Below are 72,089 nucleotides of genomic sequence, written 5' to 3' on the forward strand. Positions count from 1 at the left end.
TTTGGTAATTATAGATTTGTTTACTCAGTGGGTGGAAGCCTTCGCAACTCGGAATTGCACAGCCACCATAATAGCATGGATCCTAGCAGAGGAGGTAATTTCCCGCTGGGGGATACCTGCCCAAATTGACTCGGATCAAGGAACTCATTTCACAGGTCATGTAATGAAAGAAATTTGTAGAATGTTAAAAATTAAGCAAAAGTTTCACATCCCATATCACCCCCAAAGTTCAGGGATGGTAGAAAGAATGAATTGGACCCTTAAAATTGCCTTGAGCAAGGCGATACATGAAACAGGGCAGGCATGGACTCCTACCGACAATATTAATGAGGCTGCGTGTCACCCCAAACAGAACCACAGGATTAACCCCATATGAATTAATGACTGGACATGCAATGGGCGTACCAGAAGGGATAGTTACAGGAAGGCCAGTACGAGATGGAATCAGGAAGTATGTGATGGAATTTAGCGAGCAGTTGAAAGGTAAGCGACAGGAGGTCCAAGAAAGACAGAGAGAGGAGGACAAAGATGATGGGACAAATATGTCAGCTATAATCCCCGAGGTGGGGGCTAAGGTAATGGTTAAGGAAGTGGCAGATAAATGAGGATTCGCACCTAGGTGGAGCGGACCATATGAGGTATTAATTAGTGGAGATACGTGCGCTTGCGTGAATATGAAAGGTAGGGGCCGATGGAAATATTGGTCCCAGCTGAAAGAATACTAGGTGTACTTGCCATAATAAAATGGATCTGGGAAAGGTCACATGTCCGGAGAAGCGGTGCAAACAATCCGGTAGAAGTAGAAATGGTAAGAATCTAACTAAAAACCTGGAATATCCAGGATGTGTTTTATCAACAGAATGTAGATAAACGTGATCACCACCGCCCTTATGATTCTACAAGGACAGGCTACAAGGCTGCCCCTAGGGGGCCCAGAAACATATACCCACACCGGAGGGTACAACAACTACGTAAAGCAGCCCCTAGGGGGCAGCATCCGAGTGTCAGGAACGTTTATCTTGAAGCCACAAGATAAGTGGGTAACAAAATGTTATCTGAATATTGTAAACCAGGGGAATTAACCTCGGGAAAGCTCGTGGTAATAGTACATTGTCTGGACCCAGAGAGGGACACAGTCTTAGAGCCGTTCTCGTTAAAAGCGATAGAATGGATCATATGTCAGGAAGAGAGAGAGTGTTCAGGTCCATCAGTGCTGATTAATTGGCAAAAACCTATAGTCATGACCCCAGGACCAGCAACACTACCCCCAATTACTGGCTCCCTCCTTACTGAAGGCCACCCGGTGGTTTGGTGATGAGATCGGAGGGAATGTTGTTATTTGACAATGTGCAGCATGAAATGTTATCTGTGAGCATAAATTTAACAGACCTATACCTGCCAGAAAAGTTTAGCCCCAAGACTAAAACATTGTACATACATTTGCTAGACACAATCCTGAGAAAAGCTAGTGATGCATCAGCAGCAACGGAGTATCATAAGCAGCTGAGACACAAAGGAGGAAGTCAGAGGAGATCTATAGGGAATGACATATTAACCGGAGTAAGAACAGGGACCTCGCTAGTAGATGCACTAGATATACAGGCGATCTAAGCAGGAGTAGATAGTTTGAGGGGAACGATGGAGGTACTAATGAGGAAACAGGCCGGGGTAGGGATAGAATCTTTAGAGTTAGGATCTGAAACATCCAAAATACTGCTAGAGGGTATATCCGTATTGGAAGGCCATGCACGAACAATTAACGAGCTAAATAAGCAGGAACGAGAGGACGATGCCGAGGACAGAAAAAGAGACACATGTCATGCCTATGGGAGATGGATGCTCGGTCAGCTGAGACACAAGATGGATCAGATAGAAACCAGGCGAGTTCCAGACTGGATAAATAGCACCCAGTTGAAAGAAATGGCACAGCACACTGGGCCATTAGATGCCTGCACCCTGAAAGGAATGATTAGGGTGTATGCGGTTACAGGAGGATGTAAGGGGAAATAAACCCCTATGGTAGGGATCAAACTAGTGATCCCCATAACAAACCAAGGCTCATACCCGTACCTTCAATATGAAGTTGAAAACATAGGGATAATACAAGGGGATGAGTACATCCACCATTACCTGATGGACTAGTATGCAATCAAAAAGAATGGAAAGATGGGAATATCTTTATCCGGGCGCCAGAGAGAAGGAAGCCTAACTATATGCCCTCACCAAGTGGGAGATGGGAGAAAGGATAGCTGTGGATTTGACAATACTACGGAAACATAGAAACATAGAAACATAGAAAATAGGTGCAGGAGTAGGCATTCGGCCCCTCAAGCCTGCACCACCATTCAATAAGATCATGGCTGATCCTTCTCTCAGTACCCATTTCCTGCTTTCTCTCCATACACCTTGAGCCCTTTAGCTATAAGACGCCTGCACCCTGAAAGGAATGATTAGGGTGTATGCGGTTACAGGAGGATGTAAGGGGAAATAAACACCTGTGGTAGGGATAAAACTAGTGATCCCCATAACAAACCAAGGCTCATACCCGTACCTTCAATATGAAGTTGCAAACATAGGGATAATACAAGGGGATGAGTACATCCGCCATCTGACTCCCTCTTGAATATATCCAATGAACTGGCATCAACAACTCTCTGCGGTAGGGAACTCCACAGGTTAACAACTCTCTGATTGAAGAAGTTTCTCCTCATCTCAGTCCCAAATGGCCTACCCCTTATCCTAAGATTGTGTCCCCTGGTTCTGGACTTCCCCATCATCGGGAACATTCAACCCGCATCTAGCCTGTCCAGTCCCATCAAAATCTTATAAGTTTCTATGAGATCCCCTCTCATTCTTCTAAACTGCAGTGTATAAAGGCCCAGTTGATCCAGTCTCTCCCCACATGTCAGTCCCGCCATCCCGGGAATCAGTCTGGTGAACCTTCGCTGCACTCCCTCAATAGCAAGAACGTCCTTCCTCAGATTAGGAGACCAAAACTGAACACAATATTCCAGGTGAGGCCTCACCAAGGCCCTGTACAACTGCAGCAAGACCTCCCTGCTCCTATACTCAAATCCCCTAGCTATGAAGGCGAACATACCATTTGCCTTCTTTACCGCCTACTGTACCTGTATGCCAACTTTCAATGACTGATGAACCATGATACCCAGGTATCGTAGCACCTCCTCCTTTCCTAAACTGCCACCACTTAGATAATATTCTGCCTTCGTGTTTTTGCCCCCAAAGTGGATAACCTCACATTTATCCACATTATATTGCATCTGCCATGCATGTGCCCACTCACCTAACCTGTCCAAGTCGCCCTGTAGCCTTTTAGCATCCTCCTCACAGCTCACACCGCCACCCAGTTTAGTGTCATCAGCAAACTTGGAGATATTGCACTCAATTCCTTAATCTAAATCATTAATGTATATTGTAAATAGCTGGGGTCCCAGCACTGAGCCCTGCGGCACCACACTAGTCACTGCCTGCCATTCTGAAAAGGACCTATTTATCCCGACTCTCTGCTTCCTGTCTGCCAACCAGTTCTCTATCCACATCAGTACATTACCCCCAATACCATGTGCTTTGATTTTGCACACCAATCTCTTGTGTGGGACCTTGTCAAAAGCTTTTGGAAGTCCAAATACACCACATCCACTGGTTCTCCCTTGTCCACTCTACTAATTACATCCTCAGAAAATTCCAGAAGACTTGTCAAGCATGTTTTCCCTTTCATAATTCCATGCTAACTTGGACCGATCCTGTCACTGCTTTCCAAATGTGCAGCTATTTCATCTTTAATAATTGATTCCAACATTTTCCCCACTATGATGTCAGGCTAACCAGTCTATAATTACCCGTTTTCTCTCTCCCTCCTTTTTTAAACAGTGGTGTTACATTAGCTATCCTCCAGTCCATAGGAACTGATCCAGAGTCAATAGACTGTTGGAAAATGATCACCAATGCATCCACTATTTCTATGACCACTTCCTTAAATACTCTGGGATGCAGACTTCCAGGCCCCAGGGATTTATCGACCTTCAATCCCATCAATTTCCCTAACACAATTTCCCGCCTAATAAGGATGTCCTTCAGTTCCTCCTTCTCACTAGACCCTCGGTCCCCTAGTATTTCCGGAAGGTTATTTGTGCCTTCCTTCGTGAAAACAGAACCAAATATTTGTTTAACTGGTCCGCCATTTCTTTGTTCCCCATTATAAATTCACCTGAATCTGACTGCAAGGGACCTACTTTTGTTTTCATTAATCTTTTTCTCTTCACTTATCTATAGAAGCTTTTGCAGTCAGTTTTTATTTTCCTAGCAAGCTTCCTCTCATACTCTACTTTCCCCCTCCTAATTAAACCCGTTGTCCTCCTCTGCTGTATTACAAAATTCTCCCAGTCCTCAGGTTTACTGCTTTTTCTGGCCAATTTATATGCCTCTTCTTTGGATTTAACACTATCCTTAATTTCCCTTGTTAGCCACGGTTGAGCCACCTTTCCCGTTTTATTTTTACTCCAGACAGGGATGTACAATTGTTGAAGTCCATCCATGTGATCTTTAAATGTTTGCCATTGCCTATCCACCTTCAACCCTTTAAGTATCACTCGCCAATCTATTCTAGGCAATTCACGTCTCATACCATCGAAGTTACCTTTCCTTAAGTTCAGGACCCTAGTCTCTGAATTAACTGTGTCACTCTCCATCTTCATAATGAATTCTACCATGTTATGGTCACTCTTCCCCAAGGGGCCTCGCACAAGACGATTGTTAATTAGTTCTTTCTCATTACACATCACCCAGTCTAGGATGGCCAGCCCTCTAGTTGAATCCTCGACATATTGGTCTAGAAAACCATCCCTAATACACTCCAGGAAATCCTCCTCCACCGCATTGCTACCAGTTTGGTTAGTCCAGTCAATATGTAGATTGAAGTCACCCAAGATAACTGCTGTACCTTTATTGCACGCACCCCTAATTTCTTGTTTGATGCTGTCCCCATCCTCATTACTACTATTTGGTGGTCTGTACACAACTCCCACTAGCATTTTCTGCCCTTTGGTATTCTGTAGTTCCACCCATACAGATTCCACATCATCCAAGCTAATGTCCTTCCTTACTATTGCATTAATTTCTTCTTTAACCAGCAACGCCACCCCACCTCCTTTTCCTTTCTGTCTATCCTTCCTAAATATTGAATACCCTGGAAGTTGAGTTCCCAGCCTTGGTCATCCTGGAGCCATGTCTCCGTGATGCCAATTACATCATATCCGTTAACTGCTATCTGCGCAGTTAATTCATCCACCTTATTCCGAATACTCCTCGCGTTGAGGCACAGAGCCTTCAGGCTTTTCTTTTAACACCCTTTGCCCTTTAGGATTTTGCTGTAATGTGGCCCTTTTTGCTTTTTGCCTTGGGTTTCTCTGCCCTCCACTTTTACTTTTCTTCTTTCTATCTTTTGCTTCTGCCCCCATTCTACGTCCCTCTGTCTCCCTGCATAGGTTCCCATCCCCCACAAGGGCATTGGTTCCAGTCCTGCCCAGGTGCAGACCGTTCGGTTTGTACTGGTCCCACCTCCCCCAGAACCTGTTCCAATGTCTCAGGAATTTGAATCCCTCCCTTCTGCACCACTCCTCAAGCCACGTATTCATCTGAACTTTCCTGCAATTGCTACTCTGACCAGCACATGGCACTGGTAGCAATCCTGAGATTACTACTTTTGAGGTCCTATTTTTTAATTTAGCTCCTAGCTCCCTAAATTCATCTTGTAGGATCTCATCCTGTTTTTTACCTATATCGTTGGTACCTATATGCACCACGACAACTGGCTGTTTACCTTCCCCCTACAAAATGTCCTGCACCCGTTTCGAAACATCCTTGACCCTTGCACCAGGGAGGCAACATACCATCCTGGAATCTCGGTTGTGGCCGCAGAAGCATCTATCTATTCCCCTTACAATAGAATCCCCTTTCACTATAGCTCTCCCACTCTTTTACCTGCCCTCCTGTACAGCAGAGCCACCCACGGTGCCATGGAATTGGCAGCTGCTGCCCTCCCCTGATGAGTCATCCCCCTCAACAGTACCCAAAGCGGTGTATCTGTTTTGCAGGGGGATGACCGCAGGGGACCCCTGCACTACCTTCCTTCCACTGCTCCTCCTGTTGGTCACCCATCCCCTATCTGGCTGTGTAACCTTTACCTGCGGTAAGACCAACACACTAAACGTGCTATTCATGACATCCTCAGCATCGCTCATGCTCCAGAGTGAATCCACCCGCCGCTCCAGTGCCGCAATGCGGTCTGTCAGGAGCTGCAACTGGATACATTTCCCGCATATGTAGTCGTCAGGGACACTGGAAGCGACCCTGACTTCCCACTTACTACAGGAGGAGCATAACATGTGTCCAAGCTTTCCTGCCATGACTTAACCCCGAGATTAACTTAATTTTGCAACAATAATGCTAAAGGTTACTTACTGATAAAGAAAAGCAAAAGAAAAAACTACTCACCAATCACCAGCCAATCACTTACCTCCTTGGCTGTGACGTCAACTTTCGATTTCTTTCTTCTTATTTTTTGCCTTCTCTCCCTGCTGCAGCTGCACCAGCTGGCCTTTATAGGCCGCTCCCACATCCCCGAATCTCTTGCTGTGATGTCACACTTCATTTTCTTTTCCTCCCAGGTTGGGGAGTCAGCATTGGTGGGGAAAACAAGACAAAGTAACATCTCCCGCTCCCACTTGTCCGAACTCTTCCACTTACCAAACTCTTACCTTTGCACTCTGACCTGCCGCTGCACTCCGAGCAAGTCTGCACCAAGCCCCCTCTTTTTATACTGTTCCTGGCTGACTCACCACTAGCCTGTTTGGGGACCAGTTTTTACGAGCTGTCCAATTAACTAAGCTAGCTTGCTTGTTTGTCTCTGCTTAAACCTACAAGAATCCTTTCTGTTTAATATTGCAGTTTTACTTAAACTTGTAATCTTATTTTACCTTTAGAAGGTTGTGTCATTGGAATAATCCCTGCCCGAACCGAACCCACACATTACGCCTTTCAACGATGAGGAGAATATTGTTTGGTAACTAGCCTAGAAACTTATGATTATGGAGGCTTGATTGTAACATTACATTGCCTAACTTTTGCTTTACTTCCAGAGTGTCGGTGGCAGTGGGAAGAAGCGATGAGATTAAGGAAATATTGATGATTACATGGAAGAGCAAGCACCACCAATTCCCCTGCTACTTGAATATTTAACTGAGCTCAAAAGGACCATTAAGAAATTATGAGCTAAAGGATAAAGGCAAAGAACTGAACAGTGAAATAAAGGATAACCTGAAAAACCTGCCTTGGTACTTGAGATATGTAAGGGGTGGTTTGCAGGGGGTCAGCTTTCCCTTCTGACCTTATATGAGCGTTCCGAATCGCTCCCACATCCTTGGTTCTAGACACTGGAATTATGAAGGGACGGTGACAGACTTGGACAGACAATTGGTTTCAAGGTAGGAAGCAGGTATGGCTTTATTGTGTTTAAAAAGAAGTAAAAGGCACACCTTTAATAACACACACAGACCAATACACACTGAGGGGTACAACACATTGAATAAAATGTCAAATTGCAGCCTGTGGGGAAAAGAATACAGCTTAAACTCTAAATAGGGTAAAGAGGAGAATGCAGATACATTTACACAAGTTATCCCAGCCTCCCTCCCCAATTTCCCTAACTAACTAAGTTATAGCTCTGTGGGTTCAGGGGCCATGCTCACCAATCCCCTTTTTGACAGTTGCCGGTGAATCGCGGTTTCGGGGTTCGCTGCACTTGGTCTTCTAGGCGAGCCGTACCCCGGTCGGAGGAGAGGACTTTGGACAGCGTAGTCTTCGGTTGGGGTGCGTCCGTTGATGCGGTAAGTTGCGTTTTGGATGTATGGGGTAAGTACCCACTTTCTTTGGTTAGGAATAGTTTTAGTTAGTCTCTTTTGGTAATTTCTCACCCGTTGGTCATTCCGAAGTAGATTGTAGAGTGGAAATAAATGTCGATTCTTTGGTTTTTGCTGAGTTGGTTTTGGTTGGTCGTTTCGCTGGTTGTGGTGGCCCGGGTTGTCAATTTGGTTGCTGCCAACCTTCCATTTCGTGGGCCTCGTGCTCGGTCAGTTCTTGATGAGTTCTAGTAGTTTCCTTCACTGCTCCATTTCTTCACTCTCCAGCTCCGGCTGCTTGTGTCTGTGTCTGTGTTCCAGTCTGTGTGCTCTGCTTTCTGTGTTCTGCTAGCTTTTTGCTCTGCTAGTTTTGAGTTCTGCTAGTTTTCCTGTGTTCTGCTAGCTTTTAGTTCTGCTCCTCTGCGTGCTGCTCCTTGCTGGTCTTTTCTTGTAAAAACTGGGGGATAGATATATTCCAAAAAAAAGGCTCCGTTATCTCCCATCAAATTTTTTGGGCTCTGTTTGAACTGTTCTGTCCACTGATTTTCAAATGTCTCCTTTGTCAGCAGTAACTCGATTAGGGTGTGAGAATGTGCTATCAGTGGTTTTGCATAGAATTGTCCACTTTCTTGACCATGATTTCCATTGTGCTTGATTGGGTAATTCGATTATCTCTTAGAGGGTGAATAGTTCCCCCAGACAGTCTGGGGTCTTTAATACACGAATTTGGCCCCACCTCCTGTATTTGGTAACTCTTTTTTTTTTTGCAGCCAAAATGTTGTAGAATCTTAAAATTGATATGCTCCTTCCCATAAATGTTTAGGGAATCTCAAGCTTCTGTAATTTAGGTCCATTTTGAATTCCCTTTCCTATGAGTCCAAACACTGGGGGGGGGGGGGTCTCCATGAATGCATCCCCTTTTATCCCCCATAGGCTTCGTCTGCCCCTTTAAACTCATTTTAAAAGCCCAGAAAGGGATTCTTCTCTTCTGTAGGGGAAAGGTACCTGGAATCTTTGCGAGATATTGGTAAATTCTACATTCCCCCCTGTGATACCATATCACTTATGGTATCATTCTTGGAGGTGAGCAAAGTTCCTGACTCCCAAGAGATAACCTTCCCCATAAATTAGCTAAACTAATACCCAAAATGCATTACACTTATGCAACATCACCATAGATGCACACTTTTCCCTTTACAGATACAAACTTTTTATATTTATACCCTCCCAGCTTGGAGGGGGTTCAATCACTACAATTGCATTTCAGCACAGTTACATTTCATTTCAGTTACATTATATTCACCAGCATATAGGCAACGTACAACCACACTACAGAAGGAAAAAAACCTAGATTAAAATTAAACAACATCAATTGGTCTCCTGGTAATGTCTGGATCCTGCCCTTGAGAACTGCTCTCAGGCTGGCTGACACACAAGACAAACTCAAAATAATCATCTAAACATTACTGCAATATTACCCTCAATTCTCAACTAAACCTTAAAATATCCTTAAACTAAAATTAGAGCTATGTACAACCGCCACCCATCTCCGGGTGGCCGGGTTAGTCCCTGTCAGGCCCATGCCTTGTGCGGCCTGATAGCCGCCTGGATGCTAGGGTTTCCCTGCAGCCGGTGAGCTGGAGACCCTTGTGTCTGGGACAGCTCGTTGCTACTGCTCCTGTGAGACCCTCACCGCTGGAGGCGGCTGGCTGGTGGTTCCTACTCTGAGCGACTTCTGTACTTCTGACCTTCGGCCTTTCCTGTCGGGCTGCCCTTCTCCTAGGGTAGAATCGCTGAGGCTCAGATGCCGGTGACCACGGTATCTTTGGCCGTGGTGTACGGAGGGTCCTTCTCAGGGCTTGGGTTACTGGGGGTGCGTCCGAATCCCAAACGATGGGTGAGATAGCCCCTCCAGTACTGCAATTCACCACCTCTTTAGGCACGGTTTCTGAGCCTGCCACATTCCCTGTGGGCCCTCCACCGTCGGGGGCGGCCAACAGAGGGTCCCTGTCCTGAGGACGGTTCACCCCTCCCGGCTGCCCTCTGTGGTTGGCTGACCCTGGGTTGTACAGCTTGCACTGGTTGATGTGGAACCACTTAGTACGGCGGGGCAGCTTTATGGCATAGACCATCGGGCTTGCCTTGTCCACAATGCTATATGGCCCCATATATAATGCTTCAAAAACCCCGACCCGAGCATAGTTCCTCACCATGACCTGGTCCCCTATCTCCCATTCGTGGTGTTTGCTGGGTTCTAGCAGCAATTGGTTACTCTGATGCTGTCTGCCCATGTTACTAGCAGCCTGCCAGTAAATATGTTTGAGGTGTTCAAACAGGTTCCTGACAAACCGGTCCCGGTTCACCTCTCGGAGCTGACCTTCTGTGAGCACGGGGCTAGGACATGGGTGGGGGTCCGCATGATCCGGCCAGTCATGAGCTCGGTGCTCTTTGACTGGCTAGCTTGGATCCCCATTAGGACCAACGGAAAGACCTCCACCCACTTTTGGGGTGAGTCTCGCGTTTCCTTCCGCAGCCTTTCTTTGATGGTGCGGTTTAAACGCTCCACAATACCCGATGACTGTGGATTGTGGGCAACGTGCCATTTCCCCTCAATGCCGAGCACCTTAAGGGTTGCCTGCATTACCTGCCCGGTGAAATGGCTCCCTTGGTCCGACTCCACATACTGTGGGAGTCCCCACCGGGAGAACACTTCCCTCACTAGAATCTTAGCTGTCCCTAGTGTGGTGGCTGTTTGGCAGGAGAAGGCTTCAACCCATTTTAAGAACACGTCCACCAGGACTAGGCAGTATTTGTAGCCTCCCTGTGCGGTGGGTAGGGGCCCGATGTAGTCAATTTGGATTGACTGCCATGGTCCCTCTACCCTCCTGACGTGTCCTCGGGACACCTTCCTTTTCTGGGGGTCAGGGTTGTTCGCAGCACACACCAGGCAGTTCGCACAGAACTCGCGGATGTCCTCCCTGAGTCCCGGCCACCATCCTGCCTGTTCCACCCGTTGCCAGGTGGTCTCAGGCCCGGGGTGGCCCGCTCCTGGACCCTCATGGGCCAGTTTTAGGAATTCCCTCTGGTGCTGCTGTCCCTCTTTAAACAGCATGTCTTCCTTAACGGTAATGGCTGCTGTGCCGTACGGACCTTCTACTCTCTCTCCTCTAGCTAGCGCGTTCAGGACAGCTTTCAGGACTGGGTCCTGTGCCTGAACTGTTTTTAAGTCTGGGGCCAAAGCTATCCCTGTACTCTATGTTGCCCTGTTCTTATTCTTGACCGCTGCTATGCGGCCGGTGTCATAGGGGTCCCAGAACTTTCCCGTGCGGGCACCTCCTTTGCCAGTTTGTCAGCCTGTTGGTTTCCCTCTGCACGGGGTTCTGTTTTTGAATGGGCCTTCACCTTATGTATGTAGACCTTTCCTTCTTCCCCCACCGCTGTCATGATTTTCTCCAGCAGGGGCTTGATTGCCAGGGGTCTCCCGTCAGCGGACGTGTATCCGCGATGGGACCAGATAGCCAGGTACTCCGTACATGAGTTGCAGGTGAACATACTGTCCGAGCAAATCGTGTACGGGGTAGGGAATTCCTCGGGGTGGGTCACCACGTACATTACGGCGGCAGTTCAGCATGCTGGGTGCTCATGGTGCTGGGGAGCTTGATTGCCAGGGCAATACCTGCCCTTGGGTCATAGACTCTGCACCCAGTGAGTCGCTCGCCAGCAGATACCGTGCTGGACCCGTCCACGTAGATGTCCCGGCCTGTAGGGTGTAACCCCGCCCGAAGGCCAATGTTTACCTCCCATACCCATTCTATGGAGCACCTGTGGGCTTTCCCTGGATAGATTAGGTTGGCTGCGAGCCTTGGCTCACGGGGGCCTTCTACTCTGAGGTCCATCTGGGAGAGGAGCAGGGTCCAGCGAGCAATGCGGGCACTGCTCACCGTCCCGTCCTTAATCCTCCCATCTAGGAGCATCTGAGTAGGTGTGTGGAGGGTTAGGAGTGTTAGAGGAGACCCTCGCGTGAAGATCAAGGATCTTTTCACTGCCCAATGTGTGGCTAGGAGGTGTCTCTCACAGTTGGAGTACCCTTTCTCCTCATCTGTGAGGATCCTGGAGGAGTAAACCACCGGTCTCAGCTGACCGTGCCGCTCTTGAAGCAGCACTGAGCTCAAACTGTCCCCGCTGGCTGCCACCTCCAGGAAAAATTCCTTTCCTACATCTATCGCTCCTAAGGCTGGCGCGGTCTGCAAGTCCTTCTTGAACTGATTAAATGCTGCCTCGCAACCCTCATCCCAGTCCCACTCTACCCCCTTTGTAGGAGCCTGAGCAGAGGGGCTACGGTGGCTGCATAATCCTCAATGAAGTCTCCGCAGTACCCGGTGAGTCCTAGAAAGGACCTTACCCCTGTCACTGTGTTGGGAGCTGGTAACTCCTGTACTGCCTCCCTTCTAGCCTTGTCTATGGCCCTTTCCCCAGCGCGCACAGTCAGCCCCAGGAATTTGACTTCCTTCTGGCCGATCTGTGCCTTCTTGGGGTTTACTTTAAACCCTTCTTCTTTTAGCAGCTCCAGCAGCTCAGCCAGCAGTGGGCCATGCTCCTCCCCCTGATCGGTGAACAGAAGCAGGTCATCCACATACTGCACCAACTGCTGGGGTCTGCTAAAGCCCTTTAGACAGTTTGCCATGCATTGGTGAAAAATGCTGGGACTATTGTGGAAGCCTTGGGGAAGACAGTTCCACGTGTATTGTTGGCCCTTAAAGGTAAAGGCGAACTTGTACTGGTCCTCCAGTTTTAAAGGAATGAACCAGAACCCATTTGAAATATCCAGCACCGTGAAAGTGGTCGCAGATGCTGGAATACTCCCTATGAGATCCACTACGGCTGCCACAGTGGGTGCACAGGCAGGGATATTCTTATTTAGTACTCGATAGTCCACGGTGGCCCTCCATGAGTTGTCCGGTTTCTTAACCGGCCACAGTGGAGAGTTTACATGGGTTGCTATCGGCCTTAACACCCCTTGCTCTCCCAGTGATCCCAGCGCCGTTGTCAGGTCTGTCTCTGCCTCCCTGGGGAAGTTATATTGCTTTTGTGGTCGGGTCATGGGGTCCCCTACTATACTAACTTCCACCCCCGTTACCCTACCACAGTCATGTTTGTGGGTGGCAAATGCTGCAAGATGTGCTCGTACATATGCCTGGTACTCCACTAGGGTGTTACTGACCAGTAATTCCAAGTCGTAACCCTCCTTTGGCTTCACGGTACACAAGGTTCCCTTGGCCCCTTTTTCTGGGATCACCGCCACCTCATCTTCCCTGTCAGTCACTATGGCTCCCCATAGACTGTGGTTCCTGAGATCCACTAGGATCTGGTGACCAATGATAAAATCAGCTCCCAGGATCCCTTTTCCCTTCTGCTCCCACTTCATCAGGACACACTTCCATTTGGTTTTGAGTGTCCCTAACTGAATGGTGAGCGGGATGGAAAATGAACCAGTTTGCTCATTGCCTGTGAACCCCACTAGACTGTACGGGACCCCGTTCGATAGAGGTGAGGTAGCTGGGTTATCTGCATATACAAGGGTGCTGGAAGCACCAGTATCTAGCAGGTAGGTCCCTTTCACTTTCTCCACCTCCATCGTAACGCACGGTCTCTTCCAGGCATCGTACTCTAGGGAACACAGGTACACAGGCTGCACTGGCCTTAGTCATGCATCTGGGTGGGTTGGAGCAGAGGGTTTTACCGTATTGGCTACTGGACCGGTTGCGATAGCTACTGCTCCCTGTCCGTTTATGAGTGTCTGCAGGGCGGCTACGAGTGTCTCATATGTGTCGGGTGTTCCTGCCCCGGCTTTACGGGCTGGGGCTGGAGTGGCCTTTCCCTTAGTCTCTTTCCAGGGGTTCCTACAATCCTTCCTCCAGTGCCCACTTTTCCCACACCCAAAACACTCGCCCCCTTTGTGGGGAGGGTTCTCACCTTCCTGATGCCACTCTCTCTTGCCTTGGCTGGGTTTAATCTCATGGACCCTCCCTTTAGAGGAGGGCTCCTCTGTCCCTCTACTGTTCCGGTAAGCCAGTGTCAACTGCCTGATCACTGTCTCCTCGGTGGTTCTGGGATCTCTTGGATCGAACCAGACCTCGGCTTTTGCCTTTACTCCAGGTAGGCTGTTTGCCACCAGGCTGCGGAGCCAGTGAGCCAGCTCGTTAGGGTTCAGGTGGGCCCGGTCAAGAACCCCACTACAGGCCCTTTCGTAAACCGCCACAACCTGTCGGTGAAAGCCTGTGGAGTCTCTCCATCGAGCTGCACTGTCTTCTCCACTCGGGAGAAAGGACTCTCGTCGTTCATACCCATGGCCTCTAGAACCTTCTCCTTAACCGTAGTGTATGTGTTTCGCCCTTTCTGCTGTCTGCAGAGAGGGAATGGCACAGCTTGGTGTCTAGCGAGAAAAGCAACAGCTTAGCCTGCTCTAAATCATCGCACCCGTTAATATCCCCTGTTTGTTCCACTTCCAGGAAGTGTACCGAGGGATCCCCCTGTTGGGTGAGCTTACTTAGGTGGCCTATCATAGCCCTCAGTTTTTGGGTGTCGTGGGGGACTACAAAGTTGCTTTCTAGGGGTCCTGCTGCCCCATTGGCATCAGGCGGGCCAAACTTCTGCTGCCGGACTGGGTGCATTGGCCCTGGTTCCGGCCCTTGTATTGGCTCGCCCTCTTCACCCCTGCTGCCAAGCCGAGTTAAAAGTCGGGGCTGCCGGTGTTGGTAGTTTGCAATCCTTGCCTGCCCCGCACTCTGGCTGACGCCACTGCTGCTCCGGGCCATTCCCGGGAGCTACAGGCGGTGACTGAGGGGTTTCTCCTTGCCCAACCAGGTGTTCCTGGGCTAAACCCGGGTTTAACAGGCACACCATGCCTTTAGCCCGGGATAGAGCAAGGTTCAAGCTTTGGATCTGCTGCTGGCAGGGGCCGTGGTCTCCTGCCTCAAATTCCCTAGTACTGGCTACCTTATAGGCTACCTGAATGTCTCTCACCCTCTCCCCGTACTCTTTAACTTGCTTGGCGAGGCAGGAATTCTCTTCTCGCAATGCCCGTTCGCTATTCTTGGCTTCAATAATCTGACACTGTAAAAGGTCCAGTTGGGTTTTGTACCTTTCTCTTGTGAGCTCTCTACTTTCTTTTAACTGTCCCACCTCTGGCCACAGCCTTTCCCCGACTGTGGCCCTTGCGCTGGACCTCTCTTCTGCCTGTCTCAATACTCCCTTTAATTTCTCATTCTCCTCATCTAGAAGCCGGATCTGTTGCTGAAGGCAAATTAGCCAAATGGCCTTCTCTATCGACCTTTTATGGTCCTTGCTGTCGGTCCATTGAGCTGCAGCATCTTCTGGACGCTCAGCATGCAATAGATCGAGTACCCACTCCTTAGCCACATTTACCCTCTTAAACACATACGAGGAAATCCCCTCTTCCATTTTGCTTCGTTTCCTGAAACCAGTCTCTCTCTTATCACGTCCCTTGTACCAGTGTTCCATCTGGGTTGCCATTATGTAAGGGGTGGTTTGCAGGGAATCAGCTTTCCCTTCTGACCTTATAATGAGCGGTTCCGAATCGCTCCCACATCCTTGGTTCTAGACACTGGAATTATGAAGGGACGGTGACAGACTTGGACAGACAATTGGTTTCAAGGTAGGAAGCAGGTATGGCTTTATTGTGTTTAAAAAGAAGTAAAAGGCACACCTTTAATAACACACACAGACCAATACACACTGAGGGGTACAACACATTGAATAAAATGTCAAATTGCAGCCTGTGGGGAAAAGAATACAGCTTAAACTCTAAATAGGGTAAAGAGGAGAATGCAGATACATTTACACAAGTTATCCCAGCCTCCCTCCCCAATTCCCCTAACTAACTAAGTTATAGCTCTGTGGGTTCAGGGGCCATGCTCACCAATCCCCTTTTTGACAGTTGCCGGTGAATCGCGGTTTCGGGGTTCGCTGCACTTGGCCTTCTAAGCGAGCCGTACCCCGGACGGAGGAGAGGACTTCGGACTGCGTAGTCTTCGGTTGGAGTGCGTCCGTTGATGCGGTAAGTTGCGTTTTGGATGTATGGGGTAAGTACCCACTTTCTTTGGTTAGGAATAGTTTTAGTTAGTCCCTTTTGGTAATTTCTCACCCGTTGGTCATTCCGAAGTAGATTGTAGAGTGCAAATAAATGTCGATTCTTTGGTTTTTGCTGAGTTGGTTTTGGTTGGTCGTTTCGCTGGTTGTGGTGGCCCGGGTTGTCAATTTGGTTGCTGACAACCTTCCATTTCATGGGCCTCGTGCTCGGTCAGTTCTTGATGAGTTCTAGTAGTTTCCTTCACTGCTCTATTTCTTCACTCCCCAGCTCCGGCTGCTTGTGTCTGTGTCTGTGTTCCAGTCTGTGTGCTCTGCTTTCTGTGTTCTGCTAGCTTTTTGTTCTGCTAGTTTTGAGTTCTGCTAGTTTTCCTGTGTTCTGCTAGCTTTTAGTTCTGCTTTTCTGCGTGCTGCTCCTTGCTGGTCTTTTCTTGTAAAAACTGGGGGATAGATATATTCAAAAAAAAAGGCTTCGTTATCTCCCATCAAATCCCTTGGGCTCTGTTTGAACTGTTCTGTCCACTGATTTTCAAATGTCTCCTTTGTCAGCAGTAACTCGATTAGGGTGTGAGAATGTGCTATCACTGGTTTTGCATTGTTTTAGAATTGTCCAGTTTCTTGACCATGATTTCCATTGTGCTTGATTGGGTAATTCGATTATCTCTTAGAGGGTGAATAGTTCCCCCAGACAGTCTGGGGTCTTTAATACACGAATTTGGCCCCACCTCCTGTATTTGGTAACTCTTTTTTTTTGCAGCCAAAATGTTGTAGAATCTTAAAATTGATATGCTCCTTCCCATAGATGTTTAGGGGATCTCAAGCTTCTGTAATTTAGGTCCATTTTGAATTCCCTTTCCTATGAGTCCAAACACTGGGGGGGGGGGAGGTCTCCATGAATGCATCCCCTTTTATCCCCCGTAGGCTTCTTCTGCCCCTTTAAACTCATTTTAAAAGCCCAGAAAGGGATTCTTCTCCTCTGTAGGGGAAAGGTACCTGGAATCTTTGCGAGATATTGGTAAATTCTACAGATATGAACGTTGAAATACATCCGTGGATAAGGATTCTTTCACATACCCTCGTGGCAATACAGATAGTAATAACCTTGAGTTGATTGGTGATGTTATGTAACAAGTGCAAAAGACAGAAGAGGTATACCCGAGCAAAGCTACAAGGTAGGGATCAGGTCAAACTCCTGGCAGAATGTGCAGGCAGATACAAGAGATGCAGAATAAAAACCTTGATTAGGCCATTAACCAAGAACACAGAAAGCCTTTGCTAGGGCCACATAAGGGGAAGCAACCACAGCAATGGCACGAGTACCTGATATGAGTCGTGAGTGTCCCAATCCTATCGCCTGATCAATGAAACCGGGGCGGGAGACACACGAATCAAGATAAGGGAAAGGAAAGTTATTGTTCATGGTGGGTATTTGGTGTAACACCTGATCAAATGGGGGATTGTAGTAGAACAAATTAGTCAGGGGGAAAATTAATTTAGTAAAGTTAAAACCTTAAGCAAGAAAGGCTGAAAGAAAAGATATACATGTGTTCATGATGGAATAGCTGAGCTCCGCAGTTCAGTAATTAACGGTTATAGCCTTGTCATTGAACTCATAAGAAACAGAATGTGTATTGCTGTTATCAAAATGAGAACAAAGAAGAAATTATAAAACCCAGCTAAATGCAATATTAGAAAGAGTTGAAACTGAGGTTAAAACAACTCCCAGGAAGATAAAACAGATCGTTGAAAAAAATACACTCCAAGGCGAGGTCACATGGGGTGGTAACAGATTACGGGAAACAATATACGATTGAAAAACATATCAAATGTTTCAAAGCAGTTAGGATAAGAGAACAAAGAGTTCACAGAATTTCAGAATGATGTGACCACGTAACTTATCAGATAAACAGCGCACAGGGGAGGTATCGAAGTTTGCTGTCAATATAATTGTATCAAGCAATTAATTATAGTAGGTAGGCGAAAAGTTTGTGACACAGCAGGAAACAACAAATGGAAAGCCTCCGCATGGAACTTCATGATTTTGTATGTATTTTGACTGTATAAAAACAGTAACCAAGATTATTCGGAGAGAACAGCAAGTTTGGGTCACTGAGTTATTGAACTCATATAGAAGCTGTTTCTCCCTCGATTGAGTACTTTATAATAAACAATTATTTTCTCCAAAACAGACTTGTGTTGAGTATCTTTGTAATACTCCACGACAAGGCCAAACCAGTGTTTTATACAGGTTCATCATCATTTCCATGCTCGTCTACTCTATACCTCTATTCATGAAGCCCAGGATCCCGTAATCTTTTTTAACTGCTTTCTCAACCGGCCACCATTTCTTACTGTATGCATAATAAATGAGTTGAGCTTAGGCATTGAGAAAATTATCAGAGTTTACCACATCTTATCCCGTCCAAGAAGTATTTTTTTTACTCCTACCTTTTGCTATCTTCCCTCCAAGAATATCTCCGTCCATGCGCCAGTGGGGATGTGAACACATAGTGAGCATGGGCCAGAGAAAAGGGCTGCAATATTATAGCCGTATCCCTGAATCAGGCATCCTGTGAGCACTTTAGTCTGCCGGGAGCAGGGATTACAGAATTACGCCTATTGTGGCAAGGATGGTAAAAGACGGCAAGAGGAAATGCATAGACTAGTCAGATAGGTTGATCAGTGGTCAGTGCAGTTCAATGCAATAAAGTAATACATTTTGGAAGTAAGAACAGGAAAACAAAATAAATGTTGAAATGTAATATTTTTAGCAGAGTAAAGTAGAGAGGCATCAGATACAAAAGTGGGGAAATAATGTTTCATTTGTATAAGAACTTACTTAGTCGGCAGCTGGCATATGTGAACAGTTTAGACACCCGATTTGTAGGAAGAATATAAAAGCAATGGAAAAAGTGCAGCATAGATTCCCTAGGATATCAGGGATATGGGATTACACTTATGAAAGAAAGAACGTGCACGTATAATGCCTTTCATGAGCTAAGTGCACCCTAAAGTGCTTCATAGCCAATTAATTACTTTTTGAAGTGTAGATTGTTACAGGTATAGAACTGTTCTAATGAAGCATTGACACCCGGAACATTAACTTGCTATTACTGCTGGCCCTGCTGTGCATTTCCAGTATTCTCTGTTTTTAGTTGAAAAAGAAAGGCTTGAGGAGGGGACATCTATTAATGTATAAAGACATCTATGAAGAAGCATGTGTGAGATAACTATAAACCTGGACAAATGATGACATCACCATATAGAACCAATTGAAGAAAAAGTTGAGAAGTTATAAATTTTTTCACTAGGGTTGAGATATCCCGATAGAGGTCTTCTAGGTTATGAAGGTTACAATGCGGTAGATAGTGATTCATTGTTTCTACTGGTCAGCGATACGGTAACCAGAAGGGGTAAATCTTAGATAATCACAATACAAAATTAAAGAGGCAGTTTGAAAAAAATGCCCTTACTCATAAGAATGTGAAATTCTCTGACACAAATTGATGTTGAAGCAGAGTCCATAAATTATTTCAGAAAGGTATGAGGTAGTTGCTTGAACAAGAAGAATATTATTGGATATGAAGAATGCATATGGGAGTGTGATTAGGCTCGGCAGCTCATATGGATAGAAACCCTAGTGCTGACTGGATAAGACGAATTGCCTGGTTCGTTGCTGGTAATGGTATTACATTGCCTTGTTACCTTGCTGAAGTGACTCAAAATGCTTTACTTAATGAAGTACTTTTGGAGTTTACTGAGATTCACTGTCAGCTGGTGATTCAGCATTTCTGTACCCAACAACTTGCCACATAAGTACGAATGACAATTATTCTGACATTGAACACAAATTGATACCCTTTTCTGTTTGTTGGAACAAATTACAAATGAATTGGTTCACCCACGAGCACTTTCTTATCAAAATTGAAAATTAATAAGCAAATAAAACTGGCTGTAAAGTAAAATCTTTCTACACCTATCTGAAGACAACAGCTTGCAGAGTTTCATGTGACCCAGGTGTATTATTTGAATGTATGCCAACAAAGAATGCACTAAATCACATTTAAACTTCAGGGTTAAGAACCTGTTAAATCTTCTACAGCCTACCCACATCCTAACAAGGGAAAAGGCCTGCAGCACAGATCAGCTTTAACAAATAAAAGAGAGAGAAGTGCAAAGGTGTCCTGAGATTCAATTACCTGAAGGCATGAGATCCTAGAAACGTGTTGAGACAGAGTGGATCACCAGTCCAGCCTAGGCTACAGCTCCAGATACAAGAGTTGGGACAAGAGAACAAGTTCGCTGGAAGGTCATAGTTCTAATAGTCTATCCATTTGATGCGGACATACTGTAAATTTTAAATTTGGTAATGTTTCTTGCCTCCAATACACGCAAATGTAAAACAATGCCTGAATCAAAGCGATAAAAATTATTAATGCCCTAATCAGAATTTTGAAAGCAATACTAAACATTACTTTACCCAGGTTTGTCTAAGCTGTAATTTAAAACTGTTACCATTAATACTGTCCATCATTTTAATTCTACAACCTGCAGGGAAATGTCAATTCTGTAAAATGTCAGCATGAAGGCGATTATATTCTATTTTCTAACAGGAAAGCAGAAAAAATGCTCCTTTGATGATTAAATCACAAAAATGATAAAACAAATGAAATATTTCTGCAGGATAATATGACTGTCCAAGGGGGCACTGCCTGCGGTATAATAGATGTCAAATCTGCCATATTGGTATTCAGTCTGTGAGACACATCGGGGGGGATTTTAACTCCACGCTACCCCCACCCCCCGCCCCCCGCAAGCCCCTGCAAGCCCCATGATGGTCTGAAGACAGTTGGGAGGGCAGTGGGGGTTAAATCGGCAAGTTTGCAAGGCCTGACCCTAACCAGCCACGAATGCACCAACTTCCATTCTAACCAGGGCTGGTTTGGGGGCGTTTGAGTAACCCGCTCTGGAGAGGCAGGTCCGTCATTATAATATGCAAATTAGGCTCCGTTGCGCAGATTTTGGCAGCTAAAGGGAGGCGGGAGCAGCCGGATTCAGCAGGTAAGTGCTTTTAATAGCATTGCCCATGGGCCAGGAGGAGCAAGATGTTTCGCCACCGGCCCCTCGGGCAAGTCTTCTGCGGTGATTGCCCCCCCCCCCGCAAAGCTGCGATGTTCCCCAGAACACCCACCCTTCCGATTACTGAACCAACTCTTCACCCCCCCTCCCCAACCGCCTCCCCCGCCACCACCTCCAAACACATGATGTTTCTTGGGACCCCCTCCCTCCCTATTACCAATCTGTGACTTCCCTCGTCCTCACTCCCCACCGCCCCCCCCCCCCACCCCCAAACGACACTCTGACCCTCTTTGTTTCCAGATACTCCCCCACAGCCCCCCCGTCCTTCCCACTTGCCAATTCGACCCGGCTCCACCCCTGCCCCCCCCCCCCCCCACAAACCTGTTATGTTTACATGTTACCGGGATTGTCCAGAGTAACTCCCGACTGTAGCCTTCAACCGCTGGCTTTCCCACTCGGCAGCCGGGCAGTCTGTCGATCTGGCCAGCTACCAGGCGGGAAACAGAATGAGAAAATGATTAATGAGGTTCTGCCATTAAATTCAGCAGGACCTCTTACCATCCCGGCATTTCCGGGTCTCCCCCAGCAAAAACCTGACTAGTTTGCAAAAGCACAAAGCAGGGAGGTTCGCAAGCAGAGTGAGGAATTTTATGAGCACAGGAATTCGGTGGCGAGAAGGAAGGTGGTGGAGACGTCTGACTGAAAAGGAGGAGTGGAGCCACAGGAGCCAAGGTCTCTAAGTTAATAGACACGAGAGCAGACCTGCGGTACAGCGAGAGGAGTGGTCGTGGGTAGAGGTAGGCCGAAGAGCGCGGAGGGAGCGCAAGTATCAGGGAGTGAGGCAAGTGACAACTGCGCAAGGGAAGGAGCCGATTGGTGAGTAGTTGGCGATTGTTTAAAGTTTATTTCTGTTAAGTTACTTTAAAAAAGAAAGTAGTTAGTTAATAGTCGAATACATAAAGGCATGGCAGGGCAGCTCGGTTCAGCGGAATGCACATCCTATGCCGTGTGGGGACTCCAGGATGCTTCCCATATCCTGGACAACCACGTGTGCAGGGGTTGTCATCAGCTGGAGGAGTTGAGCAGCAGCTGGCATCCGCGAGGCTGAGAGCGACGTGGATAGTAGGTTTCAGGAGCTGGTCATTCCACAGCTAAGGTGTGCGCAGGCAGAGAGGGAATGGATGACTGTCAGACAGATAATGGGGGACTTCAACTATCCTAATATAGACTGGGATAATAATAGTGTAAAAGGCAGAGAGGGAGAAGAAATTATGCAGTGTATTCAGGAGAACTTTCTTGATCAGTACGTTTCTGGTCCAACGAGGAAGTAGGCATTGCTGGGTCTGGTTCTGGGAATGAGGTGGGTCCAGTGGAGCAAATGTTAGTAGGGGAACATTTAGGGGACAGTGATCACAGTATCATAAGGTTTAGATTAGCTATGGAAAAGGACAGTGAGTAATCTAGAGTAAAAATAGTTTAGGAAGTGTTAGTGTGAATGTTTTCTCAGAAGAATCACTCAACACTCAGAGTCGGTTCCAACGCCAATGCGGCCTTTATTTTCGCATGCGGGGAGGAAGACTCAGGACTGGATCCAGGCACTTCTCTCCGACGAACAAAGAAACTCATCGATATTTATATGTTTTACAATAGTTCTTTACAGTTACTCAGCCCACTTCGGCTGGACACAATCCAATCATAATGATTATAGATTACATATAGGTTTCTTTAACCCAATAGAATTCCCCTGATACCTCAGGGGCTGTATGTTCGGTTTTGTCAGCTTGGGCTGATTAATGACCTCGTTATGTGAGGCAGGTTCTCCCCTTATCTCTGTTCCTCGGGGTTCGGCTGTGTGAAGTCACTGATTATACCAGTGTATTATAATGGTTCGTTATAATTATCTTGTATCCAAGGCATTCCTGGTAGTGGGCCTCACTAGGTCATTGCTCGGTTATTGCTCGGTCAGCCCCAGTTCATTACTTGACTAACGGGGTTCCCATCATGCTTGGGCAGCCATTTTATATGTGGCCACTTTAAACCTATATGAGTTTAGATATATTCAGCAGGTGCCTAATGCCTAGTGTTTTGATATATTCAGCAGGTGCCTAATGCCTACAACAATTCCCTCCTTTTGGTAAAGGGACTAGTCCTAGTCCCCCTTTAACCGACCGCCCTACTTTTATTAGATTTTGTGCACAGCCCGGTACTCCCTGCCTCAACGTGCTGGCCAGTCACACGGTTTCAGGAGTTCCGGTTGCTTAAATCAAATTAACAAAGGCCAAATCCTCCTGTCCCTTTATTAGACAGGCTTGTTTAGTATTTGGGGACCGGTCATGGGTCCCTCTTCGTTGTGCATGGTGCCTGCATGCCTGGCAGGCCATTATGCCCCATGTTATTGCTAAGATCAATTGTATCCCGACCAGTATGTGTGAAATTATTCGAATCCAAGGATGGATGTTCACGTTTATTCCCCAGTCCCAGACCTTTCTCCACCAACTCTGACTTTGTAAGTCTGCATCGATATCTTCTTCCAGTACTTTGATTTTAGTTTGCAGTTGGTGGTAGAGCTTTACGGATTGACCCACCCTGAGCCTCAATTCTCATAATACTTCGGTTAGATGTGGGATAGGGACCTGCTCTGGCTCATCATAATCCTACAAATGATCGTGGAGCTGATCGGTTACATCAATAACTTCGGGCTTCCGGCGCCTAACCTGGGTGATATGCGCTTGCCCGATCGTGACAGGTCGTAGCGGCGCAAAGCAAAAGTTCGGCTGTGGTATCGGGCACTGCAGGTCATTATACTGGTATGGAGGCTCTGTGGTAGAGACGCAATATCTTCCCTTCCCTCTGTAGCCTGCCCTCGCGAAGTGCCTGTGTGCGGGCACTATTTCTAGTACCCACCCGTCAGTTCGGTTAAACCCACACTCGTCTAGCTCACCTCGGCCTACCGGGTGAGGGCATACTGTAATCTCCCCCCTTTGCTTGATTTCTGTTAGGGAAATCCCGGTAAGTATGTTGTTTTGACGAACGGCAGAGGTTGTGGTCAGATAGTAACGTATGGAGACATTTTCCCATATTACTCCGATATTCTCTAGTTGGTACAGGGGGAACAGCCCTGAGTCCGGCGTGGCTATAGGGATCATCAGGACTATCCCTACCCCAGTATTCCTACCCATCTGGCAATCTGGAATTGCTGGGTATACTTGGGTCAGTCCCTTCAGAGTACAATTATCCAGTGTCCCCCTCTGGTTAGCCAACTGAGCCAAATGTGAACTGTCTATCCAATCGGGTACTTCCCCGCATTGGATCTGGTCGAGATTGTGGCGGATCTGTCCCACCATCCACAGACCATAAGCGTGACAGAGTTGCCCCTGTCTTTGCTTTCCTGTATCTTCTTTTTCTCTATCAATGAGGTGATTGATGGTTTTGGAGTGAGCTTCCATGACTGAGATGCCATCCGACTGGATTTCGGCACCCTCCTTTCCTAGGTTGGCTTGGTCTTCCTGGTTTTGCTCCACCCTCTCTAATAACCCCTTCATCACCCCTCTAAGCTATTCCACCCTCTCATTTAACCCTTGTATATCTATCGAGTTTACTACGGAGGTCCCTGTATTGAAACCGGTAGCAACATCATTAACTATTCCCCTCTTTATCCTGGGGGCTGACCCCTCTCCTCGGAATCTACTGGCACCCATTGCATCGGCAGCCTGCTGCATTACAACTTTACTTAATACATTGTACATTTTCCTTGACTATTCTATACAGTATTCCGGCATCTGGATGCCTGAAATATTGATCAGGACAGGCACAATTTCATGTTTAACATTATCATACAATAATTCCCCTTCGTTGTACATTACAATCCCATTTTCTGCTCCCTTAGTAGTTATGGGACAAGGCAGTTCCTCGGGCAATGCAGTGGTTCTTATGGAGCTCTGTGTCGGAGGGGGTGAGAAGCATACATACAATGATATTGCAGCCGCCCCCACCTCCTCGTAGTACCCACACAGCCCCACTCCCTTTTTGCGGATGACTGATTGCTGGGACTGTCCCGGAGGCGCGCAAATTATGCCGAAAGTACATTCATCGGGCCCTTTGACATCCCTCCGTTTAATGCAGCTGCTCCTTATACCCGTGGAGCACTGTACACATACCCGGTTCTTATTAGGATTCACTTGTAACCATGCATTAAAATAAGTCCTGTCCTTGCTCCAGTCCTTGGCTGCTGGGATGCACATTCCATCCGTTAAATTAAACAAGACTCCATAGTTCATGTAGTTGTTTATTTCCTGAGTGTGCTGCAATCCGTTGGTATCATCCAGTGTTTGCGTGGGTCTTGAGGTTCCCAGTATCATGAGTCCCCAGAGTCGAAGTCACCACTGCGGTCCCATCTTGGTGAGTGTTTTATCTGAAAATTTTAAACAGATAGCCTGGTCGTCACCAGGTGTTAGGTTCTGGTCTACTTGTGTCGCTGTCACTCTGTGGAATCGGAGGTAAGGATTAGGTTAACCATATTCTTTATAGTCGTACCATCTCTATCACTTCATGTCCCTGTCTGGGCTGCCGTCGGTTTTGCGTTTGAGCCTGCTGTGCTCGAGCCTGCACGATGACCCATCTAAATATTATCCAAACTCCAATCAACACCAATGCCACCATTATTCCTCCAAACATCGCTGTCTGCTTTACCGTTAGGTTGGGTTTGTGGACTACATCTACCCACCGTGGGGTACATTGGCTCTATTGCCATAGGTGATGGTGCTATGGCTGCGCACTGCACTATCCGTCTAGTCCCGTTTTTTAAAACATCTCTTCCAGCCTGTTTATCTTAGCTTTTAACTCTTGACCAGCTAGTTCTGTTTTATTTTTATTCTGAATATCCCACCATTTCCTCTGTCTGTCAGGTGAGTCTTCTTTATTTTATTAAGAAATCCAAATTAATAATGTCCAGTATAAAACAGTTGTCAATGGAAAGGGTTAACTCCTTTACAGGTTTGTAAGAAAGCCTGATGTCATTACGTGACTTCACGTAATCATCCGAAAAATTCTTTTTTTTTAAGTCTTTGTGCCTTCAAAAACTTGCTAAGAAATTAGGAATCTGTTAAACAGCATAAATCATTAGTAAAGTGGTCATAATAAAAATCTTCTCATTGGGAAAGACAGCATTTTAGATTAAACTCCAATTTTTTCTTAACTTCTAATTCAAGTACTTGCCAAAGAATTTTCATACATTCCAACATTTCGTTTTTTTTTTACGGTCCCGTTCACTGGGCAAATCTTGTGTTTTATTTCTCTCTCAGCACAAAATCTAAACATCCGTGCCAGTTCCATTTTCTATAAGAATTTAAAAATTCAGTAAGTTTCTCTAATTCCCAGTTTTTTCTTTCTGTGCTGAGTTCGCATAGCTTAGATCTTTTCTCCTCGTTATTTTCAAAACCCTCCTGCTTGTTTAGACTGTTCGGGACTTTTCTTGATAAACACTGTCCATTTTGGAAATCTTTTCAAACTGCATTGAAACTTTCTCATAATTGAAAATCATTATCAATGTAGAGTGTCTTTTACCTCTTCCAATTTTTTTTCTTTTTCTAATTAAACCAATATCTTTTTCACAGCAAACATCAACTAGTATTTAGTAAGTTATGTCTTTTTCCATCACAAACACATTTTTTTTCCAGCACTTATTTAGTACGTTACATCTTTTTTTTTCAGATCTCCTTTCTTCAAATTAGGTTTTGTATGTTACACGGAGGGCTCATGACTCCATAAATTTGATAATTTAAAATCATTTGTTTACTATCAAAGTGGCTTCTTTATCTTTTTCTTTTCTCCATAACTGGAATGTAGTCCAGCAATTAGGCTTTGAGGGCTGCTTTTCATTATCTCAAAATGCTCCAGTTTCAAAGTCGTTAAAATGTCTCTTCTAAACTGCTAAAGCTTGCTGTTTTTAACATTTTTCAAAAGTCCCTTTTACACCTTCGCAGATAGCTCGCCACTCACCCAGGAGTTTGAACTGATCCCTGAAGGTATTTCTAGATTGTTTCCAAACTTTTTAGTTTTATATCTCCTTTTTTTTCTTTAAGAGATCAGATTTAATTTAATAATTTTTTTTTTAAATCCACCTCAGTATTTTGCTGTGCCTTCTCTGAATATCTCAAAATCCCAATTCAAACTTTGTAATTTCAATCTTTATTTAAAACTTTTTTTTTGAGCTAGAAGTTTTTTTTTTAAAAGGCATTCTTTATCTCATTCCTAGACTAAATTTATGCCTTTCAACCCAATGTAATCAATCATTGCATGTTTTCTTTCGACAAGTAAGTGAGCGTGTCAAATAAATTCTTTTTTTAACCACCGGGACCATGTATTTTTTATCTTTTGCTCAACAAACCTATCCTTTGTACATTTCCTAGCTCTGTAACTTATTATCCGAATAAATCCACACCTGTGTTTCTAACTTAAAATGTCTTAAAACTTCCCACATACAGGACAACACTACAAAGGGTTAAAAAAAACTTTCACTCTGTTTCGAAAAGTGGGTGAAGCTAAAATAAACAGACACTTGCATTCCTCTTCCAACCAGGCTTTCGGAAACATGAAAGCATTAAAAAAAATCATTCCACAGTCAAAAATTCACACAAGGACTCTCAACGACAGACATTCACAAAAGTCTCTCTTCATTCAACAAAGCTTATTAATTTTTATTTTGGCTGGCTCTATTCTTGGATCCATACTTCACTTAAGATAATCACTATCAGGTTTTTTTTTATTTCTTACATATTGATTTACTTCCTCTGTTAGTTTTACATGGGCTCGCAGTATCAAAACTACAGCCTTTTCATTTTTATCTTTCTTTTCCTTCTCCCACCATTCCGCTGGTCTGCTGGCGGGTCCTGAGGATCCCATCCTGCTCTAATCATTTTCTCGATTAGTTTCTTTTGTTTTTCCGCCAGGTGGCGGGTAAGGGACCCTTCTTGTCCCCACTCGAGGTTAGTTGCTTTCGTGGCCATTCCGGGGTAGGACGAGAACCGTTAGGAATCTACTCTCAGAGGTCCGCTTTCTACCTAGCGTAACTTGTAGTAGACCGTCTCCTGGCTACTGTTAGGTCAAAAGTTCTGCTGTTACACAAACTTATACAATTCTTAAAATGCGTTTAAGCAATTCCCGCAGTGCTCTACGTATCCTTAACGACTACCTACCACCGCTTGCCCGTTGGTCCGACCCTGTTCACAGGTTTGGATTCCGTTAGCCGCTGTACACTGCTTGGTTCTACCCCGGGGTATATTTCAAATCACACTACTGGGTCCGGAAGATGTCTTTCGGTATCACGATCCCACGGTCCAAGTGTGTTCCCGGCACCTACTTAGTTCCTGGCCATCACGTGGGACTAAAGTCCTCTTAATTCAGGCTCAGGCTAGGTGTTTGAGATATTGGACCATCTCCTCGTGTCGATCAACCAGCATCCACCTTCCGCACCCGTTATAAAATTTTGTTTAAGGTCCCACACAAGAGATTGATGTGCAAAGTTAGAGCACATGGGATTGGGGGTAGTGTACTGACATGGATTGAGAACTGGTTGTCAGACAGGAAGCAAAGAGTAGGAGTAAATGGGTACTTTTCAGAATGGCAGGCAGTGACTAGTGGGGTACCGCAAGGTTCTGTGCTGGGGCCCCAGCTGTTTACACTGTACATTAATGATTTAGATGAGGGGATTAAATGTAGTATCTCCAAATTTGCGGATGACACTAAGTTGGGTGGCAGTGTGAGCTGCGAGGAGGATGCTGTGAGGCTGCAGAGCGACTTGGATAGGTTAGGTGAGTGGGCAAATGCATGGCAGATGAAGTATAATGTGGATAAATGTGAGGTTATCCACTTTGGTGGTAAAAACAGAGAGACAGACTATTATCTGAATGGTGACAGATTAGGAAAAGGGGAGGTGCAAAGAGACCTGGGTGTCATGGTACATCAGTCATTGAAGGTTGGCATGCAGGTGCAGCAGGCGGTTAAGAAAGCAAATGGCATGTTGGCCTTCATAGCAAGGGGATTTGAGTACAGGGGCAGGGAGGTGTTGCTACAGTTGTACAGGGCATTGGTGAGGCCACACCTGGAGTATTGTGTACAGTTTTGGTCTCCTAACCTGAGGAAGGACATTCTTGCTATTGAGGGAGTGCAGCGAAGGTTCACCAGACTGATTCCCGGGATGGCGGGACTGACCTATCAAGAAAGACTGGATCAACTGGGCTTGTATTCACTGGAGTTCAGAAGAATGAGAGGGGACCTCATAGAAACATTTAAAATTCTGACGGGGTTAGACAGGTTAGATGCAGGAAGAATGTTCTCAATGTTGGGGAAGTCCAGAACCAGAGGTCACAATCTAAGGATAAGGGGTAAGCCATTTAGGACCGAGATGCGGAGGAACTTCTTCACCCAGAGAGTGGTGAACCTGTGGAATTCTCTACCACAGAAAGTTGTTGAGGCCAATTCACTAAATATATTCAAAAAGGAGTTAGATGAGGTCCTTACTACTAGGGGGATCAAGGGGTATGGCGAGAAAGCAGGAATGGGGTACGGAAGTTGAATGTTCAGCCATGAACTCATTGAATGGCGGTGCAGGCTAGAAAGGCCGAATGGCCTACTCCTGCACCTATTTTCTATGTTTCTATGTTTCTATGTATACTCACCCGGTTTCTCCAAGAGCGTCAGCGACCCCGAAATCCTATTTGTGACGCCACTGTTAGTGTGAATGTTTTCTCAGAAGAATCACTCAACACTCAGAGTCGGTTCCAACGCCAATGCGGCCTTTATTTTTGCTTGCGGGGAGGAAGCCTCAGGACTGGATCCAGGCACTTCTCTCCGACGAACAAAGAAACTCATCGATATTTATATGTTTTACAATAGTTCTTTACAGTTACTCAGCCCACTTCGGCTGGACACAATCCAATCATAACAATTATAGATTACATATAGGTTTCTTTAACCCAATAGAATTCCCCTGATACCTCAGGGGCTGTATATTCCATTTTTGTCAGCTCGGGCTGATTAATGACCTCATTATGTGAGGCAGGTTCTCCACTTATCTCTGTTCCTCGGGGTTCAGCTGTGTGAAGTCACTGATTATACCAGTGTACTAGAATGGTTCATTATAATTATCTTGTATCCAAGGCATTCCTGGTAGTGGGCCTCACAGGGTCATTGCTCGGTCGTTGCTCGGTCAGCCCCAATTCATTACTTGACTAACGGAGTTCCCATCATGCTTGGGCAGCCATTTTATATGTGGCCACTTTAAACCTATATGAGTTTAGATATATTCAGCAGGTGCCTAATGCCTAGTGTTTTGATATATTCAGCAGGTGCCTAATGCCTACAATAGGAAGGCAAATTTCGGTGGGATGAGAACAGATCTGGTCTGGGTAAATTGGAATCAAAGATTGGCAGGCAAAACTGCAGTGGAACAATGGGCTGCCTTTAAAGAGGAAATAGTTTAGGTACAGTTGAGGCACATTCCCACTGGGGGGAAAGGTAGGGCAACTAAAGTCAGAGCTCCCTGGATGTCACAGATTTATCATGTGCTTTTTGAACATCCATATTCATTGCATTTCCTTTTTTTATTCTCTCTCTTATTTTTTCAAATGATTCTCTAAGTGTGGTCAAGTATGACCTGCCTTTTAGCAATCTGTACCGCAGACCCTGATTAACTCATGTTGTTCCAAGTGCTCTATAATTTTGTGCCATATTATGGACTTTAGCAGGAAGACAAACAGGCCTATAATTTCCCCCTTATACCGAACTCCATTTTGAGGAGTGTCACATTTGCCAGCTTAATACAAACAGCATTTTAAACAGCCAATTCAGAGAAGTGGACAGACTGTAACATCTTTTAGAAGGGAAATATTTTCCTATTAATTATCCCTTATTGTTTCTTGTTACAATAAATGCAAAGAATGTAAAAGAATCTTGTAGTTTCCGTGCATCGACAAAAGACCTGCCACAATATCAGAAGATGTAATCCATTGATACGGTAATATGTCGAACAGATGCTTTCCAATAATCATCTGCAGATTAATTCTCAATTAAACTCTAACCAGTTTTGTGTGACATGGTGAGTTTGTTATCACACGTCAAGGATATGATAAACGTGTATTGGTAAACTGTAGGCAGCACAAAAAAGCCTTAAAAACCAGAGCAAATTCACACCAGATATCTGTCCAACTCTTTATTCAAGGGGTTAATTGACCGCCAGCAGCCTGCCTTTGTTCTCTGTATGCACTTTTGGGAGGGGAGGGGAATTCTCATGCACTTGAGCCTCGTCAATTTTATGCCTATATGTTGTAGCTCTGTGGCTCAGTAGGTAGCACTCTCATCTCTGAGTCAGTAGATCATTAAAAAATCTAGGTTGGCACTCCAGTGCTGAAGGAATGCTGCACTGTCGGAGGTGCCGTCTTTTGGATAAGACGTTAAACTGAGGCCCCAGCTGCTCTCTTAGGCAGATGTAAAAGATCCCATGGCATTATTTCAAAGAAAGCAGGGAAGTTATCCCCGGAGTCCTGGCCAATATTTATCCCTGAATAGCCTTTGGGGAGAAACAGAAAACATGGCGGGCATCCTATGTGATCTCCAGTGAAGCATACACCACAACTTAGGTAAGTGATAACATTTGAACAGCTAAACATACATGGCACATATCAGGGTGCAGTTTCAATTGATAGCAGGACACAAGATAAAACAGTTGCGAAAGAGGCAAGCTTGCAACAACAGGGAGCAGCGAAAGCAGGAGAAGTATCACTTGCATAGCACACCAACTGTTTCAAGTGTAAATTATCAAAGATAAAAAGCAGTTACTATGAGCACAATAACTCAAAAATGCACGGGCACAGATTTAGAAACAGCTTGTTTTACAATCAACATCACCATGAAACTGAAATACATAGGGCCCGAGTTTGGTCAAACCTTAGCTCCGCCCGTTTTTCGGCGCTCCCTGGACGTTGCATGATGTTTTACCGGCTGCTACCGCTGGGGCCAACTGGGCGCAAGTTTGATCCCGGGTTTGTCGGCAGGAGCGACACGCAGCGGGAGGCATCAGCCGGTAGCGGGAGGCAGCAGGAGTCGGCAATAGCTGCAGGCCTCTCGACTCGAGAAATATTGGAGGCTATGTACTGTGCATGTGCGAGGTTTGGATTATTTTGTTTGTAGTTTTTTTGTCATCGTTTTTTTTTGCCTGATGACCTCACTTTTCCCGTGATTGGGGCTGAGGGCTCAGCTGCGCATACGCATAAAATCTTGTTACTGACTTGCACCGGACAGTTACAGAGAGGAGTGATTTAGAGAGAGAGGCAAGAGAATCATCAGCCATCCACCTTGCTAATCTTTCATGAGTGGTAGAAAAGCTGCCAGGAATTCCAATAGAGGGAGGCTCAGAGCTCCCTGGTTTACTGACGGTGAGCTGGAGGCACTTGTCTCTGAGGTGGAGGGCCATTACAGAGACCTCACCCGGGATGGTCCTCGCAAGCCAGCCCCACCCCAATATAGATGCATTTGGCGGAGATTGGGGAGGCCGTGTCTACAGTGGGCACCATGGTTCGTGATGGAAGCCAGTTCAGGAAGAGATGGAACGATGAGGTAGCGTAGGCAAGAGTAAGTAAAGATCTTATTGTTGCACTCCCGTACTACTGAAAAAGTATATGTGGCATGTGCGTGTGCATGTGTTGCATCTGCAAACCGGTTAAAGCTTGCAACTTTCATTTCTGCAGAAGAAAAGAACAGCCAGCGGTCCCTGAGGGATTTCCAGAAAAACGGCAATTTTGGGTGGATACCTTGGTGGCTGTGGGCGGCTGTGGGCAGTAGGTTCACCAAACTCGGGCCCATAGACTGGCATTAGAGCAGGAAATGAAGAGTTACAGATATGAGTGTGAAAAAACAGAATGGCAGCTTAAGCATGAGGAGGTGTAGTACAAGCAGGCACAATGCTGGCCCAAGGAGGCATAACATCAGCGCAAGGAAGCACAGCACCAGCATGAGGAGACACAGTACTGACACAAGGAAGCACAATGCAGGTTTGAGGAGGTGCAGCTCCACCACATGACTGATGAGAAGTTACAACAATAAAAACAAACAGAAGAGGAAATGGAGCATCAGTGCAGAGAGGATATTTCCACTGATGGGGGAGACCCGAACTAGATGGCACAATCTTAGAATAAGGGACCGCCCATTTAAAACAGAAATGAGGAGAAATTTCTTCTCTCAGATGGGTGTAAATCTGTGGAATTCGCTGCCTCAGAGAGCTGTGGAAGCTGGGACATTGAATAAATTTAAGACAGAAATAGACAGTTTCTTAAACGATAAGGGGATAAGGGGTTATGGGGAACGGGCGGGGAAGTGGAGCTGAATCCATGATCAGATTAGCCATGATCATATTAAATGACGGAGCAGGCTCGAGGGGCCATATGGTCTTCTCCTGCTCCTATTTCTTATGTTCTTATGAGATGGAGGAGAAAAGCACCACTGACAAGCACTTGAACTGGCAGAGAAGGAATTAATAATTGCCAGACTTGTTAGTGGGTGTTCAGTTGCTTCAACCCGTAATTCTATTCAAATGAACTTTAGCAAGTGTAACCTTGTTCCAAACTTTGAAATGGAAAATATACATGCATTTGAATTACTAGCAGACTCTTATAGGTGGGGGAAAAGAAGTGGGTAGAAAGACTGAAACAGTTACCTGTAAAATTCATACCGTGCTCTTGTGAGTAGATCTGGTGTACATTATAGATTTTATTTTAGTGAAATGACCATTTAATTTCATGCCAGAATTTTGAAAGAAGAAAACTGCAGATGAAGTACGGTGCTTAATGTTGAGATCATCTGTAAGTTGTTCCAGATGATTTAAGTGTGTGGCCCTAATATTCTTGTTGGCAACCTCCCATCCTTCATTCTTCATGAACTAATGCTTATCCAAAACTCTGTGGCCAGTATCCTATTCTGTATTAAATCCTGTTCACCTATCACTTCCCGTCTTTGCTGACTTACATTGGCTCCCATTCCCCCAATGCCTGAAATTTAAAATTCTCACCTTTTGTGTTTAAATGTCTTCATGGTCTAACCCGTCTCTATCGCTCTAACACTCTCCTATCCCACGTTCCCTACAAGCTATACGGACACACAGCTCTCTGCCGGTCCCGCACAGCCCAACACTGGCTTTTTCAATGCTAAGTTTGATGAAACTGTGAATGGGCTGTACAGCACTTTAAAGGGTCCGCGCACCCAAAAAAATTAACAGGAACTCTGCTCCAGTCGCACTATCCCACAGAGCCTGCCGTTGTCAGGGCTCTTGTGCATTTGTCCTCCCTTTGGCCCACCATTGACAGCTGTGTCTTCAGAGAACTCCCTCCCTAAACCCTTCTGCTTTTTCACCTCCTTCTCATCATATAATATCTTTTATGCCCACCTGAGAGGAAATACGATGCCTTGGTTTAAGATCTCATGTCAAACGTTAGCACCGCCAACAGTGCAGCACTGAAGTTTCAGTCGAGATTTTCTGCTCCAATCTCTGGAGTGGGACTTGAATCCACAACCTTCTGAGTCCAAAGCCCAAATGCTCCGTGATTTTTCATGTCCGCTGACAAACACCTGGAATGTTATGTTCTGCACAGCTGTTGGAGTTCATGAGTTAACCACCTATATTGATTAAGTGCACAACTGGATTGAACCAGTTAACAAATTCAGAATTAAGGTTGTGAGGGCAAAATTGCCCCTTTTTATAGCTTCCCTGAGCGCCCCAGCAGCACCCCGGTACCACCCCCAAAATAAGCGGAGTGCGCAAGATTACACCCCGTTTCCTTTCAAGGGCAATTCCGCGACGGGGCGGGACTTTTGCGTCGGGCATGAAAAGTCCCGGCCTCAGAAGGTTACCACCCCCAATTAGGGCGCGGGGCAATTCCGCCCCCTGTGTGTTTAAATGATAATGCCATGGGTTAGAAAGAAGCCACTGAGTATGATGTGAAACAGGAGGCATCGTTACATGCTTAATAAACCTGCCTGATATTGGTTCGATTGTTAAACCTACATCAGGCAGCGAATCAATTTATATAAAGTTCCCAGTAAGCTCTCCCTTGCAGGACATCGCCTGAGAAATTCGTGGCCCCCATGAAAGCTGCGTGAGCCACCAGGGCCGTGTGAACAGCAGCTGAAAATGGTGGCACAAATCGGACTGAAAAATATCCACTGGGGACGAATGATTATTGTCCGCAAGCTAAACTCAGCATGTAATGCTCTCCTGGTGCCGCTCGTCCTAGTGTCAGACTCCAATGTAGCAGGTCCAAGCGGCACTGCACAGCTTCAACAGCTTCGGAAAATGAAGCTATGATTTCACAAAACATTGTGGGATCTTAAAAGGGCAATGCATTGTTGTTTTCTAAAAAAGGACAATGTCTTCTGAGATTATAAAAATAAAACAATGTAAAAATAAGCAGTTTTCTGCCATTACAGCTCAACTGGTTTCTGAAAAAAGTTAACATTAAAAAGAATTCCAAAATGGCAGTCTTCAGCTCTTAAAGGTGAATTGCCTTCCGCATCTAAAAAAATGGCTCAGCAAGCCAGGGAAGGGGCACCCAGGGTCTCGCACGCAGGACTCCAGCTTTGTGCAGGGGGTCAACACTGCAAGAAAGGTCCTCTGCCCACAGGGGCAAGAAGGTCCTTCATAAAGAACAATGTGGGACCAGATGACCGAGGCCGTCACTGCAGTGTCCGCCCACAACCTGGCTCCAGTGCCCAAAGAAGCTTCATGACCTCAGACTATTGTCAAGGTCAGTGAACACATCTTCATAAGCTGTCTCCTGCCAACTGCATCACTAGCGTCAGACACTTCTCAATGCATGACTCCCCCCACCACAATCATTCACCTCGCAGCAATCTGCACTAATCATGAGGTTCACCTCCCATTCCTAGCTTCACCTCAATCCTTAGAGGAGACAGTACTGCCCATTCTTGGCAGGGGCATGGCTGAGCCCCTGGCAAGCAGCGGGGCTAAAAGGATACAAGATGCTGTTATCCTCATATGCTATTCTCCTCTTGATTTCCCGCTCAACCCTCACCACAACTCCACCTTTGTGCCTTTCTCATTCCACACACCCAAGAGATGCAGCCTGCCCAGCCAGAAGAAGAAGAGACGGGAACACCATCAGTCGATTTGACACTCCCAGCCACTAGTTTCTCAAGGTCGATCAGCTTGGCCGTTGCAGTGTCCCCCGCTGCAAGTCAGCAGCCTTCCACTAGCCATGCTGCAGCTACTGCACGCGGACAACGCCTGCGTCTGCGCACACACAGAAAGGCTGAACTCCAGGACATAGTCGACGTATTTACTGAGGCATAGGAAAGCATGGGCCTAACGCTAAACATCCGTAAGGCAAAGGTCCTCCACCAGCCTGTCCTTGCTGCACAGCACTGCTCCCCAGTCATCAAGATCCACGGCGCGGCCCTGGACACCGTGGACCATTTCCCATACCTCAGGAGCCTCTTATCAACAAGAGCAGACATTGACAACGAGATTCAACACCGCCTCCAGAACGCCAGTGCAGCCTTCGGCCGCCTGAGGAAAAGAATATTTGAAGACCAGGCCCTCAAAACTGCCACCAAGCTCATGGTCTACAGGGCTGTAGTAATATCCGCCCTCCTGTATGGCTCAGAGACATGGACCATGTACAGTAGACATCACAAGTCCGCTGGAGAAATACCACCAACGATGTCTTTGCGAGATCCTGCAAATCCCTTGGGAGGACACGCCAACATTAGCGTCCTCATCCAGGCCAACATCCCCAGCATTGGAGCATTGATCACACTTGATCAGCTCTGCTGGGCAGGCCACATTGTTCGCATGCCAGACACATGAGACTCCCAAAGCAAGTGCTCTACTCGGAACTCCTTCACGGCAAACAAGCCAAAGGTGGGCAGAGGAAACATTACAATGACACCCTCAAAGCCTCCCTAATAAAGTGCAACATCCCCACTGACACCTGGGAGTCCCTGGCCAAAGACGGCCTTAAGTGGAGGAAGTGCATCCGGGAGTGCATCTAGGTGCTGAGCACCTAGAATCTCATCGCCGAGAGCATGCAGATAACAAGCACAGGGAGTGGAAAGAGCCTGCGGCAAACCTGTCCCACCCACCCTTTCCCCCAATGATTATCTGTCCCACCTGTGACAGGGACTGTGGCTCTCGTATTGGACTGTTCATCCACCTAAGGACTCATTTTAAGAGTAGAAGCAAGTCTTCCTCGATTTCGAGGGACTGCCTATGATGATGATGATGATGACTGGGTTAGCACTGCGTGACATAAGTAGGATAGGCAAAAGCTCACACAAAACAATCACTAAGAGAATGCATAAGGGCGATGATGAGTTGATTTCTTGATATCATATTGTGGCCAAGAGGATGCAGTGATGGTCAGTAACAGAGGGAAGCTAAGATATGAGACAAGTGTTACTTGGGGATTTGGGTTGTAGTCACTGGTAACATAAGTGGATGATTCCATCCCGGATATCCCGGCCAGAAAGAGGCTGTCTGGGATGCATCCTTCCTTCTGCTTCCTCCTCTTCTACTTTCTCCTCCTCTGCGACTTCCTCTTCCCTCTGCGAGCAGATGCTGGAAATCTGAAATGAAAGCATAAAATGCTGGAAATACTCAGCAGGTCAGGCAGCATCTCAACCTGAGACGTGAACTCTGTTTCTCTCTCCACAGATGTTGCCTGACCTGCTGTGTATTTGCAACATCGCCTGTGTTCTCCGAGGCCTTCCTTTACCATCCGATGCCTTGCAAGCTTCCAGCAGCCCTCCCTGCACATTTAAAAAAACTTTTAACATATATTGCACCAAGCCACTACTTCAATAAAATAAAAAGTAATCCAATCCAAAGCTTAAATCCAAACTTACCTGAAAGATGTGGGTGTCCCTTTAAGATGATCTGATAACACCTGCTGAATGCTGGGTTTTCATGGTGAGCTTAGGACCCAATGATGAACTCAGTGCTAAGGTCCAAGTTCGCGGAGGTGACGTTAAGTCGGCGTTGCATGCTGATTGACGTCACACTTTCTTAATTTACAATTCCCAGGCCCGCGCTGCTATCGCCTCATCAAAATGGCGGCCGCCAGGTCCTGGGAAGGGCGCTAGAGTTGTGGCCACCATTTTAAGACAGGCTCACGGTGGTGTCTCATGGCGGTAAGTGGGCCAATTTCTGGACCAAACTCTTTTGTCTCAAACGGGGAAAGCAAAGGAAATCCTCCACTGTAACTGACAGGTTTTATACCAATCATCTGTAATTAGACACTTTTTAGGAACAAGTTATACACAGCGCTTGAAGCCATGAGTATTTGCATATTAGTCGCAGTTTAAATGCATATGTTTTCCCCCGAAGTTTTGTTGTAAAGGTTAACTTGATTACATTTAAGGTTCCTGGTTCCTCGTCCCAATAATAACCTGCTGGTGCCCTTTCTGGTGAAACGCATTGCAGAATATAATACACATTTATTCATTAAGACTATTAACCCACAGGCAAATGGTGGTCAACTTATAAAAAAGGTGAACAGTGACTTCACCACCTTAAAACAGACAACTTGTTAACATCAACACAGGCACAAGCTCATCCTCTGGCACAAAGCCAAAATATTTGCATATTTTCTTCTTGTCTGCCTTCGGGGAATTAGATCACCAATTGCTTTTCAGGCAGCTGTGCCTCATGCTACTTCATCAATGTCAGTTTGTTCCGTGCACAAATATCTCTTTGACCATGATACAATAGCATGTGTGCCAAGCAACAGACCATGTACAGTCTCCAAATTATGGGTAAGGTTTTCAAGGTTATAAACAGTTTTGAGAGGGTAAACAGTGCAAGATCATTTTCCACTGGTTGGAAAATTGGTAACAAGGGAATATACACTTAGGATTGTCACTGGAAGAGCGAAGGGGGAGTCCGAAGATTTTTTTTCCTATTGAGGCAGAGACAATGGCCCGGATTTGCGTAGGAATAATGGTGGGGCTATCAGCGCTCAAAGTTATTAGGCCTGAAAACGCACTCCCCACGGGCATGTACAAAGTGCGCACATGCCTGTGGGGTTCCTGCAAGTTCCGGGCTTAGACAGGCGAAGCACATGCGCCTAAACCCGGCACTCGCGATCTGTCAAAAATCCTTTTGGCAGATCGCACACATGCGAAGGACCAGGGCCTCCGTGGTTGAAGAGTTGTCCAACTCCTGCCCAGCAAATGTCCTTCAAATTCTTCCACCTGGTAAAAGAAGGCATAAAGCCTGCATAAAGCCAGCCCTCTTAAAACATATTTCAAAAAAATTCAAAACATTTTTTTTTGTATAAAATATTTAATTAAATTGCATTTTAATTCATTTGAAATATGTAATGTGTTTTTATAAATCATTTTCAGTGTTTGTGAGTATTTGGGGGTATTCCTGTTCATACTTATGACAGCTCCGTACATACGGAATTACCATAAGTATGAATGGGGATCCCCAATCTCTGATAGGTTAGGCCGGCCCACATGATCCCAGAGATTCGTACGAAGCCCTTACAATCCTGGAATATGTGGGCCCCTTTATTGGCCCTCGCGTATAGCCCCAGGACCGCAAGTCGCCGAACCTCCGGGACCACCAGGTACTTTCGTAGATATTATTGCGGTCGGAGGCATCCACCGCAATTTCTGAGCCATAAAGGAATAAATCGGATAGCAACTTCCGGCATTCGAACATTCTCAGTTAAACATGGAAATAAGGAAATTACTGTCCAATTTGCCCTGCTCCTCCACGAGCTGCGCTATACCGGAACCTCGCCAATAGATTCAGCATTCAAAAACCTGAAGGTTGTGAAGTTGCTGTATGTACCCACGAGTTACCCACTAAACCCATCAGAAAAGGCTAGGGCTGGTGCATTCAGATGTAAGTGAAATTTTAACAGCATGATAAGTCTTAATTACAGCTGAGCAACCTCCCTGGCACTAAAAATTAACTTTTTCTTCCAAGTGTGGGGTCTCATTCCTTCAGAATTTAGTTATTGTTGGAGATTTTTTTTTAATTAAAATTAAAATAATTTTTTTTGTTTACCGGTACTTACTTTTCCTTCCCATTTGTTTTCTCTCTCTCTCATAATGCCATCTTTCTTTCCCTCTCTTTTTTATCTCAACACTCCTGTGAAGCGCCTTAGGATGTTTCACTACGTTAAAGGCGCTATATAAATACAAGTTGTTGTTGTTCACTTTCTGTACATGATTTTTACATTATATTTTGATTTATAATTCCTGGTTTAGGTTCTCGTCCTAGCAATTCCAGTGCAGCAAAAACCTGTCATTGCCACCATGGGCTGCAGTTAACGGCCACCCGAATTCATAGCATGGGAGCACTGGTATTTTGTGCTGCCTGCTAATTTAAATTAGCACAGCACTAAACTTACTATGCAAGACTGGTTTTCGGGAGCTACTTTCAGCAGGAGGCCCAATGTAGCGTGGCCATAGCATCCCTGGAGCAAGAACAGCCTTGTCTTAAAGCTGGCCTGTCATTTTAGAAAGCAGTGTTGGTCCCTTAAAGGGGAACTGCCTTTGGAAATGAAAAAAATTAAAATCATGTAAAAATAGGCAGTTTTCAGCCCTTACAGCTCAACTGGTTTCTGAAAAAAAAGCATTAAAAATAATTCCCAAATGGTAGTCTTCAACTCTTAAAGCTGAATTGCCTTCCGCACCTAAAGAAATGGGAAAAGTGCTTCAGCGCCAACACAAATGGCTCATCAAGCCAGGGAAGGGGCACCCAGGGTCTCGCACGCAGCACTCCAGCTTTGTGCAGGGGATCAACACTGCACGAGAGGTCCTCTACTCACAGGGGCCAGGAGGCACTCCGTACAGGACAATGTGGGACCACATTACCGAGGCCATCACTGCCAGAAGTGTGGCTCCCACTACCCGGCTCCAGTACACAAATAAGCTTCATGACTTCAGACCACTTGTCAAGGTTAGTGAATGCATCTTCAAAAGTCATCTCCTACCAGCTGCACCATCATTCTCACACACTGCTCACTGCACGACCCTACCCCAACCCCCCTCCATCACTCACCTACCAACAATCTCTAACAAACATGAGGCACACCTTCCATTCCTTACTTCTGCTCACCCCCTTGGAGGAGACAGTGCTGGCCATTCATAGCAGGGGCATTGCTGAGCCCCTGGCCAGTGGCAGGGCTGAAAAGATACAAGACGCTGTACCCTCATATGTAATCCTCCTTCTCACATTGCGCCTCTTGCTTCCCACCCTCCCATCACCAAAACTCCATCCTGTGCTTTCCTCATTTCACACACCCAATGTTTAGTCAAGATGAGGGATAGGGGCGTGAAGAAGAGGAAACATCATCATTTGATTTCACACTCTAGCCACCAGTTCCTCAAGGTCAACTAGCTTGGCCATTTGCAGTGGTCCTCACTGAAAGACAGCAATCTTCCACCAGGTATGCTGCAGCCACTGGGGTAGTACTGTGTAAGGGCACTTGGATAGACAAAGGCACATACAAGGCAGTCACTAAGGGAATGCATAAGGGTGATTAGTTGATTTATTAATGTCATTTTGGATAGATAGATGCATACAGTTGGATTGGAAAGTTTGCTTTGTGATGGCTTTTATTTCAGCATCATGGCCAAGAGGATGCTGTGATAGTCAATAACAGAGGGAAGGTAAGGTGTGGGACAGATGTTGAAAGAAGAATTGTGGTCGCGTTCACTGGTACCAAGGGTAGATGATTCCATCCCGGATATCCCGGCCAGAAAGGGGCTGTCTGGGTTGCATCCTTCCTTCCGCTTCCTTCTCTTCTGCATCTTCCTCTTCCCTCTGCAAGCGGATCCTGGCAAACTGAACTAAAAGCTTAAAATACTAGAAATACTCAGCAGGTCAGGCAGCATCTCGATTTGAGACATGAATTCTGTTTCTCTCTCCTCAATGCGGCTTGACCTGCTGAGTATTTCCAGCATTTTCTGTCTTCTCAGAGGCTTTCCTTTATCATCCGAGGCTTTGCAAACGTCCACCAGCACTCCCTATACACTTAAAAAACTTTTAACATGTATTGCACCAAGCCACTACTTCAATAAAATATAAACAAATCCAGCCCAAAAGCCAATCCAAATTTACTTGAAAGATGTTTAAGTAGTGCTGACAGCGTCTCTGTAGGTCTGTTGCACACTTGCTTCTCTGAGCAAGCTTCGGACCCAGCGGTAAAGTCAGCGCTGAGATGGAAGTTTGCAGAACATGGTTTCAAGTCGGTGATGCACGCTGACTGATGTCACGCTCTCCTGATTTGCATTTCTTGGGCCAGCACTGCTAACACAGATGGGCAGAAATGAGACGGCTGCCATTTGTTTTTCAAGAAACAGACCTTAACGGAGAGTGCTAAATCCACAAGTTTCTCGGCCTGCGTGTCTCAGCGAGGATTCTTCAATCTGATAGTTTGAAGAGACACACTGTTGCCTTCCCTGCACACACATGCCACAGGTCCCCTGTAGAGGGCGCTGTGCTGGAAAGGATCCCTAATTACTGCAAATTGCGACGCAACTCCCGCAAAACCGGTGAACACAAAGTCCAGGCCTAGAATATAATTTAAAAGGGAATTGGCAATGTTTTTGAAAAGGAAGAATATAAAATGATATGGGGGGGACGGTGGGGGGAGGGGGGATATCTTTGCCGTTCGTATCAAACCTATAAAAAAATGTTTAGCTAAATAACTTATGCTGAAAAGGACAAAAAGTGCTTTGTTGGGGTAAAAACAGAAAATGCTGGAAATTTACATCAAGTCAGTCAGCATCTGTAAACAGACAAGTTTTAAGTGTATACACTTTATTATGCCTTGTTGGGAACTCCCTTCCCCATCCCCATCCCCATCATCATCATCATCCTCGGGAATCAGTGGAACTCTCTGGGCAAGATTGGTCGACACTGCTAAATTACTGAGTGAAATTTGGATGCTTTTTCATCCCTTAGTATGATTGATATAGCATATCTTTTCAATAATAAAATGCTAATGGAGTATTAGTCTACCAAAATAAGCATTAGTTTAACATATTTTATGCACAGTAACTTTGCACAGATTAATTTACACAGTTCAGCAATTACAGTATTCTAAAGCAATACTGATTAAGTGGCACCCCCTTGGGATGAGACACCTGAGCATGGAGGTTGTGACCTGTCAATCCTCTGTGACAGACTTCAGTAATCTGATAGCTGAACCAGCAGTACTCCAGGGCACTGTTGATTATTATCAGTCAACCTGGTTCACAAATAGAAACCAAAGTGATAAGCCATGTAACTAAATGCTATGTTTCTCACTCAGCTCCAGATAGCCCTGCAATCCAATAATGGGTAGGGTGGCCTGAATTGGGAAAGCACTGCTCTGTACTGGCAAATTGCAAAATTTGAGCTGACTGAGCTCCAGCAATGGCCCGGTGCACAGTTAGAATAGTCCTTAAACCTTGGCTTTGTCAACTTTCACCATCGCACTCTGGCGTCGGTGTGCCCCATGCAGAAAAAGTACTCCACATTGGATGAACCAAACTCCTCACCTGTGTGGGTTTCTCAGTAGCTTGTTTTGGAGATTCTTAGACATGATGATGGGTATCTATTTGTGACTGACCCAAAAGAAAATGCCTTTATTCAAAAGGCCTTCGATAAGGTAACCATGTTTGGCTCATGACTAAGGTTAGGGCATGTGGAGTCAGAAGAAAATGCTGAATGGATAGCAAATTGGCTAAAAAGTAGAAAGCAGAGAGTAGAGATAAAGGGTAGTTATTCAGATTGAAGGAAGGTGGAAAGGGATGTTCCACAAGGATCAATGCTGGGACCACCACTATTTGGATTTGGGAACAAGTAACGCAGTATCACAATTTGTTGATAATACCAAACTGGTAACAATTCTTAAATGTCTTATTGACCTGCTCAGCAACTACTTGCCAAGGAGCTGTCGTGTTTTATCATGTATTAGGGATTCTTTTCATAATGTCTGAAAGGTTGGGAATGTTTAAAATCAAAATCTTTTGGGGATTACATCACAAAGGTATTTTTAGACGATTATCGACAGTCTGGCAAATGAGCCCTAATGAAAATAAGTACACTAACACAAAATGAAAAATATCAAGCAGAAGTTACCGATACACTTTATGCAATGTTTTTGTATCTTCTGTCAAACTATATATATTTACATTTTAAAGTAATAGAAACATAGAAAATAGGTGCAGGAGTAGGCCATTCGGCCCCTCGAACCTGCACCACCATTCAATATGATCATGGCTGATCATGCAACATCAGAACCCATTCCTGCTTTCTCTCCATACCTCCTGATCCCTTTAGCCATAAGGGCCACATCTAACTCGCTTTTGAATATATCCAACAAACTGGATTCAACAACTTTCTGTAGTAGAGAATTCCACAGATTCATAATTCTCTGGGTGAAAAAGTTTCTCCTCATCTCGGTCCTAGATGGCTTACCCCTTATCCTTAGACTGTGACCCCTGGTTCTGGATTTTCCCAACATCGGGAACATTCTTCCTGCATCTAACCTGTCCAATCCCATCAGAATTTTATATGCTTCTATGAGATCCCCTCTCATTCTTCTAAATTCCAGTAAATATAAGCCTAGTTGATCCAGTCTTTCTTCATATGTCAGTCCTGCCATCCCGGGAAGCAGTCTGGTGAACCTTCGCTGCACTCCCTCAATAGCAAGAATGTCCTTCCTCAGATTAGGAGAACAAAACTGCACTTAATACTCAAGGTGTGGACTCACCAAGGCCTTGTACAACTGCAGCAAGACCTCCCTGCTCCTATACTCAAATCCTCTTGCTATGAAGGCCAACATGCCATTTGCTTTCTTAACTGCCTGCTGTACCTGCATGCCTACTTTCAATGACTGATGTACCATGACACCCAGGTCTTGTTGCACCTCCCCTTTTCCTAAACTGTCACCATTCAGATAATATTCTGCCTTCTTGTTTTTGCCACCAAAGTGGATAACCTCACATTCATCCACAAGATACTGCATCTGCCATGCATTTGCCCACTCACCTAACCTGTCCAAGTCACCCTGCAGCCTCTTAGCATCCTCCTCACAGCTCACACTGCCACCCAGCTTAGTGACATCTGCAAACTTGGACAAATGGCAGGTAACATTTGCATCAAACAAGTGCCAGGTAATGATCATCTCAAACAAGAGACAGCCCAGCCATCTCCCCTGACCGTCAACAGTGGCACCAGAACCAACTCCCCAACCATCAGCACCTTCCCTGGTGTTCACATCATCTGAATGTCTGTTGTGGTTCATAAATCACTGAAAGGAACTATCTGTTTACACCAGTATAATCGCATGGTAGTGAGTGCATCCAATCATGCAGTGTTTAGTGCTACGGACACCCTGTGTGCCTAATATTCCTTGGCTGTGAGCATTTACTCAAGATTGGAGCCATGTATTACCATGTGCATTCAAAACAACAAAACCAATGTTATTCTTCACACTTAGTTACAATCTTTTCGGAAGGAAAAAGAATCAAATCTTTAGTTGTTTGAATTGAATAACCTTGGGCTATATTTACCTAATCAGGACGTGATTGGACTAATGAGGTGCACATAGGTGATTTATGAACCACAACAGACATTCAGATGATGTGAACACCAGCCAAGGTGCTGATAGTTGGGGAGTTGGTTCTGGTGCCATTGTTGAAGGTCAGGGAAGATGGCTGGGCTTTCTCTTGCTTGAGATGATCATTACCTGGCACTTGCTTGATGCAAATGTTACTTGGCACTTGTCAGCCTAAGCCTGAATGTTATGTGAATGGAAAGAAACACTGGAATCATCAAAAGAACTGTGCAACACCTGACCTTATGATGGAGGGAATGTCATTGATGAAGCAACTGAAGATGGTAGGCCAGTGGTTCTCAAACCTCGTTGGTTGAAGCACCTCTTCTCAAATGGATTAGTAATCACGGAACCACCTCATTTAAATTATAACACAATACTCATAATATGAAAGTGATGCATGTAAAATGTGTTTTAATAATGTTTTTAAGAAAACAGGTATTTACTTCTAGATATTAATGAGATGGGTGTGTCTGCTTCTCAATACAGAGCCTGACTACCCTATTGTCTGCAATTTTGTCTGCAACTGTCGACAATTTTGAAAACCTCTGTTAGATCCCATCCCCCACCCTTAATCTTCTCTGTTCCAGTAAAAATGTTCTAATATTTTTTCCTCATAGCTACAGCATTCCTACACCTCTAATATATTTCCTATAATGGGGTGCCCAAAACTGCACGCAATCCTCAACTCCGGTTTGCTTGTGTATGGGCGGCACTGGGATAAGAAAGGACAAAATGAGAGCTGCAAACAGTATAAATCAAGCAGCAGAAAGAAAGGAATGCTGAAACAGCAGAGAACAATGAGAAACACAGAAACAAGAGAGATTAAAAGAAGCACAAACTCTGTAAGGATACGTATTTTACAAGTAACTTGGTAAAATTTTGGGGGCCAATTTTCCACATGGCCGACTTTTGGCACAGTTGTAGACGTACGTCCAATTTTTTTAGTGGCCGACTGCACCAAAAAAAAAGTTTTCCAAGTTTCGCCGGCATAACCTTTCACTTTGGAGCTGCGCAGATTGTCCTTAAGCTCTGTAGGTGGAGCTCAAGGTCTGCACCGAAAAACTGAGGTTGCCAGGGTAACGAGGGACACACTAAAGGGCTGAGGCTGCAAAGTGAAACATACAAGATGCAGCAACACAGATGTACATGTACATTCCCAAGTCCTGAATGTACATATTACCATTGCCAAGATCTCTTCACTTCTGTTTATTGGAAGATTGTAGTGACAAACTATCATACTATGCAATATTTATTTCTTTAATTTTAGATGAAACAGGCCGAATAAAATGAAAGTCATACCACACACAATCGCACATTAGGTTACCGCTTTTTTGTAGTGCCCCGGTGCCGGTGCTATCCCGGGCCGAAAGGCCCCCCGCCCCCTGCCATGTCTTCAGCTCCGCTAAAACAATGGCGTCTTCTTTGTGCCGATTTTCTTAAGTGCAAGTAAGGTTTTTCAGAACAGTACACTGCATCGTTTTTGAAAAAATCCTATTTGGCCAAACTCGCTTAAATGGCCAAAAATGGCAGAGCCGGCAGCCGGCACCCCCAGTGACGTCAAAATATCTGGAACTAAAATAAAATCGTCCGTAAGTAGTTTAGGATGGTGCAGAAACTTTGGCGGAACTTGCAGATTGTAGTCTGCTCCAAAAAAAAGTGTAGGCCAAAAAGACAGCACAGAATGGTGGCGAAAATTCAGCCCTAGAAACATTCAAAACAGTACTAGCTACACAAATTCTGCTGTGTGCTTACTTGCTTTGATTTCACAATCAACGTTTGCATCAGTGCTGAAAGGAGAAAGGAGCTACCTTTGGAAGTGACATATGATCATTGTTATATTGCACATTTTAATGAATTTGTGAGGTTTCAGAGATCGTTATTTCTCACATTTTGCTTTATGGGAGTCAGGGATTTTTTTTACTGTGTATAAATATTCGGGTCAGATTACCAATGACGAGAAGTGGTTTGACATGACACATCTGAAGCTACCCCAGCACATAGTTTGCTTTTGTCTGCTGTCAGCAAACCCTTCCCAAGTCCCGAATGTATATATTTTCGCAGAGCCACCTTGTATAAAGTATGATCAGAACTCTGGGTACGTAGATCCTCGGGAAGGCTGGGATTAGTGAACGAGCGGGAATGGGTGAAATCTGTGCTTAGTGTTGGCTGCAGGAGTCTGTCAACGTGCTGCAGGAGATCCAAGCCGTCAATTCTCCAAACATCCCAAAAGTGTGGTTTGGACACATCCCCTGCTTGGTAAGCACCTTAACTTTATCTCATGGACCCCCCTGGAAAGTGTCTATGGACCCCCATGGTTCCAGAGACCCCACTGGGTGAGGCCATGGACAGTTCCCTAAGGACCTCCTGCAGCGATGTCCTGGAACTGCAGTGACTGGCTTCCATCAACCACAACCATCTTCCTCTGCGCCAGTTCTGACTCCAGCCACTGGAGAGTTTTACCAGGGCTCCTTGGTACCATACCCGGCCGATTGCTGTCTTGATGTTGAGGGCAGCTACTCTCACCTCTTCTCCCAGTGGTGTCCTCACTATTGGAGGTGCCGTCTTTTGGATGAGACATTAAGCTGAGGCCCTGACTGCTCTCTCAGGTGGACATAAAAAAAATCCCATGGCATATTTTGAAGAAGAACAGGGGAGTTAGCCCCAGTGTCCTGGCCAATATTTCATCACCATAGGCAGTCCCTCGGAATCGAGGAAGACTTGCTTCCACTTTTAACATGAGTTCTTAGGTGACTGTACAGTCCAATATGAGAACCACAGTCTCTGTCACAGGGAAGGGGTGGGTGGGACTAGTTTGGCGCACGCTTTTTCCGCTGCATGCGCTTGATTTCTGCACACTCTCAGCGACGAGATTCGAGGTGCTCAGCGCCCTCCTGGATGCGCTTCTTCCACTTAGGGTGGTCTTTGGCCAGGGTCTCCCAGGTCTCAGTGGAGATCAGGGAGGCTTTGAGAGTGCCCTTGTAATGTTTCCTCTGCCCATCTTTGGCTCATTTGCCGTGAAGGAGTTCAGAGTAGAGTGCTTGTTTTGGGAGTCTCATGTCTGGCATGCAAATTATATGGCCTTATCAGCGGAGCTGATCAAGTGTAGTCAGTGCTTCGATGCTGGGGATGTTGACCTGGTCGAGGACACTAATGTTGGTGCGTCTGTCCTCCCAGGGGATTTGTAGGATCTTGCGGAGACATCGTTCATGGTATTTCTCCAGCGACTTGAGGTGTCTACTATACATGGTCCATGTTTCTGAGCCATACAGGAGGGCGGGTATTACTACAGCCCTGTAGACCATGAGCCGTCAAAACTGCCAATATTTATCCCTCAATCAACATAACAAAAACAGATTATCGGGTCTTTATTGCCTTGCTGTTTGTGGGAACACGCTGTATGCAAATTGGCTGCCTCCTTTCCTACAGTGACTACACTTCAAAAGTACATAATTGGCTGTAAATCACTTTGAGACGTCTGGTGGTCATGAAAGGCGCTATGTGAATGTGATTAATTAATGAATTCAGTGAGTCAGATCTTTCTGTAGGTAGAAAAGTCCATCGTCTATAATCATCATCTACAAAGAGAAAAGACAGGTGGGATCCTTCATTAGTTCTGAAAAAAGGGAACTTTCAGCCAAACACTAATAAGAACATACATAAGAACATAAGAAATAGGAGCAGGAGTAGGCCATACGGCCCCTCGACCCTATTCAATATCATGGCTGATCTGATCATGGACTCAGCTCCACTTCCCCGCCCGCTCCTCATAACCCCTTATCCCCTTATCATTTAAGAAACTGTCTATTTCTGTCTTAAATTTATTCAATGCCCCAGCTTCCACAGCTCTCTGAGACAGTGAATTCCACGGATTTACAACCCTCTGAGAGAAGAAATTTTTCCTCATCTCAGTTTTAAATGGGCGGCCTCTTATTCTAAGATCATGCCCTCTAGTTCTAGTCTCCCCCCATGAGTGGAAACATCCTCTCTGCATCCACCTTGTCAAGCCCCCTCATAATCTTAAACGCTTCGATAAGATCACCCCTCATTCTTCTGAATTCCAATGAGTAGAGGCCTCAACCTTTCCTCATAAGTCAACCTCCTCATCCCTGGAATCAACCTAGTGAACCTTCTCTGAACTGCCTCCAGAGCAAGTATATCCTTTTGTAAATATGGAAACCAAAATTGCATGCAGTATTCCAGGTGTGGCCTCACCAATACCTTATATAGCTGTAGCAAGACTTCCCTGCTTTTATACTCCATCCCCTTTGCAATAAAGGCCAATATACCATTGGCCTTCCTGATCACTAGCTGCACCTGCATACTATCCTTTTGTGTTTCATGCACAAGTACCCCCAGGTCCCGCTGTACTGCGGCACTTTGCAATTTTTCTCAATTTAAATAATAAGTTGCTCTTTTATTTTTTTTCTGCCAAAGTGCATGACCTCACAATTTCCAACATTATACTCCATCTGCCAAATTCTTGCCCACTCATTTAGCCTGTCTATGTCCTTTTGCAGATTTTTTGTGTCCTCCTCACACATTTCTTTTCCTCACATCTTTGTATCATCAGCAAACTTGGCTACGTTACACTCAGTCCCTTCTTCCAAGTCGTTAATATAGATTGTAAATAGTTGGGGTCCCCGTTAGTTACTGGTTGCCAACCATTTATCCCGAATCTCTGTTTTCTGTTCGTTAGCCAATCCTCTATCCATGCTAATATATTACCCCCAACTCCGCAAACTTTTATCTTGTGCAGTAACCTTTTATGTGGCACCTTGTCTGTTGTTTCTCTTTCCAATTCCTGTACAGACAATGCCTGCTAACAAAAATCAATTGTGTGCGAAAAGAATTTTATTTATTTATTATTCCAAATTAAGCAGCTTGGAACTAACAGGATTAAACTGTAACAGAAGAGTAGTGAACAAAAAAAAAAATCATACACTGATATGATGGCTAACACACCCTGGGTTAATGACGATCTATGTTGCTGCCAATATAGCTCCATCACACTGTTGCCCTTCTGCTCTTGTGGGAAACACAGATAGCTGTCAAAGCACTTATACCATACTGTGTGTATTTAATACTCTGTTTAATGACCCTGGAAACTGCACGTGGTTCAGGAGGAAGACATCGAAGTGCAGAAACATTTTTTAAGATCTCAGAAAGCTATCTTAATAATGTGTAAAGATCATTCATGGCAAATAAGATGCAACACTAAATGCTTACCTACGACAATGTAAGTAATCAAGGAGTGCATGAATAAAAATATTACTTACTCTCGCGGCCCCGCATTGCTGGAAGTCCCTGGGTATATCATTTTCTGAGGACACCACCTCAGCAACAGCTGTCTATAACCACCTTGTAATGGCTGGGGGGGCGGGGTTTACCTCGACTCCTCCTATTAAGCTCCCCCTATCTACTTTCTATGGCAGCCACAAGTGCCTCTTGGGCATCCAGACTGAACTTCCTGGCCTTATGCCTGCTGAGAATGTCGTGCTGCATCTTCTACTTTCTTTCAAAAATGGATGACTGAGAGCTGGGTGTACTGCGCATTCATAGACGCACCCTGACCCTGACCAGAATCGTGGGAAACAAAAATCAGAAAAAAAAAATTGCGCTTGCACAGAAGGTCCGTTTTTTTTTCAGTGCCAAAAAAACAACCTTGCAAGGCTGAGAAAAATCGCTATTGCTACTGCCGGTCACCATTTGACCAAACTAGCAGCCTTCCGTAATGAGTGTTTCGGTGGTAAAAAAAACTCGATCCTCAAATACCACTGAAATACCACCGATAAAACGGTGGTAGCGGTTTTTCATGAATTTCCAGCCCTTGGATTTTTGAAAGGAATGCAATGATAGTAAAAAGTCACATTTAGCTAATAAATACATGCAAAATGTTTACTTTCTCTGGTAATGTTGTCTCGGTGTTGCAAATTTTTTTATCAATAGTATTGCACTGATAGGTAAACCAATTATTAACTTGTACTCAAAAATAAACCAACTTGGTTTGAATCCTGGTCTGTATCAAGTTGGCTGGTCTTAGTCAGATGACAGTGGAGGTGCAGCAGTTGGCTTCAGCATTCTACAGTTATAGAATCATAAATGGTTATAGCACAGACGGCCATTCGACCCACTGAGCCCGTGCCAGCTCTCTGCAAAAGCACATCAGCTCGTTTCACTCCCCTGCCCTTTCCCCGTAACCCTGCAATTTTTTTTTCTCTCAGGTACTTATCCAATTCCCTTTTGAAAGCAATGATTGAGTCTGCCTCCATCACCCTTTCAGGCCGTGCATTCCAGATCCTAACCACTTGTTGTGTAAAAAAGATTTTCTTATGTCACCTTTGGTTCTTTTGGCAATCACCTTAAATCTATGCCCTCATGTTCTTGACCCTCCTGCCAATGGGAACAGTTTCTCTCAATCTACACAATCTCTCCTGGAAATAGTGGAGAACCAAGGGTCTAGTGAGCATGAGGAACTGAAAGAAATTAGTATTAGTAAAAAAGTAATACTGGAGAAATTAATGGGACTGAAAGCCAAAAAATCCCCTGGACCTGATGGCCTACAGCCTATGGTTTTGAAAGAGGTGGCTAGAGAGATAGTGGATGCATTGGTTGTCATCTTCGAAAATTCCATAGATTCTAGAACAGAAAGTAGCTCATGTAACCCCATTATTGAAGAAAGAAGGGAGGGAGAAAATGGGGAACTACAGACCAGTTAGCCGGACATCAGCTGTAGGGAAAATGCTAGAATCTATTATTATGGACGTGGTTACAGGGCACTTAGAAAATAATAATAAGATTGGGCAGGGTCAACATGGATTTATGAAAGGGAAATCATGTTTGATGAATCTGTGAGAGTTTTTTGAGGGTTGTAACTAGTAGAATAGATAAGGGGAAACAGTGGATGTGCTGTATTTGGATTTTCAGAAGGCATTCGATAAGATGCTACACCAGAGCTTATTATACAAAATTAGGGCTCATACTAGCATGGATTGAAGATTGGTTAATGGACAGAAAACAGAGAGTAGGAATAAATGGATCATTTTCGGGTTGGCAGACTGTAACTATTAGGGTACCGCAAGGATCGGTGCTTCAGCCCCGGCTATTCACAATCTATATCAATGATTTGGATGAGGGGGCCAAATGTAATATATCCAAGTTTGCTGATTATAACTAGATGGGAATGTAAGTTGTGAGGAGGATGCAAAATGAATTCGAGGGGATATAGACAGGTTAAGTAAATGGGCAAGAACATGGAAAATGGAATATACTGTGGAAAAATGTGAAGTTATCCACTTTGGTAAGAAAAATAGAAAAGCAGAGTATTTTTTAAATGGTGAGAGATTGGGAAATGTTGGTGTTTAGAGGGACCTGGGTGTCCTTGTACATGAATCACAAAGTTAAAATGCAGGTACAGCAAACAATTAAGAAAGTAAATGGTATGTTGGCCTTTGTTACAAGAGCAACTGAGTGTAAGAGTAAAAACATCTTATTGCAATTATTTGGGCCCCAGTGAAACCGCACCTTTTGGTCTCCATACCTAAGGAAGGATATACTTGCCATAGAGGGAGTGCAAAGAAGGTTCACCAGACTGATTTCTGAGATGGAAGGATTGTCTTATGAGGAGAGATTGAGTAGACTAGGCCTATCTTCTCTAGAGTTTAGAAGAATGAGAGGTGATCTTATTGAAATATACAAAATTCTTACAGAACTTGACAGGGTAGATGCAGGGAGGATTTTCCTCTGGCTGGGGAGTCTAGAACCAGGGGTCACAGTCTCAGAATAAGGGCCATTTAGGAATGACATGAGGAGAAACTTCTTCACTCAAAGGATGGTGAATCTTTGGAATTCACTACCCCGGTGGAATTTTGAGGCTCAGTATTTGAGTATATTCAAGATGGAGATCAATAGAATTTTGAATATTAAGGAAATCAAGGGATATGGGGAAAGTGCAGGAAAGTGGAGTTGAGGTTGAAGATCAGCCATCTTATTGAATGTTGAAGCAGGCTCGATGGGCCGAATGGCCTAGTTCTGCTCCTAATTCTTATGTTCTTAGGTTCTTATGTACCCTGTCCAGACCCATCATGATTTTGAACAACTCTATTAAATCAAATGAAGTAGTACTCAGTAAAATAATGGGTCTAAAAGCGAACAAGTCCTGTGGACCTGATGGCTTACATCCTAGGGTCTTAAAAGAAGTGACTGCAGAGATATTGCTTGTAATCTACCAAAATTCCCTGGATTCTGGGGTGGTCCCAGCGGATTGGAAAACCTCAAATTTAACACCCCCATTTAAGAAAGGAGGCAGACAAAAAGCAGAAAACTATAGACCAGTTAGCCTAACATCTGTCATTGGGAAAATGCTGGAGTCCATTATTTAGGAAGTAGTAGCGGGACATTTGGAAAAGCATAATTCAATCAAGCAGAGGCAGCATGGTTTTATGAAAGAGAAATCATGTTTGACAATTTTGCTGGAGTTCTTTGAGGATGTAATGAGCAGGGTGGATAAGGGAAACCAGTGGATGTGGTGTATTTGGATTTCCAGAAGGCATTCAATAAGGTACCACATAAAAGGTTACCGCACAAGATAAAAGTTCACGGGGTTGGGGGTAATATATTAGCATGGATAGAGGATTGGCTAACTAACAGAAAAAAAGAGAGTCTGGTTAAATGGGTCATTTTCCGCTTGGCAAACAGAACCTAGTGGAGTGCTGCAGGGATCGGTGCTGGGGCCTCAATTATTTATAATCTATATTAATGACTTGGACGAAGGGACCGAGTGTAATGTAGCCAAGTTTGCTGATGATACAAACATGGGTGGGAAAGCAAATTGTGAGGAGGACACAAAAAATCTGCAAAGAGATTATAGACAGGCTAAGTGAGCGGGTAAACATTTTGCAAATGGAGTATAATGTGGGAAAATGTGAGGTTATCCACTTTGGCAGCAAAAAATAGAAAAGCAAATTATAATTTAAATTGAGAAAAATTGCAAAGTGCTGCAGTACGGAGAGACCTGGGGGTTCTTGTGCATGAAACACAAAGTTAGTATGCAGGTACAACAAGTAATCAGGAAGGCAAATGGAATGTTGGCCTTTATTGCAAGAGGGATAGAGTATAAAAGCAGAGAAGTCCTTCTACAATTGTACAGAGTATTGGTGAGGCCACACTGAGAGTACTGCGTACAGTTTAGGTCTCCGTATTTAAGGAAGGATATACTTGCATTGGAGGCTGTTCAGAAAAGGTTCACTAGGTTGATTCTGGAGATGAGGCGGTTGACTTATGGAGATAGGTTGAGTAGGTTGGGCCTATACTCATTGGAGTTCAGAAGAATGAGGGGTGATCTTATCTAAACATATAAGATAATGAGGGGGCTCGACAAGTTGGATGCAGGGAGGATATTTCCACTCATAGGGGAAACTAAAACTAACGTCTCAGAATAAGGGGCCCCCCCTTTGAAAACTGAGGTGCAGGAGGAATTTCTTCTCTCAGAGGGATGTAAATCTACAGAAGTCTCTGCTCCAGAGAACTGTGGAGACTGGGTCCCTGAATATATTTAAGGTCGAGATAGACAGATTTTTGAGCGATAAGGGAATAAAGGTTTATGGGGAACGGACAGGGAAGTGGAGCTGAGTCCATGATCAGATCAGCTATGATCTTATTAAATGGCGGAGCAGGCTCGTGGGCCCAGGTAGCCTACTCCTGCTCCTATGTTCTTATGTTCTCCTCTCAATCTTCTCTGCTCTAAGAAGAACGACCCCAACTTCTCCAGTCTATCCACATATTCCCTCATCGCTGGAATCATTCTCATGAATCTTTTTTGCACCCTCTCCAAGACCTTCACATCCTTCCTAAAGTGCGGTGCCCAGAATTGGACACAGTAATCCAGTTGAGGCCGAACCAGTATTTTATATAGGATCATCCTAACTTCCTTGTTATTGTACTCGTTGGGGGGAAAATTGTGGTTGGAGGCTTCCATTCGAATGAATGCCTCTGACCCGAAAAAAATCTAGGAAAATACCTGGTGTTCCTGGAGAAACATGAGGCCTTCATTCGTTGTGCAGTGTATGGGGATCTGTCCTCAAGATACATAAACGTATCTTGGAATCCCATGGGCATGGACCACCAATGATTATCTAGTATTCTCATGGTAATAATGGGAACTCCACTTTTCCCATTACTATCAATGAGAATAATCCCCTAAAAAACAGAAACACAACACAATAAATTAAAAAAGCACCTCACATATTTTTAATTAGTTGAAATTAAATATTAAATGTTTTAGAAAAAAATATATTTTTGGAATTTTTTTTTTTTAAAGTGTGTTTTAATAGGGTTAAAAATAAACTTACCATACTGCACAGGTTTTTAATATAAAAAAGTGAGTGATTAAATTTAATTTTTCTATATTTTAAAACTCTTACACTGGTAAAAGTAGGCTATATGCATGCTTTTACCAGGCATAAGAGTTTGAAGGACATTCACTGGGCAAGAATTGGGCAAATAGCCTAATCTCTGCTGCACAGATGTCCTTTGGAGGTCCCAGTACTGACCCTGGGGAACACCACTGTATACCTTCCTCCAGTCTGAAAAACAACAGTTCACCACTACTCTCTGTTTCCTGTCACTTATCCAATTTCTTATCCATTCTGCCTCTGTCCCTTTCATTCCAGGAGGTAGAGGACATACTGGATGGGATAAGAATTGAAAAAGACGATGTACTAGAAACGCTGGCTGTACTTAATGTAGATAAGTCACCAGGACTGGAGGGAATGCATCCTAGGATGCTGAGGGAAGTAAAGGTGGAAATTGGGGAGGTACTGACTATAATCTTCCAATCCTCTTTAGAAATGGGGCTGGTGCCAGAGGACTGGAGAATTGCAAATGTTACACCCTTGTTCAAAAAAGAGTGTAAGGATAAATCCAGCAACTCCAGGCTGGTCAGTTTAACAGCAGTCGTGGGAAGCTTTCAGAAACAATAATCAGGGACAAAATTAACAATCACTTGGGCAAGTGTGGATTAATTAAGGAATGCCAGCATGGATTTGTTAAAGGCAAATTGTGTTTAACCAAATTGAGTTTTTTGATGAGGTAACAGAGAGGCTTGATGAGGGCAATGTGGTTGACATGATGTACGTGCATTTCCAACAGGTGTTTGACAAAGTGCCACAACTCTTTTGTTGTAATCAATTAAATCAAGTGCCCCCTCTAAAGGGCGGGGGGACACACCAAAGACTTTCAAACCCCCTTGTTTTTTTTTAGGGCACTAAAAACACAAATTATACAAGTGCCCCCTGGCTAAAAGGGGTGGGGGACTAAAATTGGCACAATAAACAAATTAAACTTTAGACATTTAAAATCAAATTAAAATTTGGTTGCTGGGAGTAATGATGCACTCCAGTCCCTCTGGTGCTCACCTCTCAAAGTGCCACAACTCTTTCTGGTTGGAAACAAAATAAACATTAAATCAAGTGCCCCCCGATCTTTGGGGGACACTTCAGACACTTTTCAACTGCCCTTTTTTTTGTTTTTTTTGTGGGGTTTTTTTTGTGTTTTTTATTGGGGTTTTTTTGGGCACAAAAATCATAATTTTTACAGGTGCCCCCTATAAAAGGGGAGGGGGACACTAAAACCAGCAATTAAAACAAATTAAACTTTAAAACATATAAAATCAAATTAAAATTTGGTTGCCGGGGGTGATGATGCACTCCAGTCCCTCCGACACCCACCTCTCAAAATGCCACAACTCTTTTGGAATAAACAAAATTAAACATTAAATCTTGCCCCCCGATCTGAGGGACACTCCAAACATTTCCCAAGGCCCTTTTTTTTGTATTTTTTTGTAGTTTTTTTGTTTTTTTGGGGCACTAAAATCATATTTTTTCAAGTGCCCCCTATAAAAGGGGAGGGGGACACTAAAACCGGCATTTAAAATAAATTAGACTTTAAAACATATAAAATCAAATTAAAATGTGGTTGCCGGGGTGACGATGCGCTCCAGTCCCTCCGGCGCCCACCTCTCAAAGTGCCACAACTCTTTTAGAGGAGACAAAATAAAACATTTAAATCAAGTACCCCCCAATCTGGGGGGCCACTCCAAACATTTTCCAATGCCCTTTTATGTTTTTTTAAAATTTTTGTATCAAAGTACCACATAATAGGCGTGCCAGCAAAAAAAGCTGGAGGCAATTTACATCATTAAGAGTTAGTTAAAAGCCAATTAAAGAAAATTTTGCCCTCTATTTACCTTTTTTCCAGTATTTTGATGAGGTTCACAGTGCTCAGGGATCATGTCAGGCAAGTAGGTTGGGTATTCAATGTGTATCTGTTATGTCTTTAATACTCTTATGAATGGCTCTATGAGGTCTAATATTGTACTTGAGCTGTTATGACCTTAGTCCCATTTATTGTAACTCCAGAGTGAGGCACAAGCATGGTGGGCAGCCTTTTATACTGGGCCCTGCACACCTATGCAGGTGACCCTCAGGTCTCCCACCACAGTGCCCTCTGGTGGCACACCTTATGTGACTATACAGTTAGTATACATGGTTTACATACATGACATCACTTCCCCCCAAGTCTTTAATGCAAATTGACTCATACATTGATGGAGACCTGGGCTTTGCTCTTCCTGGTTGACCATTGGGGAGTTGCTTCTAGCTTGGGTGGGTTGGGAGTGAGATTTGTTGCACGTGGAGGTTCCCATGGTTTCTGGTTGCGAGTCCATGGCTATTCCATTCTCCACCCCCCCCCCCCCCACACAGAGATCATGCTAATGGCCCGTTACATGCAAGTTGCATTCAAGTTCATCACATGTGTTTAACATTTACATCTTGGTACATTTGTTGAGTGGATTACAGTTGTGTTTCTTTTTGTGTGGTACATTTACATGATCAGTAAAGATATATCAGTACAGGTACACAAGGACAGTCTAGTTCCAGCACGGTCGGATGAGATCCGGGTCGTCTGGTGGCGGTGCAGCGCCCCATGCTGGTGGGCGAGGTGAGCTCATTTTGCTCGAGTTGCCAGAGCTCAGGACTCTTGCCATTACTCCTAGTGTTGGGCAGGCCCAAAGACAGCTGATGTGTCTGTGACCTCCCTGTCCTTTTTGTTTGCACAGTGTCACTGCTGCTCCCTGGGAAGCAGTCTGAGCAAGTGAGCATTTCGTCTAAGCGAAGATGGGGCTGCCTAGTCTTGTCTAGCAGTTCACAGAGGACTGCTGACTCATTTTCCTTGAGGGCACCATTGTGAGCACTCTCTAATTTGGGATCCTGGTTGGTCCAGATCCTGTTCGAAGGAGCCGTTGTGGGTGGCTCTTTGCTCTTGGGCATTGCTGTGGTGGTGAGTGGCTTTGTGGGCTGCGCCTTTTCCACCCGGGTGGTGGGCGACGGTAGCCGACTGCGAGCATAGGCGCAATTTACTGTTTCTGGCCCGTGGCGGTTTATGGCGGCCTGCAATGTTAAACCGATCTGAGGCAGGGTATCGCTACCGGTGCTCTGCTCTCTGGGAATCGTTTACTCTGAGGCTTGTCTACTTCTGTCAGCTGTGGGGACACTTTATGATACATTGTTCTGGTCCCGGGGATGCAGGCTACAGCATTGGGAGCCCGCTGGACCTGTATACGACCGTTAGGTATTTGCCTGCTACATCGGCTGATTGCAATTTGCATCCGACATCGCTCAACAACATTTTGCTCGTTACAGCTGGACTTTTACATTGGTTACCAATTTCAAGGAATTCATTAAAAAATGGGGGGTTGCTGGGCTCATTTAAAATGACCTTACTACTTTTACCCCAATTGTCTCCTTGCGTGGAACCATGTGTCGTTGCTCCATTAGCGCTGCACCTTGTGGTTTGGACGCCATCTTTTCCTTGTCCATGATGTCGACTGCCGTGATCTTCTTTCCCAGGGATTCTGCCACTGAAGCTGGAAAGGCACCCTCGGATGCAATCTTCCTCCCCAGAAGTCCTGCCACTGAAACCGGGAAGGTGTGTTCGGATCATCTTGACCCGATCATCGCGATGAGTGGTTTGTGCCTCGGGAGCTGCGCGGACCTGCTCTCCGGTGCCTGGTCCAACCGAAGGTGGGGGCTTGCTCTGCCTCTGAGCACGGGGGACATCGATCGCTGGAGGGATAAAGTCTTCCCAGTTCCAATGAATCTTCCCCATCCATCTTCTTCCAAGTAGCATTGGTCCATTATTTGAAACAATCCACAATGGTAAATTGTGCACCGTGCCACTTACATCCGCACTACCAACAACTGATATCAGTTCCTTGGTGTAGGTGCACAACTTTGCCTGAACCTGGACCAGCTTGGGTCGTTCAGCTTGATCGTTCCATAGCCTCTCAAAGGCTTACTGGCTCATTACTGAGTGACTTGCCCACCATGTCCACTTCCATGAAGACTGAACGCCAATTATCTCGACTCCCATTATCACTGGAGGACAATATGTGGTACAGGTATATATTCCATACACTTTGTCCTGGGACTGAGCTGTCTCTCTAGCCATCTCCTCATAATGCACGCTGGATTCACAGCCATCTGCTGACTCGTCTTCCACGAGGTGAGTCATAGCTCTTTTGCACATTCGCTGGAGGTGGCCCTTTGTGCTGCAGCCTTTGCACACATAGTCTCTGAACCGACACTGATGAGCCCTGTGATTACTTCCGCAATGCCAGCATGATGCTACTCGACTTACGTTTGAACCCCTCGATGGACTCTGAGTTAAAGGACTCGGGGACATGTACGCTCTGCCCTGGGCAGATTCACATTCAACAGTTCTGCCTGTGAAAGGCGCCATTCTATTTATAGTACTTGCCAGGTTTGAGTCCGGAGAGTGAGTCATCATCTGCTTGGATCTGCAGCTTGATGTCATGAATACCTGGCTGATGCTGATGGCCTTCTGCAGAGTGACAGTGGTTTCGGCAGACAGTAGCCTGTGAAGAACGGTCTCACGAGCAATGCCAATTACGAAAACGTCCCGCAATGCATTGGCGAGGGATGCGCCAAATTCACACGGTCCTGCCAGCCTCCTGAGGTCGGCAATGTACTTCATGATTTCCTGGCCCTCAGGGCGGCGGTGTGTATAAAATCGATGCCTGGCCATGAGGATGTTCTCTTTCGGTTTGAGTTGGTCCCGAATTAGCACTTTCAGCTCCTCGTATGACTTGGTCGTTGTTTTCTCTGCTGCAAGCAAGTCGCTGACGAGGCCGTAGACTGCGGGCCCACAACTGGTCAACAGGATAGCTCTGCGTTTATCTGCCAGTGTGGCCGGATCATCGCCTACCAGGTCGTTTGCTACAAAATATTGGTCGAGCCGCTCCATAAAGGCTTCCCAATCTTCACCCTCTGAGAACTTTCCTAATGCACCAACATTAGTCATTTTTGTGTGAAAGTTCGTAATCTTGTTGCCAGTTGTTATGGCTTTAATACTCTTATGAATGACTCCACGAGGTCTAGTATTGTACTTGAGCTGTTGTGACCTTAGTCCCATTTATTGTAACTCCAGAGTGAGGCACAAGCATGGTGGGCAGCCTTTTATACTGGGCCCTGCACACCTATGCAGGTGACCCTCAGGTCTCCCACCGCAGTGCCCTCTGGTGGCACACCTTATGTGTCTATACAATTAGTATACATGGTCTACATACATGACAGTATCCATTGGGCTAGATTTTGGGATTTGGGGGTTTTGGGACAAAAATGGTAGCAATACATGAAAATTACCGTTTTCGTTCCGCTATAGATTTTAGGCCGAACTTTCGGCCTTTACGTCGGTCGCAAAGGGGAGCATTGCACAATTATTCATGGTGCAATATATGAGTATTCGCCAACTTTATTGGGTCGTTTGCGCTGCAGGAGAATCCTTGGGAGGGGGAAAAAAATTCCCCAAAAATTCAAAAAACATTACCAAGACCCTTAACTAAAAAATAACATTTCAACTTATCTTTTTTTCAGGTTTTCTAACTTATTGCTGCTGGCAGGACTGCACCGACAAGTTTTACCTGTCGCTGTTCGGGGTGCGGTGTACGGGTCGGGAGAGTGCCGAAACTCAGACGGTATCGCAATCCGCGTCGTTACACGTCTGGCGCAGCTCTCCCCGGCATTACGTCCCATTGCCGCCACAAACAGGTAACCACCAACATCACCAGCCACACCAGCAGCACCAACAACAACACCAACCTTCTTCACAATCACCTGATGCTGCACAGGACAAAGGGCATCAGCATCTAACCACATTGCTGCCTGGGATTTCAGGTATGGCCTAACCATGGCCATATTTACTTCACTTGATGCTGTACATCCTGATTGCCACATGATGTGCCAGGTTGGCATCACCGCTCACCAGCACCATAAAGCATCCCTGCAATGCCTAATCCATTCCGTTCACACTCATCACCATGGCGGGGGGTACTGTTATGTCTCACCACTTATTGCGGCTCACCAGGCCTCGTCCAAAGGTGTACATAAATTTGTCTATGAACGCAAAATGTTGAAAATAAAGATATTTATGTTTGACAATACATTAACAGAAACTTTACATAAACATTGGCGAAAACACCCAAGTGCCTACCCTTGTGTGTTGTTAGTTGGTATGATTGGAGAAGGATGAGGGTGAGTGTGAGGGGTGGCTACTGAGATGGGGAAGTGATTATGTAGATAGAGAGGGAGGGATGGGTGGAGGTGTAAGGTAAGTTGGTGTGAGTAAGGATGTGCAGGAGTAGGGTAGGGAAGGCAAAGTGATGGAGATGTGATGAGTGACACAGCAGGATGAGGTTGAGTGTGGCTTTACAGTAATGATTCGTGATCTACTGAGATCATTGAAAGGTTCGTGCCAATGCAGCCTGGTCCTCCTGATGACATCCCTGTTTGTGCCCTCCTGTGCAATGTGCAATCAGTCTGCATTGGTCTCCTGGGGAGGTCTCTTCCACCTATTGAAAGGGAAGAGAACCTCTCTGCGTGCTGTGACTCCCCCCATAAGCATATGGAGAGAGTGATGGGAGAGCCTGGGTGCAGCCCTGCACCTTTGTGTAGTGATTGTCAGTGTTTACAGCACCTCAGTGTTGTAGAACACTGACAGCACAAATGTCAAAATCAATGCAGACATGGTCCCTTTAAGGAAAATGGCTGATGACACGTCATCAAATGACGTCATCAGACCTGCTTCCTTTTAATTGGCCAGGAACCTAGCTGGGCGAGCTTAACAAGCTCCATCAAGGTAAAATCACTTGGAGAGAACGGGCTGCAGCCAGGAGCGGGCCGGCATGTCGCTCCAGACCTCGGTCGGCGAAATCACGGTCTTACTGTACAGACTTATACAAGGCAGTAGGCGGGGGTTGGTAGGGCACGGGTGAGGCAGTGGATCGTGGTTGGCCCTTCTAGAATTGTACTCCAACACGAATTAGTCCCTGCTAGAGATGGGAAAATGGGAGCGATAAATAGGGAAAATAGCAATAAATCTACTTTGCTTTCGTGCAGTAATCACTTTCAGTGAGTTTCCGTCTGTCACTGAAGATAGACAAACCTTCCTTCTGCTTATGACCAGGTTGGCACATAGCATTAGAGGAATTGCTTCCCACATACTAAGTAAACCAGGAATAAATTAGAGCAGAATAATTTTGTTTTGCTTGACAAATTCATTTATAAAGTTGACTCCTGTTTGGTGGAGTAATAAAAAAAGCTTCTGATAATTAGGAAAATTTTACATAAAGTCTGTTCCTTTTTGGAAGGAACGCCTTGAACAAGACACCAAAAATCACAATACGTCAGTGTTATAATGGGGTCTGCTTATTAGATTTATATGTAATTGGTTTAAGCCATTTTTGAAAGACAGCTCCCCCCCCGCCTCCACCCCAAACAAAATGGATTGGATTTCCCTGCCAGCAGAATGTCACAGACAGTCAAACTTCAAATGAATCCTTCTTCTTTGAGATAGTTTTTACAGACATTTGAGCTCTTTGATTCAAAATGGAAATTCTGTCAGGGAAACCATTTGGCATGATACGTTATCCCTAATAACAAGGGCCCACTAAATATAAAACATAAATTCCCAGTGCAAATGGTCAAGTAATCCGATTACGTAGTCATCAAATGCTGTACTAATGAAATAATATGCCATATAAAATGACATGGAGCTGCATAATTCAATTGTGTAAAGGATACTTAGAATTGCTAGCCTTGAACTAATATCTTCGCACCTCTCTGGCTCGAATTTGGACTGTGGCAGCTGCTGTTCTGGAACTGTGCCTGGCTCTGTTTTCTCAGCACTTTGTTAAATTAATACACTTGCTAAACACTTATGCAGTGGTAGCATAAAACTATTACCGAAATGCTCTCAGTTGAAATGACAGATTATCTACGTCCCGATCTCACTGACTGACTGGTGCATGCGTGTTGCGAGACACCCTTGGGTGCCAGCAGCTTTCACACATCCCCTAGCATGATATGCAGGCCAATTACCAGCTATTTTCCATGGCTCATGAAATTGCAACATTAACAATAACTATGTGCAATTGGCCAGCAGCTATCCAATTGAACTGCTTATTTCGGGGCAATTAGTTAAGAGAAAAATAAAGGTTTTCGATAAAAATAATTTTTGCAGGCTTCAGAGAAGAAGGCGACAGTACAGAAAATGTAAAGAAAAATGTAAAAGAAGTAAAACAATGATGGTGCTGTGTCTGGGGATGTGGTGGGGAGGGGGGGGGGGGTTAGAGTTTCTGGTTGCTGAGTCTGGTGGGGGTGTTGAGCTGAGGTAATGTATACCCCTTTAAGACAGGATTTTTAAAATGAACGAAGTTCGTCAGCTCTAAATATTCATGCACGCCCCCTAGTGGCGGCCAATGGAATGGTTTTGATGGGACCTGGTTCACCTTTTACGCTGTTGAAGCAGGATAAAAGTGACAATGAGGATTAAAATGATTTTTTTTAGAATCAAGCACTGCAGCACTTTAGTTGATTTGATATACAAACCGGGTCTAATGTTTGGGTGCATTCAAATGTATTGTGCGATTGGAAAAGAAAGACTGGCATTTATATAGCGCCTTTCATGACCACCAGACATTTCATAGTGCTTTACAGCCAATGAAGTACACTTGGAGTGTAGTCACTGTGTAATGTGGGAAACACAGCAACCATTTTGCACACAAGCAAGCTCCCACCAACAGCAATGTGACAATGACCAGATAATCTGTTTTTGTTATGTTGATTGAGGGATAAATATTGGCCAGGACACTAGGGATAACTCCCCTGCTCTTCTTCGAAATAGTGCCATGAGATCTTTTATATTCACCTGAGAGAGCAGAGGGGGCCTCGGTTTAACTTCTCATCTGAAAGACGCCACCTCCGACAGTGCAGCACTTCTTCAGCACTGCACTGGAGTGTCAGCCTAGATTTATGTGCTCAAATCCCTGGAGTGGGACTTGAACTCACAACCTTCTGACTTAGTGTGCTACCCATTGAGTCACAGCTGACACTTTGAGATTTGACAATTGAGATTCTTCATAGTTTGGAAAAAGACCCATAAGAAAGAGAGAAAGAATGATATAGCACCTTTCACGACCACCATCGTCTCAAAGTGCTTTACAGCCAATTAAGTACTTTTGGAGTGGAGTCACTGTGGTAATATGGGAAAGTGTAAGCAACCAACGAGGAATGTGGTTTTCCATGTGCTGCTTGCTCCTACTTGTCCCTTAATTATCTATTATTAAAGTATTTAAAATATCCAAAAATAGAGTGCCTGGTCACAAAGCTGCTTAATTGGCAAACAAGTGAATGGAAGACTTTCCAAAACCTAGTAAAACAATCTTGTGTGTAAACCTTTTCGTGTTTTGACTGATTAATGACAATTTAATTTGTGTACATGGAGAGATTTGGTTACATATGCAAAGCATTTGATTTTGTTATGGGAATTCCTGTGCAAGTCAGGAACACAAAGAGGTTCCAATTTTAGTAAAGTCTTTTGGCAGTTTGAAGCCTTCAACCCAACAGTTTGCGTACTTGGTTAAATGTTTGTTTGACATGCTCTTGTTTCTGACAACAACTCGCATTTACATATATTGTGTACCTAACACAGATGAGACTGCACACAGGGAGGTTAAAGTAACAGTGACCTCAGTCTTTATTAAGACACTCCAGAGTGAGGAACAGGCCTTCGGGGCCGGCTTATATACAGTGCTCCTAAGGGATGCTAGGATCCCTTGGGACTTCAGGGGATCCGCTCCCTGGTGGCGGAACATGAGAGTGCATGCTTTACAGATACACAACAATATACAACCTTTAATGTCGCAAAACCTCCCAAGGCGCTTCACAGGAGCGTTATCACAACGTTAGCCACACAAGGAGATATTAGGACAGGTGACCAAAGAGGTAGGTTTTAAGGAGGGGAGAGAGGCGGAGAGGTTTAGCGAGGGAATTCCAGAACTTAGGGCCTTGGCAGCTGAAGCCGCGGCCGCCAATGGTGGAGTGATTAAAAGCGGGGATGCTCAAGAGGCCAGAATTTGCATAGTGGCTTTGCGTTCTCAGAATGTCACAAAGCACAAAGCAGCCCATATATTACTTTTGAAGTGCTGTCACTGTGGTTTCGTAAGCATGCACAATAATTTGCATACATCATCATCATCATCATAGGCAGTCCCTTGAAATCGAGGAAGACTTGCTTCCACTCTAAAAGTGAGTTCTCAGGTGACTGTACAGTCCAAAGCAGGAATTACTGTCTCTGTCACAGATGGGACAGGCAGTGGTTGAAGGAAAGGGTGGGTGAGGAATCTGGTTTGATGCACGCTCCTTCCGCTGTCTGTGCTTGATTTCTGCATGCTCTCTGTCATGTATGTAATTTTGGGATCACTAGCCATTAGATGGCGTCACTGTTGGAGGCCATTGCACGTGTGTGTAGCCCAAGTATAAAAGGCCAGCCATTTTGTATATTAGGCACTTTGGGCCAATAAAGCAGAGCCAAGGTCATACCTCTTGGAGTTAAACAGTACTCCGTCTAACAGTTATTGCACACAACATTTGGCGACGAGGCAACAAGAACCTTTGCATGATAAAATGAGCACAATTGGATTGTTGGAGCAATTCGTGGAAGGAGAAGATTGGGCAGACTTTGTGAGTCATTTGAGCCAGTTCTTCGTGGCCAACAAAATGGAGGAGGTCGGTGACGCAGATCAGCGCTGGGCGATGTTCCTCGTGGTTTGCGGTCCAAAAATTTATGGTCTAATAAAGAATCTACTCCTGCCTGTGAGTCCAACAGAGAAGACGTATGAAGAATTGTGGACACTGGTACAGGACCACCTTAAGCCAGACGAAGGCATCATCATCTCGAGATACAGATTTTACACGCATGCTCGCTCAGAGGGCCAGAATACAGCGGGATTCGTTGCCGACCGGAGACGTCTAGCAGGACCGTGTAATTTCACGGCTGCGTTGGCAGACATGTTGCGGGACTTCTTTGTAATCGGCATCAGCCATGAGGTGATCCTGTGTAAACTACTGCCGGTGGAGACTTTGGACTTGAACAGGGCCATCACGATCACTCAGTCATGCACGACCACGGATAGAAGTCTAAAGCAGATATCAGTGAAAAATTGAAACTCGGCAAGTACTGTAAATATGATTGATTCAGCGTTCGGTAGAGCGGCACATGGCAGGGCCTACCCGACTGCATACATGAAACCTGTGGCTGACCAAAGTCCACCGGCGGGAATGCATCCGATTTCTCCGTGTTGGCATTGTGGGGGAAATCACCAGCACCAGCAGTGCTGATTTAAGCAATATAGTTGCAAAGGCTGTCTGAGAGTGGGGCATCTCTAGCGCAAGTGTCCACAGATGAGCAAGCATGCTGCGACACACTACATGGAGGATGATGGTCAGACTAGCGCAGATCTGGATACGCAATCCGAGATACCAGAGGAGGAAGTGTATGGATTGTACTCGTTCCTAACTAAGAGCAAACCAATAATGATCAAAGTAAAATTTAATGGGGTGCTGGTATCGATGGAACTGGACACAGAGGCGAGTCAATCAATAAAGAGCGAGAGGGCATTCGAAAAGCTGTGGGATACTAAGGCTGTGAGGCCCAGGCTGAGTCCAGTCAATGTCAAGTTGCGCACGTACACCAAAGAACTCATAACGGTGATTGGCAGTGCCACAATTAAAGTATCGTATGACGGTGCGGTTTACAAGTTACCGTTATGGATTGTCCCAGGCAATGGCCCAACGTTGTTCGGCAGGAACTGGCTTGAAAAAATCAGATGTGATTGCAACGACATCAAGGCACTGTCGTTGGAGAAATATACATGTGCCCAAGTATTGAACAAGTTCCCCTCGCTGTTCGAACCAGGCATCGACAACTTCACGAGAGCCAAGGTGCAGATCCACGTGGACTCGGGTGCAAGACCTGTCCGTCATAAAGCTCGGGCAGTTCCGTATATGATGAGGGAGAAGGTCGAAATTGAACTGGACAGACTCCAGCGTGAAGGAATCATATCACTGGTTGAATTTAATGAATGGACTGGCCCCATTGTTCCTGTGCTGAAAAGTGATGGCACAGTCAGAATCTGTGGAGACTACAAGGCTACGATCAACAGGGTTTCGAAACAGGATCAGTACCCTTACCGAAGGCTGATGACTTGTTTGCAATGCTAGCCGGGGGAAGTCGTTCACCAAACTGGACTTGATGTCGGCCTACATGACACAGGAGCTGGTCGAGATGTCGAAGAGACTTACGTACATTAACACGCATAAAGGACTGTTTATTTATCACAGGTGCCCTTTGGAATTCGCTTGGCTGCAGCAATATTTCAGAGGAACATGGCATGGAGAGTCCACTAAAGTCCATTCCCAGAACCGTCGTGTTCCAAGATGACATCCTGATCATAGGTCGTGACTCCGAGGAACATCTGAACAACCTGGAAGAGGTTCTACATCGTCTGGACAAAGTGGGACTCAGACTGAAATGCTCGAAGTGCATCTTCATGGCACCAGAGGTCGAATTCCTGGGGAGAAAATTGCTGCTGACGGCATCAGGCCCACGGACGTGAAAAACAAATCCATCAAGAATGCACCCAAGCCGCAGAATGTGACGGAGCTGCGTTTGTTCCTGGGTCTACTCAACTACTTCGGTAACTTCCTACCTAAATTGAGTACCTTATTAGAACCACTGCACATGCTGCTAAGAAAAGGTGACAACTGAGTATGGGGTGCGTCTCAAGACAGAGCTTTTGAGAAAGCCACTAATCTGCTTTGCTCTAACAAGCTGCTGATACATTATGACCCATGTAAACATTTAGTATTGGCCTGTGATGCTTCATCATATGGAATTGGTTGCATACTCCAACAAGCTAATGAGTTGGGTAAACCTCAACCAGTCGCGTATGCTTCAAAAGGTTTGTCTAAAGCGGAAAGAGCCTACAGCATGGTAGAGAAAGAAGCACTAGCCTCTGTGTATGGGGTTAAAAAGATGCATCAGTACCTGTTTGGCCTTCGGTTTGAACTGGTGACAGATCACAAGCCGCTCATTTCACTGTTCTCTGAAAATAAAGGTATCAATACCAATGCTTCATCCCGCATCCAGAGGTGGGCGCTGACATCATCCGCTTATGATTATATCATTCACCATAGACTTGGCACCGAGAATTGTGCCGATGCTTTGAGCCATCTGCCGTTGCCCACACCGGAGGTGGAAGCGCCACAACCGGCAGACCTATTGCTAGTTATGGATGCTTTTGAGAGTGAAGGAACCCCTGTCACGGTTCAACAAGTTAAGAACTGGACCAACCAGGACCTGACTTTATCAGTGGTGAAGAGTTGCATCCTCAAAGGTGATTTGTCTGCCATACCCAAGCAAATCTGTGAGGAGACCAAACCTTACATTCATCGCAAAGACGAATTGTCTATTCAGTCGGATTGATACTGTGGGGCAATCGTGTGTTATGCCCAAGAAAGGGAGAGAGAAATTTATACGTGAACTACATAGCACACACTCTGACATTGTAAGGATGAAAGCCATCGCCAGGTCTCATGTATGGTGGCCGGGAATTGATTCTGAGCTGGAATCATGTGTGCATCAGTGCAACACTTGTATGCAGCTCAGCAAAGCACCAGCGAAATCGCCGCTGAGTCTGTGGTTGTGGCCGTCCAAACCATGGTCCAGGATCCACATAGACTTTGCAGGTCCCTTCCTGGGGAAGGTGTTTTTAGTTGTGGTGGGTGCATATTCGAAGTGGATAGAGTGTATAATCATGTCATCCAGCACATCCACAGCTACCATTGAGAATCTCAGTGTTATGTTCGTGACACATGGTCTGTCTGACATCGTTGTTAGCGACAACGGATCCTGCTTCACCAATCAGGAGTTTCAAGAGTTCATGAAACTCAATGATATCAAACAAGTAAGGTCAGCACTGTTCAAAACTGCATCCAATGGGCAAGCAGAACGTGCAGTCCAAATCATAAAGCAGAGTATGAAGCGAGTAACCCAAGGGTCACTGCAGACCCGCCTGTCATGCATACTGCTTAGTTACAGGACAAGACCACACACGCTTACCGGGGTCTCGCCTGCTGAACTAATGATGAAGAGAGATCTTAAAACCAAGCTATCTCTTGTACACCCTGACTTGAATAATCATGTTGAATATAGAAGACAAAGTTAGCAAGGGTATCACGATCGCGCTGCTGTGTGACGCGATATTTCTGTAAATGATCCTGGATATGTTCTGAATTATGGTCAGGATCCCAAATGGATCACTGGTACTGTCATGGCCAAGGAGGGCAACAGAGTATTTATTGTCAAGCTCAAAAATGGGCAACCATGCAGGAAACATATGGATCAGACAAAGCTGCGGCACACAGACGAACCGGAACAGTTGGAGGAAGAGACAATCGACGACCAACCAACCTACCCCCAGTCATCAGAGGGCTCAGTGGTCATCAGTGAATCGGAACTTTCAATCACTGATATGTTCAATGAAAATGGACTTTCAATCCCTGACATGGCTATTGCCACTCCACCAGGGCAGCCACCCAGCCACCAATCACAACCGACTCTGAACACTCATCCAAGGTTGGAGTTGAACTGAGACGGTCAACCCAGGAAAGTAAAACACTGGACCATCTCAATTTGTAAAGACTGTGTTAATATCTCAGAGGGGGGTATTGTCATGTATGTACTTTTGGAATCACTAGCCACTAGATGGCGTCACTGTTGGAGGTCATTGGACTGCATGCACATGTGTGCAGCCCAAGTGTAAAAGGCCAGCCATTTTGTATATTAATCACTTTGGGCCTTAATATAGCAGACCCAAGGTTATACCTCTTGCAGTTAAACAGTACTCAATCTAACAGTTGTTGCATACACAAAACTCTCGGCGACGGGACTCGAGATGCTCATCGCTTTCCTGGATGCTCTTCCTCCACTTAGGGCGGTCTTGGGCCAGGGATTCCCAGGTGCCGATGGGGATGTTGCATTTTATCAAGGAGGCTTTAAGGGTTCCACATATACAAAATTAGTTCAATGATCTGTCAATCTGTTTTGTTGTTTTGAAAGGATTGTTAGGTAGGGCCTGGGGACAATTCCTGCTGTCTCTTCACACAGTGCTATGGCATCCATTACATCCACCCAAACAGGGCTTTAGTGACAAAAAGAAGGACTTGGATTTATATAGCGCCTTTCACGACCACCTGATGTCTCAAAGTGCTTTACAGCCAATAAAATACTTTTGGAGTGTAGTCACTGTTGTAATATAGGAAACGCAGCAGCCAATTTGTGCACAAGCAAGCTCCCACAAACAGCAATGTGATAATGACCAGATAATCTGTTTTTTGTTATGTTAATTAGGGATAAATATTGGCCAGAACACTGGGGATAACTTCCCTGCTGTTCTTCAAAATAGTGCCATAGGACCTTTTATGTCCACTTGAAAGAGCAGACAGGGCCTCAATTTAACATTGCTATCCAGGGACTTGAACCCACAACCTTTTGACCCAGAAGCAAGATTGCTACCCACTGAGCCACAGCTGACACTGCAACTAGGTGCTGTTTGAGTAATACAACTGAAAATGGGTTTATCAAAAAAAAGCATTTTAAATCAGTGCCTACCATCTATGTGTAATCTAATTTTAAATAACTGAAAATGATTTAAAGAAACTATATAGAAACATTTTCCAGTTACATTGGTGTCCAGTAGTCAGTTTCTTAATAAATTTAGAAACATAGAAACATGGAAAAACAGGTGCAGGAGTAGGCCATTCAGCCCTTCGAGCCTGCACCGCCATTCAATAAGATCATGGCTGATCATTCCTTCAGTACCCTTTTCCTGCTTTCTCTCCATACCCCTTGATCCCCTTAACCGTAAGAGCCATATCTAATT

This window comes from Pristiophorus japonicus, chromosome 13, assembly GCF_044704955.1.
Source record: "Pristiophorus japonicus isolate sPriJap1 chromosome 13, sPriJap1.hap1, whole genome shotgun sequence".
NCBI lineage: Eukaryota > Metazoa > Chordata > Chondrichthyes > Pristiophoridae > Pristiophorus > Pristiophorus japonicus.